This window comes from Felis catus, chromosome B1, assembly GCF_018350175.1.
Source record: "Felis catus isolate Fca126 chromosome B1, F.catus_Fca126_mat1.0, whole genome shotgun sequence".
NCBI lineage: Eukaryota > Metazoa > Chordata > Mammalia > Carnivora > Felidae > Felis > Felis catus.
In genome coordinates, this window is record NC_058371.1 from 161735264 (window position 1) to 161806685 (window position 71422).

General features: G+C 47.7%; 1 protein-coding gene across 5 annotated transcripts; it reads right to left on the reverse strand.

Moving 5' to 3' along the window:
• Window positions 1-4834: 4834 nt before the first annotated feature.
• PDGFRA (platelet derived growth factor receptor alpha) lies at window positions 4835-56799 on the reverse strand. Of its 5 annotated transcripts, none has more exons than XM_003985377.5 (23): window positions 56578-56799; window positions 46514-46574; window positions 44460-44777; window positions 40462-40722; window positions 39028-39158; window positions 36456-36627; window positions 36174-36363; window positions 32220-32335; window positions 30752-30878; window positions 28658-28851; window positions 27804-27898; window positions 27466-27598; window positions 24954-25058; window positions 24453-24563; window positions 23461-23614; window positions 22518-22684; window positions 20074-20189; window positions 19611-19733; window positions 17215-17326; window positions 15846-15945; window positions 15624-15729; window positions 13833-14074; window positions 4835-7945 (listed from the first exon to the last, which is right to left on the reverse strand). In XM_003985377.5, the coding sequence occupies exons 2-23, from the start codon at window positions 46560-46562 to the stop codon at window positions 7798-7800; spliced, it is 3270 nt and encodes a 1089-aa protein (XP_003985426.1). In that variant the 5' UTR covers window positions 46563-46574; window positions 56578-56799; the 3' UTR covers window positions 4835-7797. The 5 variants fall into 5 exon arrangements, with proteins under 5 accessions (XP_003985426.1, XP_019685048.1, XP_006931182.1 ...); XM_019829489.3 differs by lacking the exon at window positions 56578-56799 and adding an exon at window positions 55401-55787; XM_006931120.4 differs by lacking the exon at window positions 56578-56799 and adding an exon at window positions 53730-53868.
• Between the last annotated feature and the right edge of the window lie 14623 nt (window positions 56800-71422).

A 71422-nucleotide genomic window follows, 5' to 3' on the forward strand; every position in this document is an offset into this window, starting at 1 on the left:
TCTTTTTAGAAAAAATATGACAAAATATCACTCTATGCTTTGATTTGGAAGGATTCTTATTTCCCAAATCGTAAATAGATCATAGAGTGTTGCAACCTTACCCTCACTGTGGACATCTCTTAGATCCTACCATCGCTATAGTCTCACTCTGGTTGCAAAAGGAGCTATGATAGGAGCTGAATGGCTGCACCAAAATATATCATTCTCACAAGAAGTAGGAAATTGCTATTTTTTTCCCTGTTTTCTGTAGAGTTGAGATGCAATGGTTGGGTTGAATATGTATTAGAATAGAAAACAACCTTAATTAATTATTGTCCCATAACATCCCCTACATACCTATTCTGTAGAGTTCGTTCTTCCTGTCCCTTTGGATGAAATTTAGAATCAACCCGTTGACATTTTTTGTCATGCTTAGATAATGAAATGTTCTCTACTTCCTCCAGTATAGTAACTATATCAACTCTGAACTTCGTGAGAAGGTTTAATTTCTATTTCCCCATCTTGGACCTACTGAAGAAGGCGAAGGAAAGGTTACAGCGTTAAAAAGATGATGATGATCAGTTTCATCTCTATCTTCCCCAACTAGAGCTTTTTAATTCCTTCCCTACTCACAGTCCCTTCAGGGCTAATGGGGGGCATCGTTTGGGGAAGAAGTAAGAAGATGGAGATCTTACTTGGCTGGTACCGTGCTCAGTTAGTGTTAAGAACTATGAAGAGTCTGAGGTTTTATCCTATTTGCAAGCTAACAAATTGGCCTACCACGGTTTCATGGATGCTGCCAGAAAACACAAGAGACTCCTAAGTCAGAAACAGGACTTTACTACTCACAATCCAGTAAATACCATGAACTTGGTATTTACATCAGTTCTCCCTGCCCCCCAAGCCCTGTGGGGGTAATGCAATGTGTCCTGGGTGGGTGCTATTCAGGCACTGGCTTTGTGTCACAGCTCAAGAGCCCTAAGCTTAGGAAGCACCAGTCTTTTATTATGGGCGGCAAGCGAATGTGATCAACGTTTGTCCCGGAAGGGGACATCGTCTTTATTATACTGGCCGTTAAACAAATCTGCTTTCTGCTCTGGAGAAAGACTATTTCTGTCTCCCATGATGTGGAGATCTTGTCTGTCGTGTTAATTTCTGAATCCCAGTGCCTAAAACAGTGCCTAGCTCAACAACATCTAAGAATAGGGGAATACAATTTGGGGAGGAGGGATGTGAAGTTGGCCATAGAGTATCTGGAATCAAGCTAGGACAGGGGCTTCAGGAAGCAAATCCACCAGGTCTGGCTCCCCCGGCCCTACCTTCCCATTCTCGAATGTTCCAACAACACTCTGTGTCCTCTGGTTGCAGAAAAGCTTGGGTTTTATCAGAAGGCTCCCTAGAGCTATAATCCATATCACTCAGAACATACATGATATAGTCCTCCGGCTGCTTGTTACTCCCACGTACAGACCGTGGCCTCCACCCACCACAATTTTCTGTCCTGCGCTGCTCTGCCCTGTGATGTGATGTTCCCCTCAGGTAATTAGCCAGTTGGAATCAACTCGGCCAGCTGCCTCACTGAGGCTTACACATCCTAGAGATCACCTAAACAAAGAAGAGGCTGCTCTCTAATAAATATTTGTTGAAGAGATTAATTTAAAAGATGATTTTCTGTGGCCGGATCATTACATCATGTCCTCATGCATTTTCTGCACTTAGGAAACTAACCCCAACCTTTCTAGGGAAAAAGAACGGGTGTCTAATCATCTCAGGCTGGCGAAGAACGTATCCACTCTGGAACTGTCTCCACATACACCAGATATGACAGGCTACCCTGTGGGACAGCAAGCTAGAACAAAACGAGAAATGGGATGGAATACTCAGGTCAGAGAAGAAAAACGTTTTCTTCATTTCAAAGCGTTCCTTAATTCCTCATCAAGTCTAAAACGTTGACCAACCCAACAATCTGCAGCTTAGGCACCACACAGAAAACACTGGATCCGATTCTGTGCGGAGCAGTCAGCATGAAATGTAATGAAATTCAAAATAGACAGGATACACATGCTCCAGAGGGAAGTCATTAATACCCATGAATAATGATAAAGCAAAATACCATCTGCCAGGATAATGTGGCAAATCTTTTTAAAATTCCAATTAGCCTTTAAACCAGAAACAGGGAGCAAATATGCTCCCCCTGCCATGTGAAACCATGTGTCCTTGATATCTCCACTGCTCTATACGTGGACTAGGATGCGGGTGATGGAAACATTAGCCACGTAGGAATATATTTTGGAGGATGCGTTCATTATTCTCTAGGACACAGGTGCTATTCATGTAACCGGGTGGAACAGAACATTATAATCTGCTAATTAAGGCCACATATATATTTTTTCACCTGTGTCTTAAGTGTAGGGGTGAAAAAAATTGTGTCTGTTATAAGCACAGTATATTCATTTTGCTGTAACAACATGATTGGGTTTGATCCTTATATGTATTCGGAGTCAGAGATAATGAAGCATTTCTATAGCCATTATCTTGGGGAAAATTGCCTAGTTTATGATGGATTCAGATATTCTAAGTCATTTTCCTGAGCTGCATTTTATGAGGCATATAACTGTTAAAGTCATAATATCCATTATTACAGCTGTTGTAGTATAGCCTAAAAGGAAATCGTTATTATAAACGTGTAAAATACTTCCATAGGCCAACTAATCCATCACTTGTCTTTTGAAATACTTCAAGCAGCAAGGCTTCTCAGTATCTCTTGCTTTCCCTGGTCTGTTGAGGTATAAACAGCACTGGAATTGGTACAATTTCGAATTTCTGGCCCTCATGCTCTCATCAGTCCGCTGTATGATTTTTAGACGTCACTGGGTTTCCTCATCTATAAACTCTCTTCCCTGCCTCAAAATCCCATCTTGAGAATCAAAAGAAGTGAATGTGAAAAGGATCTTTGAAAAAGCTGGAAAACCCTCCAATAGTAAAAGTCATTTTTATCATCACGAGGGGATAAAGAAGGCCGTGTTATCTATACTATATTGAGAGGTAGAGTTATACGTTAAACAGGAGAACAGAAAGATCTCTCTGCAGGCTTAGCGCCTTGTGTGGATGCTAAATTAGGCAGCTATTGTTTAATCAGTAGGATTATTGTTCCTGATGATCCCTCTCCTTTCTGGGGCTGAACAGAAGCAGAGCCAATACTCGGCCTACATTGACATCTTCTAACTTAACTCCAAGGAGGTGTGCTTTGATCTGCAGGCTGATTGAATATGGGCCAGAAGGAGTTCTGTTGGAATAGGGTGCTATATTCCAATTATTAATAACAATCAATTTCCATAACCGGAAATTGAAAACAAATTGAATTTAAAAAAATAAAAAAATAAAATAAAATAAAAAAATAGGGGCGCCTGGGTGGCTCAGTCAGTTAAGCAACTGACTTCGGCTCAGGTCATGATCTCACGGTTCGTGGGTTCGAGCCCCACATCGGGCTCTGTGCTGACAGCTCAGAGCCTGGAGCCTGCTTCAGATTCTGTGTCTCCCTCTCTCTCTGCCCCTCCCCCACTTGTGCTCTGTATCTCTCTCTCTCTCTCTCTCAAAAATAAATTTTAAAAAATGTAAAAAAAAAAATTAAAAAAAAAAAGAAAAGAAACTGAATTATACGATTTTTGTTTTGTAAATCCATGTCGTTTGATTCGGCATGCCTCAGAGTGCAAAAACTGACACCCTCCTGACACTTACGACTTCACAGCGAGCAATGAGAGGTAGAGGAGACCCGAGAAAACTAGGGCTAATAAAATAATCTGCAAAGCAGGTGACTCCCGTTCCAAAATTTACTGTGACAGTCGGAAGTGAAGGCGTGGGCTTAACATCAATTTATTTCCGCACACCCTTTGGCCTAGCAATTTTATTTCCAGGATTCTACCCTAACAAGACACTCCTATGTGTGCACAAGGCTATTCAAGAAGTCATTTCCGTAGCGAAGAATGGGAACCTATAAATGCACCTATAGGAACATGATTGCATAAACTATGGTACATTCACATAATGAGAAACTATATAGCTGATAAAAATCGAGGGAGGTCTATCTATATGTACTTCTCACAGAGCTCTGTAAAACATAGCATTAAAAGAGAAGAGCAGTATAAGCTCTGATAATGATGTATGCATATAGGTTCATCAATTGGAACAAATGTACCACTCTCGTGGGAGACGCTGATAATAGGGGAGGCTTTGCATGAGTGGGGAGAGGGGGTATACGGGAAACCTCCGTACCTTCTGTTCAATTTTGCTGTGAACCTAAAACTGCTGTAGGAAATAAAGCCGATTTAAAAAAAGGAAAAAAAAGCACTTTACAAAGCGTTACGTAAAGTAAATACCATTTAGGTAAAACATGAAGCAAAAATAGAGATGTAGATACGGGTACATAAGCAGATGCACGGAGAGGAGAGCGGAAAGATGAAAGATGCAATTCTGCCTCTGGGAACCCGGACAGGGACAGGGAAGAAGATATAGTGAAGAAAGCCTTTAATCGCTCGTAGCACACACACCTACAATGTTTGAATGCTGCAAATGCACTCCTGTGCTCCTGCGGGGGAGAAAAACACGGTGCAATAAAATGCTATTCAAACAAACAAACAATAGGATTGAGGATGAGCCAAGTGCCGGTTATCTTTTAAGTTAAACGCTGTGTCTGAAAACTAACGCACTCAAATAACGTTCAAATCTTAAATTTCCCATTGGTTTCATCAAAACCACGATATGAAGCCCTACTGAAACACTGCTCAGAAAGCGCATTGAACAAAATTGCTTTAATTTATGTGATTCAGCTAAAAACAAAAATGCTGGGACCTTAGTGTAACTTTAAATTATATATATCATTTATTGAAATATAAAGATCTTCATTTACATGTTTTAAAACAAAACCACGAACGGGGCGTTCTGTAATACATTTTTTATCAGTAGACCCTACCTATTGAGTTACTTCACAAACATTCACCACACCACTGTTTTGGAAACACTTATGTATTTTTCTCTTTATTTTTCTAAAATATAAATTTTGGACATTCAAAAGTGCAACAGTTAATGTGCCTGTGGGGAATATCACAGTCAAAAAAATATAAACAAAGGCAGTGATACAGCTTGTCATAAATGTTTTGGCAGTATTCTCCAAGTCTATAAAGAAATACATATATACATATTGATGTATAACATCATTTTATGTCACGTCCCTCTTCACAAAAATAGGACCGTTTGTACAGATTGGCAGACCACATTTTAAGGACATCACTGATCATTTAAAAAAAAAAGTCACAAATTGTGTTTCTCAGGCCAGCTTTGATTGTCTTCATAAAAACAGAAAGCAGGAAGGATTGGCAAATTTTCATCTGGGGATTTTGCAGGAGGCCAAAAAGGAAACAAGTCTGTGATACAATGAAAATACTGTTAAAAAAAAATAAGATGCAGTCACACAAAAACTTAGGTGGGAGTATTCATTAGGACTGGAACCTGCTTGTCTGAGAATTTTCATCCAGCCCCATGATGTCACACAAAATTCAAAGGAACATCAAAATGCAAAGCACCAACAAAAGAAGGCTGTACAAGGGAGAGTGAGCGATAAACAGAATGCTTGGGCTGTGATTCTAGAAACACAAATGTATTTCAAGTCTAATTGGCTCTACAGAACCTAGTCAGATTTTCTTTTTTAATTGGCCAATCTGGCTCAGTCTTCACACTTGGTATGAAAAAGGTGGGTAAGAAAGTTGGGGCTTGCACTGAGATTATACCACTAGGTAGTCAAGTACCTTGTTTCTGCTGCTACTTCTTCCAAGGAGCACGGACGGTGATTGCGGCAATCACAGCCCATGTTTCATTCATACGGTGTCAGCAATTAAGCAGTAGTGCAGAGAATGCCAATGAACCCACCCCAACCCGTCTGACAGTTTGGATGGAGGTGACAATGTGTCCTGCTATGTCACCCCAAAATTTCAGCACAACTTTTTAGTTTTTTGTTTGTTTGTTTGTTTTCACCAAAATATTAACCTGGTTATACAGAGACCTGGCACTCTGAATCGCATCATTTCTGTACATGCCTCTGGGGGGCTGGGGGCGGGGTTGGGTGGCAAGTTCAGGTCCCCCATGCAGTAGGGAGCAATGTCTTTACTTTTGGAAAGACCTGCTAAACCAAGGTTTTGCTTTCGCAGCCTCAGCTAAGACTGGAAAGTTAAATTAAGGGCAGCAATTGCCACATATATGGCCTTAAACGTCACTGACCCAAAGCCAAGGACTTAACTGGTAGGCTTCCTGCATGGCTGACTTCTAGCCTAGTTCCAAATTTCAAATTATCTGTGTCCCATGGCAACTTCCTGTACCCTAAGCTGGTGTTGCCCAAACCTGGCTAATCAAAACAGCCAGGGAGTTTATAAAAAGACAGGTTCCTACTCCTGACCAGACTTAATAATTCAGAAGATCTGGGGTGGGGACCTAGAATCTGGTGTTCCCAGGTGCGATCCCATTTGGGAAACAAGGATCCAGGCTAATGCGCATGCAGTACTCATTAAATAATGCCTTTATGTTCTCACAGTTTCAAACTATTTCTCTTTGGGGTATGAGATGAAAGAAAGGGGGCTGATATTCCAGGCATCCTTCTGACCCTTCTAGGGTTTGTAAAATTTTAAAAACACAGATTTGGGGATCCACCAAAGTTATCGCCAAGCATGAAAACGGCCTCTGCAAATCCAGTCTTTTCACCGATGATTGTATTTTCCACTGGGTAGTAACATGACAAGTCATGTTAGGCACAGGCTTATGCCTTTAGATTGCGAACATTTAGGATTTCGGGGTTTTGTTTCTTTCAAATCCCATTACTTCAGAGGGCAGTTAATTGTTTTTAGTACAACGGATTAGGGAACCTATTCGGCACACAGTTAAAAACACTGACTTCCTGGAAGACACTACTTTTACTGTTCTCTATGTTCAACTAAATTTAATCCACTAAAGCTATTACCATATTTTATAGAGAAACATCGGTTATTTGATATAAATGTCACAAACTGTCAAACTTGTCGCCTACTTAGTAAGAATCTTTTTTTTTTTTTAAATTGTGCTTTCTCTGTAGGGAAAACGTGTTACACATTACACATGTAGCATTACTGATAACAGTAGATTACAATATGAAAATGAGTGGCTGGGCTTCTAAATGACCCAAATCTAGTAAACAAGATTGGTTAATTATTATTCTTTATCTCTTTAACACTAAAAAAAAAAAAAAAAAAAAAAAGGTAAGATGCTATAGTACCAGTACCTTTTAAGGTTCAAAAGTGGTTTTGCATGTACTTCCCAGGAAAGTTCAAAGGCAACTGATACCAGGTTTCAAGCAGGAAGTACATGGATGGGTTGAGTGGTCTCTTCAGAAGTCCAGAGCAGTTAATAGAAATCTAAACACACCCTCAGTTAGAGTTATTTACATAATTACAATGCTGGAGTTTTCTCGTAAATAAAAATCGTGTATGTTGGACTCTCACCAATGCCCTTGAAACACAAAGTTCACCTTCCGTGGCCTATTATTTCTTTGTCCATCTATCTCCAAACTTCACACACCGCTGAGATGCTACTAAAGCATTGCAAGGGCAACGCTAAGACAGTTCATTCCGAAATATCCCATTCATCCATATTTAGAAGGCTCCCTGAGGCCCTTGGCTGGGAACTTCTCTTTACACATCGTCCAAGTCCTCCTCCCCAACTTTGCATTGCAATAAAGTGGTTTTCTTAAAGGGATCCAAGGTGGCTCCAAGAGTGGAAGGTACCCCCTGAATCTGCCAGTCACAGGAAGCTGTCCTCTACCAGGTCTGAGGAGTCTATGCCAATGTCATCCATCATGTCGATGTCCTCGATGGTTTCATCCTCTCTCTTGACGAAGGTAGAGCTGCTGGAACCTGTCTCAATGGCGCTCTCTTCTGAGGTCTGTGAGCTGGTGGAGGGAGAGAATAGGAGAGGTTAAGCCCAGTACAGACCGACGAGACCACGGTTGTGTGACTAAGGTGGCCGCCCCCCCCCCAAAGGCAAAGGAGCTCTTTCTGCAAGATCCTTTGGCCACCGAATTAGGCAAGATCCTGCCACCAAGCCAGACAGCTACTCATCATCCACCACACTGCAGGGGGCCCAGTGGAAAACCAAGAACCCCCAGGTCACCTTCACCCTCCCGCCTTCCTTCTCTCCCGTCAAATCTTTCAGCAGAGCTGCTAACACGCTGCCACGATTCTTTCCCTACCCAGTCCTAGTGGAAAAGAGAGTAAGCAGTGCCTGGTCAAAAGACAGAGGGGGATGAAATCAGCTGCAAACCACAGCCCAGCCAGTCCCTTGCTGTGAAATTTCCCGAGCACCCAAATGGTGTTGTCAGCATCTGACCCCACACCCCTGGAATGCCTTCCTCCCCTCCTCTTTATACCCACCCCCCACGTTCCCTGGCCCCAGTCATGAAGGCGGATGAAGGCTCCTTACTCACTAGAGTAGCGGTCGAAAGGGAGCGTTCTATCGTCAAAAAGCCTTAGGTCTGGAATCACCCACCACTTAGTAGCTGTGGGAGTCACATGAGTCACTTAACTCCCTGAACTTGTTCCCTGGCTTATAAGATGGGATGACAGGGGCACCTGGATGGCTCATTCAGTTCAGCATCCGACTCTTGATTCTGGATCAGGTCATGATCTCACAGTTCATGAGTTCGAGCCCTGCGTCAGGCTCTGTGCTAAAAGCACAGAGCCTGCTTGGGATTCTCCCTCTCTCCCTCTCTCTCTGCCCTTCTCCCGCTCATACCTCCTCTCAAAATAAGTAAATAAAAACTTTTTAAAAATTACATTAAATAAAATGAGATGACAATAGTACCTGACAATATTCCTATCTGTTAGGGAAATTAAATAAGGTAATAACCATAAGGCACTGAGCACAGGACCTACAACATACTAAATGTCCAATAAATATTAGTTATTACTATTATTATTGTTATCACTCAAATCCTTACCTGATTAGGGCCTGAATATCAGATATCAGGAAACAGTTGTTAATTTTCTCACATGTGATCATGTGATTTTCTCACATGTGATCTCACATGTGATCACTGTTATAATTATGTAAGAGAGAGAGTATCCTTATTCTTAGGAGATGTTCGCAGGAGTTTCAAATGTTTTAGCAAGGAAAAATAAGTAGGGGTGTGTATGTGGTAGATGTATATTTACATATCATATGTTATTAAATATGTAGTATTGGGGCACCTGGGTGACTCAGTCAGTTAAGCATCCGACTCTTGGTTTTGGCTCAGGTCATGATCTCATGGTTCATGAGATCGAGCCCCACGCTGGGCTCTGCACTGACAGTGTGGAGTCTGCTTGAGATTCTCTCTCCCCCCCCCCCCCCCCCGCTCCTCTCCTGCTCACACATGTGCTCGCTCTCTCTCAAAATAAACTTAAAAAAATATGTAGTACATATTATTATATATTATGTATAGACACAACATAGGTATAACTACATATATATACATATATATGTATATACGCGTATATATGCATAAATATGTATAGTTAGATAAACCACACATGGCAAAATGTTAACAACTACTAAAGCTAAGTGGTAGATGGATTCACTCAATCTTTCTGAATGTTTAAAATTTCTCACTAGGATTTTTAGAAAAATAATTCTCCCTAGTCTCTAGCCCGTCATGATTCCCTGTCTTCCTGTCTCTGAACTCTTACCGCCTTATTATCCTGCCTTGGATTGCGAAATTTCTATATATATCTTTTTGCCACAAGCAGGTTATCTGCTGATAGGCAGGACGGCCTGCTCTCACCGTGGGGCTGCAACTGTAGACATAACACAGAAACCATACCATTGGCTGGCCAGCCAGAGGAAGCAGTCTCACACACGTGCCCAATAGGGGCTCTCAGCCCTGCTGGCTGTTTCCTTCCCGAAGGGCCAGGCCTGCCTCCTCTGCCTCTCCCCCTCCTCTCTAGGTCAGTTCAGTTTCCAGGCAGAAAACTGAGCCTGGCTTATAGAAGCCCATGCGAAATGGTCTGCTGCCATCCATCCCAAAGGTGGCCTGGAGAGTTCTTAGAACCTGCAGGGTGGCTACACTGAGGGGTCTTTTCACAACCCCACAGACTGGGCCTTTCCCTAGGACTGAGAGCTTCTGTCTCCGTTCTTACTTTGTACTCTACCCTCCCCTCGGCTTACACCCTGGTCCTGGGCCCTCACTGTGAACCCCAAGTCCACTTGGCTGGTCTTGATAACCATATTGTCCCAACAACCTCTCTCTCTGGGAAGCCAGCCCCGGTTCATGGGGCCCTGGCCAATAGCTGGAGGCCGGAGTCAACCTTTGGAGATGGCCCTAACCCAGACAGGACCTGCATTTATGAGACTGCTCTAGATGCTGTGATTTGGACTAAGGTCCCCTCCTTGGGGGCAAGTTCTACAGCTGAGTCCTACAGTGGAGTCATTCCCCTTGCACTGATTCTCCTGGGCCTGACATGCTCCTCTCTCGGCCAGTCTACCTCACAGAGAGAAGGCAAGGGTATGGGCGTGGAGGAAGCTAACTTCCACAGAGACTCAGCACGAGATCATCCTTGTAGCTTGCCAGGCTTCATGGTGGTCCTAAAGCTGATGACTGGGCTTACTTCTGAGTCCCAAGCCACAGTGCCCATCTTGTGGCCCAGGGCCTGGCTCCTGATATCCCTGACCCAGCAGCCCCAAACCCTCTATAGCAAGCAAGGCCCAGTCTTTCTCATACCCATTCCCCTCCCGAGGCCAAGCCCCCTGAGCCCAAGAAGATTCCACAGGATCATCATGCTTTCCTAGACCTAGAGCATCTCAGCCCTGGGATCCCCCTTCACTAGGATAGGCTGAACTGTGTCCCCCTCCCCACCCCCACAAAACTCACATGTGAAAGCCCTAATCCCCATTGTGATTATCTTTGGAGATAGGGCCTTTAAGGAGGTAATCACAGTTAAATGAGGTCATTAAAGTGGGGCTCTCACCCAATAGAAACGGTGTCCCTGTAAGAGGAAGAGACACCTGTGATACACACACAGAAAAAGACCATGAGAGGACACATTAAGAAGATGGCCATCTGCAAGCCAAGGAAGGGGAATGCAGGAAAAATCAAACCTGCCAACACCTTGATCTTGGACTGCCAGCCTCCAGGACTGTGAGAAAATAAATGTCTATTGTTTAAGCCCCCAAGTCTACGGTATTGTGTTATGGCAGCCCAAGCTAACCAAGACATTCCCCGTGCTCAGCCCATCTGTGAGGACCACAGCTTCACCTGACCTGGTGTAGTCATTTGGGACATACTCTGCGCAATTAGAAGACCAAATGTATTGCCCTTCCAGAGCTTCTAATTATCTAACACAACCACTTTCTATCAACTAGAATTGTTCTCTCCACGTAATATACGTCAAACTCTGCATTACAGCCTGGTATACGCCTAGAAAAGTTCTGGGCACCTTTCTTGTATTATTTATCAATATGACTTTCTTTTTTTAAGTTTATTCATTCTGAGAGAGTGAGAGAGAGCAGGGGAGGAACAGAGAGAGAGGGAGAGAGAGAATCCCAAGCAGGCTCCGTGCTGTGAGTACAGAGCCCGACACGGGGCTCAAACTCATGAATGGTGAAAGTCCCTACAACTTTCTAACTTAATTTAGAAACAAAACCTTTTGGGGTGCCTAGGTAGCTCACTCGGCTAAGTGTCCAACTCTTGATTTGGGCATGATCTCACGGTTCGTGAGTTCGAGCCCCATTTGGGTTCTGAGCTCACAGCATGGAGCCTGCTTGAGATTCTCTCTGTGCCTCCCAGCTTGTTCACTGGCTCTCTCTCTCTCTCTCTCAAAATAAATAAGTAAAGAAAAAAAATGAAGCAAAACTTTTTTGTCAGTGAAATATTATTCAGAGCCCCCAAATACAAAATAACCAAATGGATGGCAGATCTGGGGTCAAGGGCTACCACAGATCCCCCAAAGCTGGAGACACGTTTCGCTAAAACAACACAAACGTATTTTTGCAAAGGTAAGTCAGAGCGCTTTGCGCAATCTCCAATCCTCATAACCCATTCCAAAAACAAAAAAACACAATTATACTTTTTTAAATTACCTGGTTCACACCAACAGCAAGGGATGTCACAATCACAAGCCTCCAAAATAATAATGCCATATGCTTCTGCCTAAATAATTACATGTAGCTAACCAAAAGAGGAAGAAGGGAGAAAAACATTCTCAATGAAGATGGAAAAAGGAGACACATCACTTTCACCTGCCTCTGTTCAAGGACCCTGCAAAGACAGTGGAGACCAAAGACACAGTCCCCTCGTCTGGACGTTCAAACCAATGGTTCTAGTCCCGGCTGCGTATTAGCATCGCTTTGGTCCTAAGTTAATGGATCCAGGTAATGATCAACAATGGCTGTTGCTGTCACAAAAGGGGAGGCCACTGGACAGCATGCAGCTCCCGACGGAAGGACACAGCACGATCTTTGAGGCACACATGCCAAAAAATCTAACCTGAGTCAGATCAAGCCTCTAGACCACCAGTTTACAACAAATACAGGAGATAAAGCACATGAAGACACACTACGGGATGCAATCAACAAAATTCTGAACGTGAGAACGTGACGGCCAAACGCTCTGGGTCCTTCACACATACTATGCAAAGTGGGTAAAAAGAGGCAAGACAAATGCATAGAGACATAGCAACTAAAGGCCATGGGTCACTCTTCATTTCCATCTCAATTAGAATAAAACAAATGCAAAATAATACTTATCAGAGAGTCGGGGAGATTTGACCACTGGATATCTGATGTTCCTAACAATTTATTGTCAATTGGTGGGGGAGGGGTGAGAAAATGGCATCGTAAGTTATTTTTAATAACTCCAGTTATTTCTTTCAATAGAGTCATAGGGGGCCTGGGAGGCTCAGTCGGTTAAGCACCTGACTCTTGCTTTCAGCTCAGGTCATGATCTCTCAGTTTGTGCGACTGAACCCTAGGTCAGGCTCCACGATGACAGCGTAGGGCCTGTTTAGGATTCTCTCTCCTCGCTCTCTGTTCCTCCCCCGTTCACGTTCTCGGTCTCTCTCAAAATAAATACACTTAAAACATTTTTTAAATAGAGCCTTTATCTTTTAGAGACCCATGATGGAATGTTTATGGGTGAAATGACACGATGTCTAGGATTGGCTTCAAAATAACCCAAGGAGAGTGGTAGTGGATTCATGCATTCTGGCCATGAGTTCATGCACGCTCAAATTGGGTGACAGATTAACTGACAGGTCACTGTACAACTTGAGTCGGGCACGTTAGAAGTCTTCCATTATACAAAGTTAAAAAGGAAGAACAAATCAGCCAGGAAGCGCCTGGGTCCCGTTCCCAGAGATTCTAACTCGTTGGTCTGGGTGATGTGCGTAGATCGGTTTTCTAGTCTCCCCAGGTGATCCGAGCTTACAGCTAGGGGTAAGATCCACCGATGAAGCATCCAATAGCCCAGTCTGGCCTCTCTCTCAGCTCTCTCCTCCGTTCCATGACCAGTGCAGAAAACAGCAAGAGAGGCTTCTAGTATCTCAATAATCAGAGCGGCTGCGACAGTCTGATCAAAACACCTGAGGACTCCGGTCAAAGACTCTCCACCCTGCCTGCCCTATACCTCCCCCAGCCCCACGGAGCATGTATGAGGAGCATCTGGGAAGCATCTGCATATGGAAACAGACCCCTCGAAGGCTCTGCCAGCGCTCCCCTCGAACAGATGCACTGACGTCGCCAGGGCAATGGCTCCCCTCCTTCAGGGGCGCTGGGGGGGCGGAGGGGAGCTCTGCAGGAAGCCCTACCTGTGTCTGTTCCTCTTGCCCAGGTCCTCCTCCTCAGGAACAGGGTCGATGTCGGGCAGAGGGATGATGTAGCCGCTGTCTGCACTCAGCCTCTGCTCGTCCAGGCTGCCTTCCCAGTCCTTCAGCTTGTCTTCCTCGTGTTTGTAGGTGACGCCGATGTAGGCGTTGTCCGAGTCCACGCGCATGCGTGCCACGGCAGGGTGGTCGCTCTTCAAGAAGTCCAGGTGAATCTTTTCGTAGCTCTGCAGATATGCGTTTCACGTGGTTAACCAAGTGTCACCCACTGAACTGCAGAAAGGACGCTCAGAACTATTATTTAACCGTCTGTGTTTCCAAGCTACCGCACAGATGCGGGGTTGAGACAACTGAAGGAGAGTCAGCTGTCAACTGTCACATCCCAGGGATGTGGGACACGGGGAAAGGACCACTGATGGCAGAGATCTCCTGCCATCCTACCAATGGGATCTCTCATTCTCCTTAAGATACAATGAGCCCCAGGGCACCTGGGTGGCTCAGTGGGTTAAGCGACTGACTCTTGGTTTTGGCTCAGGTCATGATCTCGCGGTTATTGAGTTTGAGCCCTGCATAGCACTGAGCCTGCTTGGGATTCTCTCTCTCTCTCTCTCTCTCTCTCTCTCTCTCTCTCTGCTCCTCCCCCACTCTCTCTGTCGCTCTCCAAATAAACTTGTTTAAAAAAAGATACAATGAACCCCTTCACTGAGTCAGTAGCTATGACTGTGATCCCCCCCCCCCACCGCCATCCACCCACCTCCATGCACACACACTCCCTTCTCTGGGACTAGCGGGGAGCCTTCTGGTCCCAATACATAGTCTCTTCAGGGCTTGGATGGGTCTCAATAAGAGGGGACAAGGACTTCCACTGAAAGCACCACCCCTGAAACCTTCCTGATCCCTAACCGTTGGAGAAATCTAACTCAAAACTTACAGAACTTGGATCTAAAAAGACTTCATTTTCCAGACCAATTCTAGTCTCTTCCCACCCATACATCTTACTTAACCAGCCAGGGCATCTTTGACTGAGCCACCATTAATTTCCTTTTGCCTCCTCATTGCCTCACTTATCGGAGTTGTAACGGGCAGTGAGATAATCAATAGACACAAGTGTTTAACGCCCAGTTCAGCATGCAACGACCTAACGCTGCTCCTCTATGAGAAGGACAAGCAATAGATATGAAGACTCTACATACTGACGAACCTGAGTCTTAGAAATTGCATTGATTATACAACTGTGTCTGGGGCTCCTTCACAGCATCTCGGCAGAAAGTTGTTTCATTTATTAACATATCCTGCTTGGCTCCATGAAATTACATTTGTTCCTTTGAACAATGCTTCCTATTCCGCAAAAAACCAGCTGGAGCCACAGATAACAGCTGAGGTTGTTCCTTCCAGTCAGCTGGTGAAAGCCAATTTCACATGGATTTAAGTGCATTCAAATTAGCGATTTAATGGCTGTGGATGCCCTGAGACTTCTAACTGCACGGTAGCTTCAGATACTCGAACATCTGGAGAATAAAGTGCTTACAGGTGTCGCACACTTGAGATAAAAGGGGAGCCCTGAGGAGAGGGGAGGGTTTTCATTCATCATCGCTACCAGGGGCCGGGGGAGCACGCCATGAAAGCCCTGGCCACTGGATCAAACAATCTTCCTCCCCTTTGGAAACGTTTCTTTAAAACAGCGTTGAACTGTGCTGCTCGCTCGCGTGACTGCCTGCTCTTGACTTCTCCCTTTGCCCATGCCGTTCCACCCAGCTTGGAGGGGCCCAGACAAACCTTCTTATATTGTCCCGGCAACAGATTCTCCACAATCTCACTCAGGTGGTAAAAGGAGGGTCTCTTCTCCGGCTCACTGTGCCAGCACTTGACCATGATTTCATAGCTGCGGAAGCACACAACTCCGAGTGGGCACAGGGAGGAGTGTCAGGGCACCCCCGCCCCACCCCACACGCCCGCCGGGCATGAACGCAAGGCGCACGAGATGGGGAGGGGGCTCACACTTCGCTGGTGGCGTGGTCAGGCTTGGCCATCCGGTACCCGTTCTTGATCTTGTTGTAGAAAGTGGAATCCACCATCATGCCAGGGTACGGGGTGCCCCCTGAAAGCCAAAGAGAACAACCAGGATTAACGAGCGTGCGTTACACTGCTGAGACACTCGGGGTCATACAGCGCCTACAGAACACATCTGGGGATCCCCACTTGAACTTCTGGTTCTTGCAAGGAAATGAAGGGTTACCATCTCCCTGACTTCACGGGCTTGCCCGGAATCGTAAAGGTAACCAGGACTTCTGGGTTGGTCAAGTCCAGACACCCTAGGCAAAGATGCTACATCTTAGGAAAAGCACACAAGTGTTTTTCAATGTTTCTGATCCCTGGATCTACACATACAAAGCAAAATAGAAAAGGAAGAGAAATTCTCCATCACTAAAGCCAAAGAAATTACAAAAAAAAAATCATTCTCACCAAAAATGTTTAATAATTAGAGCAAAAGTCAAAGCTGAGGCTTGAAATATCTAGGTGATTCTCTGCTTTTAGCAGACTGTGAGCCTCAGTTAAGCCACACACCGGGATGAGGCAGTGACATCCAAGCAGGGACAAATGGGATTGAAGAAGGAGACCAGGCAGGGAAGAAACCCTTTACTACCACATTAAGGTAACAGAATTCATGAAACATTTCCGTTTTTATGGCCACAGTCAGAACAAGCTTAGTTTCCTCTCTAAAGCCTTCCAAAACTACTCCAAAACTCCTTCCCCTTTTCTCTTCCATTACAATGTTAATCAGAACCACCCCGTTTATTGCTATGTGTAAGTCTTATCTTGTCCGAGATGAACTGTCAGAGGTCAGGGTCATGAATCACTCCTCCCTCAGGGCCCTCACCTGGCAGCACAGGGTACCTGTGTTGTTTGGGACCTGGTGACTGACGAACCCAATGACTAGGAGGCTCTTCTCCTCCAGAGAGATGACCAGGAAGGGGAATCACACTCTTTTCCCGGCCACACTTCTTTTCACCTGAGCCTCGATCACCACTGGTGAACCCACTTAACCCAAAGACCCCGTGAAAAAGCAGCTGGGGAGTGGGTGTCCTCAGGAACATCTCTAGTGGGAGAAAGTCATTCTAGCACAGCCCAAAGGAGAGGGGGGGCAAAGGCCAGACGTGAGGGTGCAGCCCCCCAAAACTCCTGGCTGTCTGCACGGGCATACTCCTGACCCCGGAAGTGCGCAATGTGTGATTTAACCTGCCGCAGTGCACTTGACTCACAGCAGGTATCTTAACATTGTTAACACCCTGGAGCCTGGAAAACACAGTGTTTCCCTCCCAGTGTTTTTCCAAAACGACCCAAGCGAGCAGAGACATCAGGCCCGTACCAAGGGAAAAGATCTCCCAGAGCAGAATGCCGTAAGACCAGACGTCACTCAGCGTGGTGTAGAGGTTGTCGAAGATGCTCTCAGGAGCCATCCACTTCACGGGGAGAAAGGTCTGCATGGAAGGAGGGAGGAAATTAAATCCAGCATACGCACCAATGACCCACAGCAGCGGAAATAGTAGGGGTCCTTTTTGGACTAATAATAACTTGCACTGAGAACCTTGTCCATGTAAGTATCTCCCTGTGTTTTTTTGTCCAGGGCTGTGTTCTCCACCCTCGTGAGAGTGCCTGGCACCTGGTGGGTACTCGATAAATATTTCATGAATGATGGATAGTTGATGTGGCCTCTTAGGTCCTCCCAAGGAATAACATTTGAAAATATTTAATCCTGAATGTTTTACCCAAAAAGCGAAAGCCCTGACTGGACCAGTCTCTCCTATTTGCCGGTGTTCCTAGGAACAAAATTCAAAACAGATCCAGTGATCTGAGAACCAATTACATTACTGAATTTTAAGAAATTCATTTCCTATCACTATAAATATGACGTTATGATAATTGTGCAGCTTCTTTTGGGAGTCTGTACAAACTCCAGTGGAAATACTAAGACTGAAGCAGATATACAATATAAAGGAACCACATTAGCAACCTTCAGCCTTCTGAAATTCATGGGGAGATCACAGATTCATCAACTTTTTTTTTAATGTTTATTTATTTTTGAGAGAGAGAGAGAGAGAGAGAGAGAGAGACAGAGCACAAGTGGGGGAGGGGCAGAGAGACACAGAGACAGAATCCAAAGCAGGCTCCAGGCTCTAAGCAGTCAGCACAGAGCCCAACGCGGGGCTCGAACCCAAGAACTGTGAGATCATGACCCGAGCTGAAGTCAGATGCTTAACCCGCTGAGCCGCCCAGGCGCCCCAACTTTTTAGGCAGGTGAGAAATTGGCTCCACCAAAGTCCACTGACTTGTTCAAGGTACCTAAAGCTGGTCTCACAGGGAGCCTGGACACAGACCAGTGGCCTTCTGTGGGTGGGCACAGCAACCCCATGCTGTCTCACAACTAGTGCAGTGGGGTGATTTGGAATTGTCCCTACAAGTGGAAAATGTATCCTAAATTACTGCATCTGCTTAGAGGTAGAAGGGGTGGGGAGAAAGACCATCTTTAAGGAAACTGTGCTTAACTCATAGGGTCGCAACATTTTAGGGGTCACAGACACCATTTGCAAATTTGATAAAAGTTAAAGATGCTCTCTTTGGAAATGAATGCAGGTGCACAGGCACACATGATCTACACATTAATAGCTAACACTTGCTGACGGCTCGTATGTGCGGCACTGCCCTAAGCATTTAACTTAAAGTCACTGACTGAATCACCCAAGGCAACCCAGGAGATGGGTACGATTATCAGGTCGCTGTGACCGATAGGGAAACCAAGATACAGAATGGTCAAGTCACGTGCCCCAAATCCCCACAGTAGTAAGCGCTGGAACCAGTACTCACACCCAGGCAGTCTGGCTGCAGACTTTGTGCTTTCCATATTGGTCCCAGGAGCCCATTCATGAATCTTGTGGGCTCCACATTAAAATATGGACGCTGGGATGGGGCGCCTGGGTGGCGCAGTCGGTTAAGCGTCCGACTTCAGCCAGGTCACGATCTCGCGGTCCAGGAGTTCGAGCCCCGCGTCAGGCTCTGGGCTGATGGCTCAGAGCCTGGAGCCTGTTTCCGATTCTGTGTCTCCCTCTCTCTCTGCCCCTCCCCCATTCATGCTCTGTCTCTCTCTGTCCCAAAAATAAATAAACGTTGAAAAAAATATATAAAAAAAAAAAAATATGGACGCTGGGGACGCCTTGGTGGCTCAGTCAGTTAAGCGTCTGGCTTTTGACTTCGGCTCAGGTCATGATCTCATGGGATCAAGCCCGGCATCGGGCTCTGCTCTGACAGCATGGAGACTCCTTGGGATTGCCCCTTTCCCTCTCTCTCTCTCTCTCTCTGCCCCTCCCCCACTTGCACATGCACACGTACATGCTCTCTTTCTCTCAAATAAATTGACTTTTAAAAAAATGTTTAAGGGGCACCTGGGTGGCTCAGTCAGTTAAGCGTCCGACTTTGGCTCAGGTCATGATCTCAAGATTCGTGGGTTTGAGTCCCGTGTAGGGCTCTTGTGCTGACAGCTCAGAGCCTGGAGCCCGCTTCGGATTCTGTGTCTCCCTCTCTCTCTGCCCCTCCCCTGCTCATGCTCTCTCTCTCTCTCTCTGTCTCAAAAATAAATAAAACATTAAAAAAAAATTTTTTTTAATATTTAACAACATATATGGACACTGAATGGCCAGAAGCAATGCCTAGTTTCAGAGCTTCAGTGAGGAAAGGTGAGCAAGTCAAACGGGGGGAAAGAGCACGTACGCTGCCTTTGGACACGTAGTTTGAATCGTGCATGATGTCCCTGGCCAGGCCGAAGTCACAGATCTTCACGATTTTCCCTTGCGCCAGGAGGACGTTGCGAGCAGCCAGGTCCCGGTGGACACACTGCGTGGGAAGGGAAGAGACAACAGAGTCTGTCCATCTGCCGCCAGACCACCTCACCCCTGCAAGGTTGGCCACTTCGTGGTGGTGCTTGGGGCTGCCCGGGACACCTCAGGGAGGCTGTCCTGGAGCAAAGAGCTCACGGCCTGCAGGCTCTCATCCCGGCCACCCCCACGAAGGAGAAGGCTCTGGAGCAGAGTAGGCGCCTGACGAGACGGGACGCCCCGCCACACTTCAGGGAAAGGGAAGGGAGAAGCAAGCAGCCGTTGCTACAAGCCTCTGCCAGGCCTACCACGCTCCAGGCCCGGATCTACAGAGAACTCCGTTCCGGGAACATACTCACATTTTTGGAAGCCAAAAATTCCATCCCTCGCGCCACTTGATAGGTAAAGCTCAACAAATCCAGCAGAGTCAGGCCTTCTGAGTTATCGTCCGAGAGGAGGTTTTTGACTTCCGAGTCTGCAGGAAAGGAATTAAGTGTGTTGGTGCTGGAGGACAGCGTGAAACGTCACCCACGGGGGGCTCTCCCACAGGGCTGCGCAGGCTTGTCCAAAGAACAAATCTAAAATTATTTTCCTATAGTGTTTCCAGACCTCGCAGGTGGGGACGCAAACCACACAGAGGTTCTACCACTAAAAAGAAATATGCCTGCAGAAATATATATCTGGTGTGCGTGTGTGTCTATGTGTGTGTGTGTGTGTGTGTGTGTGTGTGTGTGTCCATAGGGACCAGTCTAATGGGGTCTCACACATATTTTGTTGTTTGCCTCCTATATTTCTTTTTTCAACCTTAGTTAGCAAGTCACATAGTCACCTTTAAATCTTATGGGATGAATATACATGAGGGCCCTTTGAAAAAGTAGCTTCTGGGGTGCCTGGGTGGCTCAGCCCGTTAAGCATCTGACTTTGGCTTAGGTCGTGATCTCACGATCTGTGAGTTCGAGCCCCACGTCAGGCTCTGTGCTGACGGCTCAGAGCCTAGAGCCTGCTTCGTTTGGATGGATTCTGTGTCTCCTTCTCTCCCTGCCCCTCCCCCACTTACACTCTGTGTGTGTCTCTCTCTCTCTTTCTCTAAAAAATAAATGACCGTTAAAAAAAAAAAGTAGCTTCTAAGAATTGCCTTTCTCTTTTCTTGTTAAAGCCACCTTCATAGTATTTGGCTTCTTTCCTGTATTAAAGCAAGCCCCAGTCAGAGTAGAGGGAATGATCTTAAAGGTCAGTGCCATTGACTCTGCGTTTAGGTCCTTTTGCAACTTGTCCACTTTGCCCAGTTAGTCCCCTCTGGAAGGGTCCCAGGGTTTTCGAGGAAGGAGGTAATCTAGGCCAGCCGTTCTCATTTCTTTTTGAACGCTTTCAGGCAAGTGAAGAGTAGTGCAACCATTCATATTTTTCCAGCCAGCCAGGAGAAGGCCAGAAATCAGGGGCGTGCCTGCCAACAGGGCCCGGGCTGAGCATGAATCAGGTTCCCCTGACATCTGGAGCCAGGTCCAGCCTGGGAAGCAATGTAAACTATTTTTAACAATACGGGAGGGGAGAGGAAGCACTGTTCCGACAGCTCTCATTGGCTAATCTTTTAAAAGGGCTTGGAAGTTCCCCCATTTGGCAATGAGGAGTGAATGGAACTTGGAACTGCAGCAATGGAAAATATTCTCATGTATGGAGCTTTGCAAAACAAGCACATTCTTTTTTTTAAATGGATTTGTACCTTTCACTGAAGAACCCCGCAAGCATGCAGAGCATATCAGTGATTTACAAAATAATTTCCATGGCAGCTCAACACTTTTTTGCATTGACCAAGGGGAGGGCCCAGGCCCAGGAACACAAAATCGAGAGACTGGTCAACCTCAGACCCAGCAGGACGTCTTCCCCACTCCAAGCCTGGGATTAGACGGGGACCTGGAAGGGTCTCCCCGCAGCAGAAGTGGGGTAGTCCATCTGCTCTGGGCATCGGTTAGGCTCCCTGGAGTTCACAAATCAATGCCACTATGCCACATGTTCATCTGTTTTGAAAGATTAGACGGGATCTTCCTTCAAACAACGTTCAGTACAAACACTCAACACCCTTGTCAGAAAATATAACCTTAAATTGTCTACTTTCCAGCTTCTATCACAAAGTGGATATTAGCAAAGCCAAAAGCAAGGGCTACTGAACTCATCGATATCAGAGACTTATGTGATTAAAAAATTTTAAATACTATTGGGAACCAATATAAGGTAGCCAACTTTTAAATTTACCAAGTAAGGGTACTGAGGGGGGAAGAAAACATCAATTACCCCCATACTTTCATTAAAACACACACACACACACACACACACACACACACAAACACCAAAAAAAGGAAGATCGTTATATCAGAATAAATAATTCCTTAGAAGTTTTACATTTCAAGTAAATGAAAATGCATTTCATTAAGTTCGTCTTTATTCTTGTTCTTCCTTTCAAGTCATAGCCCAGAAAGTTCTGAAGACACGTCACAGGCCCACTTGTGCAAACCTGCATTTAGGGACCACAGCCTCACAGTCTGACTTACCCCACCTGCTCACCTTCCCCTGAGAATTGACCACTATCCGAAAGTAGAGCATGCCTATGAAACCCTCTGCAAGCCAAAATGGCATAAAGCAAAGAAGCAAATCCTCTTTGGATTGGTTTCTCTCGGCAAGCGAAAACAAATACTCACGTGGGCCTTTCACAAAAGCAGAGTGGCGCGAACAAAACTTGCGGAGAGCAGGGGATATCTGAATCGTTAAGGCACTAGAAGAGGCAAAGAGGACACACTGACACTTTTACCTGACGTAGATTTCTTCTTATACGAGGCCGGGCGATCATACAGCGATCTCTGGATGTCCGAGTATTTAGAAACCTCTTTCCTTTCCAGCATGGGGACGTACTGTGTGGTATCCGCTTGCTTCATGTCCATATAGTCACCATTGTTTTCAAAAGATAAAATAACGTAACTGTAAAAACAGAAAAAGAAACCGGATTCAGGGTGCCCCTCGGGGGTGGTCATTCAACATTCAGTAGGGGACGACCAGGTGCCTACCGCGTGCAAGGTAGTGTGGTGGGTAGGGGGGCGGCCGGGGTGAGCAAAAGCAAAACCAGTGTGTACCCTTCACGTGGGGTGGTCTGGTAGATGAGATGAGCACTAATCAGTAATCACACAAACACACGGGTCATCTACTCAGGTGTGTCTGTCCTTATTCTTGCTCCGTTTTACAATAAACAGGCCACAAACCCGGACCACACGACCACATGGCTCGGGCAGACGTTTCCTGCTACTCCGTAAATTCAGTGCCAGTTTGGTGGCCGTCGAGTAATTCGATACAAAGGGAACTTGTACCTTCCGATCTTACGGAACTTGAAATCTACAGAGATCTTTATAGCCACCTGTAAGTTCCTGCAGTTACGATCACTACCACTGGCTTGATTCATAGCTGCAATTACGGGTCTTAAGTGGAACACACAAAAACAGCAAACTGGCCCCCAGAATGAGTCCAACTTTTGCTTCCATTCAAACCTCTCAGTTAGGCCTCCTCAGGTGATATCTGGCCCAAAACACCAGCGCCGTGTCATGGGATGTACCGGCACGTGTCACCATCACGGGATGATGGGCAGGGGAGCTGGACCCTTGCCACCTGCCGGCCCTGGATCTGCAGACGTGCATTCTATCCCGACGTGGGTTCTCCCCACTTGTAACACAACGATTCACAGCAACGTGTCCCTCTGCACCCACCTCCGTGTGCTTTCATCAGCAGGGTTCAGCCCAAAAATGTCCAACTCTTTCTTTGGCTTCTCTGGGTGTCGGCTCAGGAAGCTGTCCCTATTCTTATGCAAATAGTTGACCAAATCCCCATAGAAGCAGTACTCCGTGATGATGTAAATAGGGCCTGTGGGAACCAAGGCCAGTTTAGAAATGGGCATGAAAATGAAGAAGAGAAAAGTCATGAAATGCTGTGCGCAGTGGCGAGAGATATCGCTCAAAAACAATGAGCTTCCATTCAGTGGAATCCAGGCAACTCCATTCACGGACTTATATTTGTGGGCATGTTTGCAGGGAGAGAAGGAGGGTTTAAAAAAGTCTAGACAGGGGCGCCTGGGTGGCTCAGTCGGTTGAGCGGCCGACTTCACGATGTCACTGTCTGTGAGTTCGAGCCCCGCGTCGGGCTCTGTGCTGACAGCTCAGAACCTGGAGCCTGTTTCGGATTCTGTGTCTCCCTCTCTCTGACCCTCCCCCATTCATGCTCTGTCTCTCCCTGTCTCAAAAATAAATAAAACGTTAAAAAAATTTAAAAAAAAATAAAATAAAAAAGTCTGGACAGGGGAGCCTGGGTGGCTCAGTCAGGTAAGCATCTGACTCTTGACTTTGCTCAGGTCATGATCTCACAGTCATGAGATCACTTGGGAGGCTCTCTCTCTCTCTCTCTCTGCCTCAAAATAAGTAAACTTTAAAAAACAAAAACAAAAAAGGGGGTGCCTGGGTGGCTCAGTCGGTTGAGCGTCTGACTTCAGCTCAGGTCTTGATCTCACAGTTTGTGAGTTCAAGCCCCACGTCAGGCTCTCTGCTGTCAGTGCAAAGCCTGCTTCGGATCCTCTGTTCCCTTTTTTCTCTGCACCTCTCTCTCTCTCTCTCAAAAATAAATAAACATTAAAAAAAAAAAAAATCCTGGGCAGTCTTCCCAACTATAGATCTATAAAAGATCCCTACCCCCAGGTCAGGAAACCTACCTGACTTGGTGCAGGCCCCCAGCAAGTTCACAATGTTTAAATGGGGCCCCAGGTGAGTCATTATCTTCAGTTCCGACATGAGAGCTTGTTTTTCACTGGATCTGGCTGTGGCTGTTGAAGAAATAAATCACGTATCAGTTCAACTGATTTACTTCCCAGAAAAAGCCAGCAACATGGCTTTAATCCTGTGATTGGATATCATTTTATTTAGCGAAGGGTCTAAAAGAGAAACACATAGTGACTTGGTCTAGACTCTGATAACTAATCCCAAGTCTTCAGGGAAAAAAGAAGTCACCAAAAATAACAACTCTTGATTTTCCAACATACAGGCAACAAGAATAATTTAAATAACCCGACTGAGAAAAGAGTCTAACTACCCATGAAACCTAGAGTCGAAAGAACCAAGATCTAGTCCTAAGTTTGGCATTTACTGGCTGTGGGGTTTGGAGCGATTCACTTACTATCTCCATTTTCGAAGAAGTCCCAGGATGGGGCACTTACGTTTTAGCATCTTTACTGCTACTTTCATGACAGGCTGGGACCGGCTCAATCCATAGGCAGTTCCTTCGACCACTTTCCCGAACGCACCAGATCCCAGGATACGACCTGTGGGCGATCAGAACCACTAACTCAGGCAGACGGTGGCGTCCCCTCAGTTCTATTCCCCATGGCCAGCGCTCGCGGGGGCACAACGGGGGCATTCTTCCAGCGTGGAGTAAGCATAATGATTCCTCCTAGTCACCATGGCAAGACCAGCACCGAACCCACGGGGAAGGACATTAGCACGATTGCTTTTGTCAAACAACATTTGCAAGGAAAAGGAAAACGCAGGGAGGAATAAGGAGGGTGCAGCTCTCCCTGGGGTGAGCATCCTGTCGGCTAGCTCCAGCGCTGGGCCAGACTGCAGGCTCCCATGTGCTCGTTTTCTGTGGCTCTCACCCAAAACCCCCTGCCTCGCTACCCTTCTGTTCTCCACGGGCATCTTTTGCATCAATAAGTCCTTATCCGCTGGAAAGACTGCAGCTTTCAAGATACCGCTGATTCCGAGGAATGACGAAGTAAACTTCAGGCTGGTGTCCTAGCTGCCTGCTTGTCAGAAAGCCCAGGCACAACAAAGGCTAAACACGCCCTGGGAGCAAAAGGAAATGGAAGCTGCTGTCTCCACTCTTAAAGAGCTCACAGTCTAAATTTTTTTTAAGGTTTTATTTTATTTTTTGAGAGAGAGAGACAGAAAGAGAGACAGACAGACAGCACGAGCGGGGAGGGGCAAAGAGAGAAGGAGACACAGAATCGGAAGCAGACTCCAGGCTCTGAGCTGTCAGCACAGAGCCCGACGCGGGGCTTGAATCCACAAACGCAAGATCATGACCTGAGCCAAAGTCAGACACCTAACCGACTGAGCCACTCAGGTGCCCCCAAAGAGCTCGCAGTCTAAAAAGGAATGCTTCCCAGAGTGGCCAGCCCCACCACGCAGAGCCAAACCAGGAAAAGACTCAGCTCATAAGGGACTAATAGCCAGAAGTAACTCTTTTTTTTTTCTAATATTTATTGATTTTGTGAGAGAGAGAGAGAGAGAGAGAGAGAGAACATGTGCCAGCAGGGGAGGGGCAGAGAGAGGGGGAAAGAGAGAGAGAATCCCAGGCAGGCTCTGTACTGTTAGCACAGAGCCCGAGGTGGGGCTTGAACTCACAAACCACGAGATCATGACCTGAGCCGAAGTCAAGAGTTGGACGCTTAACCTACTGAGCCACCCAGGCACCCCGGCCAGCAGCAACTCTTGACTGAATGTTTTCATTGTCGGAAGCTGCACCCGGAAAGGTACTGCTTCCCTAGCAACCTGGAAATACACAGGAGCAGAGAGAGACATAGAAATGCCTCTTAGCATATTAGGGATGTCGCCCTTTTCCACCACATTTTATTACTTTAAGTTCCTCGCTCCATTTTGTAAAATTAGGGGGTGGTGGTGGGGTGGGACTGGCAGCAGAGAGAGATAATAAAGAAAGCTAAATTCCCAGATGTAATATTTGAACTTGGAAGTAGCTAGGATACCATATTTGATTTCAGCTTAAGTAAGTCTCTAAGACCTAACCTTGCCATACTCTGGAATGAGACAAGTGGATAATTAAACACTGCCTCTGGCATCCTCCGAAGTACATACCGTTAGCATATTCCTGATGACACAACTTCTAGCTCTTTCATTTGTCTTTGTCTTGTTTTCATTCATTCTGAATATGATTTAAAATTTAAAAAAAAAAAACCTTGGACTAAAGCTTCATGTAGTTGGTCTCAGCCCAAGATTGCAATAGTTGAGGAGTTGGCTTGATTATTTTTACACGTTCTGCTTTGAAAAGTACCTATTTTATTTATTTTGACAGAGAGAGAGAGAGAGAGAGAGCAGGGGAGGTGCAGAGAGAGGAAGAGAGAGAATCCCAAGCAGGCTCCAGGTGGTCACCGCAGAGCTCGACGCAGGGCTCGAACCCACGAACCTCAAGATGATGATCTGAGCCGAAATCAGAGTCAGACACTCAACTGCCTGAGCCACCCGAGCACCCCCAAAAAAGTACCTATTAAATATGTATATTCTAAAGAAGTATCTAATACATCCTCAGAATGTACTGGATTAAAATACCCTTTGTGGTTGTCCTCATTCGTTTCTCATCTCTTTTCGGTCACCGAAATTCGCCTCATTTTCAATTTGTGTCATTCCCAAAGCAAAGCCATTTTGCTTGTTATCTTTGGCAGGACCTCCTCATATTCTCTTCTCCTCTTGTAAAATTTTCTTTAACCATAATTTGCTACAGGACAAGATTTAAAAAAAAAAAAAAAACCCAAAAACTACTGCGGTGATGCAATTAACTCATTTTCAAGACAAAAATACTTCTGACGGCCAATTTCCATTGCCTAGCCCTTGCTAAGCAAGCCCAGATCCCTTATTCCTGCACAAGGCTATAAAAAGTAAAGTTACGTAGAAATCAAAAGGGAGTCTTGGGAGATCAGCCGGGTAGGCGCTTACCAAGCACTAGTCCATCTCTTGGAAACTCCCATCTAGAGTCATAAGGCAGCTGCATCGGGTCCACGTAAATATATTCATGTCCATCGGGGCTGATCGATTCAATGACCCTCCAACGAATTTCATACCTCGGTTTCTGTAAATGACCGGGACAGCTAGCTGGTGAATTACCAAAGTCCAAAGGCACCAAAGCTTAACTACAGCAAGGCGACCACACACAGTAGGACCGAGCGACACTTTCGTTCAACACGTAGCGACTGAGCTCCTTCTCTGTGCCAAGCACTGAACGAGATTGCGCTGCTCCTTGTTCGTATCTTTCGTTCTCTGAAGAAAATATCTACCTGTTTCCAAATGACGACCAGGACAATGAGGGAGATGATCACAATCACCAGCAGGACCAGGACTGCAGCCGCCACTGTGAGTTCAGAACGCAGCGCTGGAGGAGAAAGAGGCATGGTGGTGAAGAATTCGCACAAATGTGCCAGAGCGCAGGAAGGCGGGGGGGGGGGGGGGGGTGCCTGGGCCGGAACTCTCACACCGCTGGTGGCAAAGCAGGAGCCTGCTTGGCTTATTTTAGGGACGGGCGATAGCATCTCTCCATCACCTACGCTCATGAAACCAGTCCAGTCTCTTCCCTTAGCAGAGAAAGGGACAAAATTCAATCAACTCTGTGAAAGTGCACAAAACTGCGCAAAATGCCATACTTCCTCCAAGGGTGCCGCAGCATTAACATTCTAGACAGAATGTGAACTGGGAATATAAAGACTGACAAATGACACTGAACGCTGTGTAAGCTCAGTTTATTTTGAAAGGCTGCAGTGTGTTTCTATCACTTCTGGCTTCATTATTATTATTATTATTTTTAAGAATTCAACCTGTCTCAAGGGTTGTAAGGAGCAACAAGGCAGAAGATCCTCCTTCCCCCTCACCACCCCTCCCCTCCCCCCCTCAGACTAAAGAGACTGAGCAGCTATCCTGTTAGACAAGCACAATGCCTAGGATGCTTCTGCGAGATGCAGTTTGGGGTCAAAATCTGAAAGAAAAGGGCTCTCATATGGATGCCCAGAGAAGGCCCTTTGAGATCATTCGGAGCTGAATTTCTGCCTTGGGGCCTTCATTCCTTTAGAACCCCATCTGGGACTCGAAGTTCTGGCTGAGGGAGGAAGGGCTGGGCTGACGTCGAAGAGCAACTCACTGGGAGCCACCAGCTTCAGCTCTCGGTTCTCGGCTCCAAGAAGATTCTTGGCCAGGCATCGAACGGCGATGGTCTCCTCCACTCTGGTGAACGTCACTCGGCCCTCCACAGTACTCCTGTCCCGGCGGTGGACTTCCGTGATGATGTTCGAGATGTTGTTCGCCAAAACCGTCCATGAAGTTTCGTTATTACATCTGGAGAGAAAGAGGACATCAGTGTAGAGCCAATTATCGGGATAATGGAGGTGACTGAAGCAGTGAGACTCCTCTAAGGTGACAAGCAGTTCTGACCTTGCCTACATTTGGGGGTGCTACAGGTTGACTTTCTCATTTTATGCACATAATAACGCTAAAACTTGTTTGCACACGCCCAAGAGAGAATAACCTGTAGGTGGATAAATGAAAGGTAACTGTTGAAACATACACATAGGTCAACCTGCAAGTTAACTAACTTGGATTTAAATTTAAAAAAAAAAAAAAAGAATAGGGGCGCCCGGGTGGCTCAGTCGGTTAAGCATCTGATTTCGGCTCAGGTCATAGTCTCACAGTTCGTGAGTTCGAGCCCCGCATTGGGCTCCTGTGCTGACAGCATGGAGCCTGGAGCCCGTTCCAGATCCTCTGTCTCCCTCTCTCTCTGCCCCTCCCTGGCACACTCACTCCCTCTCTCTCCTTTCTCTCTCTGTCAAAAATAAAATAAAAGCATTAAAAAAAAAATAATTAAAAAAAAAAGTTGAATGTTAGGAAGTACACGAGGTAGAAATAAGTTCAGTCAAATATAACTACCAATCCCAAGTCTTGACCCCATGAGCAAACGGAACAGTCCCACCTCAAGAATGTTTAGGGGCACCTGGGTGGCTCAGTCGGGTGAGCGTCCAACTCTTGATTTAGGCTCAGGTTATGATCTCATGGTTTGTGGGATGGAGTCCTGAGTTGGGCCCTGAGCTGACAGTGTAGAGCTTGCTTTGGATTCTCTCCCTGTCTCTCTGCCCCTCTCCTCCACTCACTCTCGCAAATAAATAAATTAATTTGAAAAAAATAATGTTTAACTATCCCCATTTTCCACCCCTTGAAAAAGCCTGGCTCCGTCCTTTTCTCTCCACTTGCACCGTCAACAGCCCGTAAGATGTCGCAAGGTTTGGAGTGATCCCTGGCTGAGTTACAAGACCTAGATTCCAGCTTTCGTCAAAATCTAAGTCCAGGCTCTCAGCCCCAAGAAAGGGAAGGTCCAGGAGTCTCAGCCTCCAGCAGAAACAGTCGAGGCAAGGCTTCTGAACACAACCAGTCACCACGGGTCAAAGTGTGACCATGTCGCTCAAGTGCCCATCATGGAAGGTTCACAAATGGGGGGTACAGGAGGCACCGGTGGGGTAACTCCTGCCAAACAGCAGGCAGGCAAATGACGTGAGCAGTCACGTGGGCAATATTTTCGTTTACCTTCCCATGCCAGTCTAGCTACCAAATAAAGTTCACCATATAAGAAGTGAAAGGTGAAGTGGGCCAGGATAGTAAAAATCCTCTTATCGCTGTAGTCCTTTAAATTCATCTTCTTTTCTTTTATTTCTTTAAATTTTTGTAAGCATTTTAAATTTATTTTTGAAAGACAGAGAAAGTGAGCAGGGGAGGGGCAGAGAGAGAGGGAGACACAGGATCCGAAGCAGGCTCCAGGCCCTGAGCTGTCAGCACAGAGCCCGACGCAGGGCTCGAACCCAGGAACCGTGAGATCGTGACCTGAGCTGAAGCTGGATGCTTAACCGACTGACCTACCCAGGTGCCCCCATCTTCTTTTCTGATTAGGGACCTTTTGAGAATCTAGTGAGAGCCACGGACCTTCTCCTTACGTCTCTTCACGACCACACAAATGCACACGCATACATAACGTGCACATGTGCAGACCGGGCCCGGGTTTCGAACCCTACCTTGTAGTTTATGAGACTTAGGCCAAGTAAGAATCACAAATACAAACAACAACAACAACAACAACAAAAACAAAAACAAGAAAATGACCAGCAAGAGAAAGAAAATGCATTTGAAGTTCTTCCTATCAAGGAGGAAACATTCTGACCACACATGGAAAAGAAACATCTCGTTTCCGTACTTCTTAATATCCTTGCAAATCATCCACTCGATATCAGGAAGAGGTGTCCCTTCTGCTGTGCATCTCACAGTCTGTCCCCCGGTGGAGCCATGGTGGTCGTCGACCAAGTCCAGAATAGACGAAGGAACTGCAAGAAGGGAAAAGAAATCAGAACGGGATGGCTGTGTCCCAAAACTCCAGTGAAACACAAGTTCAGAACTTGTCCACGTGGCACTTGAACCTACAGAGCAAGTAACCGCCCAAGAAGGGGCTGAAAGCAATTATGTGCATAATAATAATGCTCCAGTTCGGGCAGACCCACTTGGTTAAGAGCATTTTCACAGTTTCAGTGTTTGGGGATTTGTACCCTGTGGTGTTTGAAATCTGGAGTGAGGAAAGCAAAAAGCCCCTGTGGTTATTTGGCTTAAAAGGCAAAGAGGGCTCTTAAAATTGCATTACAGCTTGGGGTTCGACTAATGGATTCAGCTAGAGTATAATCTAAAGCAGCATCTACCAAAGTGCCTCTGTGGAATGTGACTACGTTTTAAAGATTAAAAAAAATTTTTTTTTTAATGTTTATTTATTTCTGAGACAGAGACACACAGAGCATGAGTGGGGGAGGGGCAGAGAGAGAGGGAGACACAGAATCCGAAGCAGGTTCCAGGCTCTGAGCTGTCAGCACAGAGCCCGATGCGGGGCTCGAACTTACAGACCATGAGATCATGACCTGAGCTGAAGTCGGTCGCTCAGCTGACTGAGCCACCCAGGTGCCCCTAAAAGACTTTTTTTAATCCATCATCAAATAATTAGATTTTTTTTAAGATTGTATTTTTAAGTAATCTCTACACCCAATGTGGGGCTCAAGTCCATGACCCCGAGATCAAGAGCTGCATGCTCTACTAACGGAACCAGCCAGGCGCCCCTGTGGTCAAACAAACAAGAAATATGCTAACACCTCATCACAGATTTACTGCGAGGGTCAACTGAGCCCACCTAAGACCGTCCCTGGCACACGGTAGGCACCTAGGTAAACAGGTGCTGAGCCTGAACGTAAACAGACTCAGGCACTCCCTCCTGCTAAGGGCTATTGTCCAATATCTTCAAGGGAAGCTAAGCAAAAAGGCCAAAAGTCTCCGGAACAATCTAAAGATCATCTGGACAAAAAAAAAAAAAAAAAAAAAAAAAAAAAAAAAGCATCACTTTCCTCTTCCCAGAACTGGAGGTGCCAGACTGAGAAGCAGGTGGTGTTGTAACCTAGGAATTCCCCAGTCAGGGTGCTTCAGAGCAGAGCCGGGAACTTCCCAGAACTGTGTGAATTCATTAAGCCCAACAAAGCTTTTCCTGACACGTGACATCTACACCCCCTGCTTCTCCCATGAAGTGTTGCTTTTCTCTCCACCACCTGGGCGAATAGTGCCACACCCTCCCTGGGGGACACCCGTGCACTTATTCCCTGAGCGGACATTACCTTTGTACTGCCCTTACACACCTTGCGTTAAGAGTTCGAAAGTATAGCTCTTCACGTCGTCTTCATTTTGGACGACAATAGTGTAATGGCCACTGTCTTCTTCCTTCGCACGGATCAGCTTTAATTTGCTTCGATACCTGACAAGAAAAGTACTCTGTCTCAGCAGGTCGTAGCCAAATAGATTCCAGTCATTCAAGCAGTTACCACATTCAATTTAAATTTTGTTTTTGTAAAAAAAAAAAAAAAGGAAAAACAACTTATTTTCTTGACCACATCATCACTTTTCTGGGATTTTCGGTGCACTTTCTACATGTTGAAGGTCTGACTTATAGACACTTAATTTTTTTTTTTTTTAAGTAGGCTTCATGCGCAACATGGACTCCAACGCAGGCTTGAACTCATGGCCCTGAGACTAAGACCTGAGGTGAGATCAAGAGTCAGACACTTAACCAACTGAGCCAACCAGGCACCCCAACACTTAATTCTTTTATTTTTCTTTTATTTATTTTTCTTTAACGTTTATTTACTTTTTGAGGGAGAGAAAGACAGTGCGAGCAGGCAAGGGGCAGAGAGAGAGGTGTCAGCACAGAGCCCGGAGCCGGGCTTGAACCTACGAACTGTGAGATCATGACCTGAGGTGAAGTCGGACGCTTAACCAACTGAGCCACCCAGGTGCCACCGACACTTAATTCTTAAACAGAAGACCAGACATCTTGAGATGAGGGATAGCTTATGTGGCTAGAACACTGATCAGCTCTGGTAAGGCCTGACTTCTGAATGAAAGTAGACATATCTCACCAACTTCCCTTTAAAAAAAAACAAAAAACAAAAAAACAAAAAACTTCATGTTTACCTTTTAAAAAAACACTTGCTTCTCCTACATATCCATCATTTAGGTGGTTCAGCCAAACAATGGGCCACCATTGGAAGAAACAATGAGGACATGGTCTATAAACTCATAGGGAGAGGTCACCAGGGTATAACATTCCTACTCATTGGTATTTGCTTAAAGAAACTCTGGAAGGTTTCAGAAGAACCTAGTGAAACTAATAGAGGTATTTCTCCGCGTGGGGAGGCAGGGGGACCTGGGAAAATGGTGACAGGACGGAGTGAGGCTTCCTACAATGCACTGTCTTGATGTCCGAATGTTTTGAATGCACAAGATTCCATCACCTATTAAAAATAAATACATTAAGGGGCGCCTGGGTGGCTCAGTCGGTTAAGCGTCCGACTTCAGCTCGGGTCACGATCTCGCGGTCCGTGAGTTGGAGCCCCGCGTCGGGCTCTGGGCTGACGGCTCAGAGCCTGGAGCCTGCTTTTGATTCTGTGTCTCCCTCTCTCTCTGCCCCTTGCCCGTTCATGCTCTGTCTCTCTGTCTCAAAAATAAATAAACGTTAAAAAAATAAATTAAAAAAATAAATAAATACATTAAGAAACTCCATTTCTTCATACTTTACTAAAGGGAAGTTTCCCCTAAAGACTTCTTACGTGTGTTATAAATGACATTTGGCTCTATGTATGTACATCACTAAAGTACTGGCCCATTTGATTTCTTTTCCTTCTTTATAAAACATCACAGCAGGAAAAGGCAACGGGATGGAAGGGGAGAGAGTGCTGGTCAGGAAGCGAGGAGACCTTGGGCATTACTGCAATTCTCCGTGCGTCAGCTTCCTTATGTGTAGCATGGGATAACTGTATGCATAGCGCACTGTCATTTTCAGAATTAGTTAAATGAAATTATATGTGTGAAAGCATCTTGAGGGCTCAGAAGTACCCTGTGAACATCGAGTCGTCTAGCCCCAGGAGCTGGGCACCAGCACGGGGGGCAAGAGCACACACTGGGCTGGCTTTTCCTCTGCTGCACCATGCTGGACAGGCTTCAGGCCTGGACTTCCTGAGTGAGTCCCCACAGGCGCTCCTGGCTACGCGTCACCGGACAGTCCTCTCACTCAATGCCTACACCTGCTCAGCCAAGAAAACTGGTGGATCCACTGGTTCTAAGCTTCAGGAAGCCAGACACCCCGACCTCACACTCCCTCCTCACACTCCCGGGCCCACAATGGGAACAGTGGTATGTCCTAGAGGGACTCCTGAATCACTGCAACAGGCAGCTTTCCCGAACCTCTCGTTGGTGAGCTTTGCTCGGTCATTACTATTGATCATGGCTCGCGTATAGCACTCCTACAAGCGTCTAGGTGTTAGCTGTGCCAGAATTACCCTGTTCCTCTCTGGCCTCACACCTGATGGAAAGTTTAGCACTGCCCACCGCTTTGCACACCCTCATTTCATGTCATCAGAAAGCCTTCCAGATTCGGTGTTCACCACTTTTTCCATCGCTGTTCCACAGAGGCTGTAAAATTCCATTTTCTCAGATACCACTTCTCAACATGGGATTTAGTTCAGAAAGAAGAAAGCAAATCCCAAGATTAAGTGAACGGACGAGAAGGGTTCTCCCCCTCTTGCCTAAAGACTGGAAATCGAGGACTGACCTGTGTCTCCCCAGGATGGTTTCTGAGGACGGCACAGCGTGGGAGTAGCTGGTCCCTCAAGATGTACTTTCTGCTCTGGGATTCTAATCAGAGCTTAAAACTAATCTGCGAGGGGCCTCAAAATGTCATCAGGTCTAATTCCTTGCCTTGAAGCACCTAAGGTATTATTAATGGGAATGCAAGCTGGTGCAGCCACTCTGGAAAACAGTATGGAGGTTCCTCAAAAAAATAAAAAGAGAACTACCCTACGACCCAGAAATTGCACTACTAGGCATTTATCCATGGGATACCAGTGTGCTGTTTCGAAGGGACACATGCACCCCCATGTTTATAGCAGCACGATCAACAACAGCCAAAGTATGGAAAGAGCCCAAATGTCCACTGATGGATGAATGGATAAAGAAGATGTGGTATATATATACAATGGAGTATTACTCGGCAATCAAAAAGAATGCAATCTTGCCATTTGCAATTACATGATGGAACTGGAAGGTATTATGCTAAGTGAAATTAGTCAGTCAGAGAAAGACAAAAACCATATGACTTCACTCATATGAGGACTTTAAGAGACAAAACAGATGAACATAAGGGAAGGGAAACAAAAATCATATAAAAACAGGGAGGGGGACAAAGCAGAAGATACTCATAAATATGGAGAACAAACTGAGGGTTACTGGAGGGGTTGTGGGAGGGGGGATGGGCTAAATGGGTTAAGGGCCACTAAGGAATCTACTCCTGAAATCATTGTTGCACTATCTGCTAACCAATTTGGATGTAAATTTAAAAAAATAAAAAGTAAAACAAATTAATAAAAAAAATAAAAAATAAAAAAATAATAATAAAATAATAAAAATTAAAAAATAAGGTATTATTAACCCTACATTACAGAGGAGGAAACTGAGGCTGAGGTGACTTAACTCCACCCTTAGTTAAGAGATGAGAGCGATATACTATTTTATCAGAGGGCAGGGATCCAAACTATAGTCGTTGTACATTTTCTCCAAACCAAATCTGGCCAGACTCTACCCTTATTTCCTGTGGAGGCCTCGCTAGGGCAGATGTGTTTCAAATTAAACCAGTGATGTTTTGTTTCATGTAGGTTTATGTGATAATGGCCTCGTCACTGGAATCACCAACGTGTCTAGTTGCCACACAGATGGGGGATGTCATGGAATGTATTCAATCCAAGTGGGTCCAATTTTATGTTCCTCCCTCCATCCCTTCCCGGAGGCAGGAAACGGTCTTTCACTGGGAACAGAGCTTTTCAGTTCTTTCTTCTTATTTTATTGTTAAGTATTTACCAGCATCGTATTACCACATGGCAACGTGACCACCAAAGGTACCTGATTTCAAGGGTCTCCCGTGCTGGTTTGTTACGTCTCCTAGACTGATTCTCGGTTTGTGCTGCGAAACACGCGCGACCCTTGCTCTGTCTACAGACACACCATAAAGAGGACAGGCATGCGTGGGAAGGGTGTTTCTTTACCTTACTTCCTGAATCTTTTCTATGTCGGTGGTGATCTCCGTGAGATTTTCAATCAGAGTCAGGTTGTCCTTCAGCCAGGATATCCTGGGAGGCGGGTAGGCCTGCACGTCCACCACGAAATGTTTGACTTCATGCAGGTCGACAGCCTCCAACGGGCTGAAGTTGGGTTTGATTTCAATGAACCCTTTCTCTGTACAGGGAAGAGTTTCCATTAAGTAACGATTACCACGTGATCGATCCTGAGCAGCCCGGACGACTGACATTTTAGAAAGCAGAATGTACCATGGACGGAAATGGTGACTTTCTTCATCTCTTTGACCTCCTTGGTGGCCTGGCGGGCAGCACATTCATAATCTCCACTATCCTTCACCGTGGCCTCGGGGACCGTCAGAGTGTAAACCAGTTTGATGGACGGGACCTTGATCTCCTCCAGCATCGTGATGCCTTTGCCTTTCTACAATACAGCAGAAGGGGAGGAAAACCAACTTTAAAAAGCTAGCTCCTGAGAGTGAGGCCTCGTGGAAAGTCTGGACTCTGGGTGGTGACGGGGCACCGGTATAGACTCCCAGATGGTAATGTACTACCCTGTAGGGATGCTGATAAGGGGGGAAGCTGTGCATGCATGGGGCAGGGGCTATATGGGAAATCTCTGTACCGTCCACTGAATTTTACTGTCAACCTAAAACTGCTCTAAACAATAAAGTCTGACAAAAAAGATTTTTTTTTTAAGCTAACTCCTTAGAAAATCATGTTTTAAGAGGACATTCAATGGCACAGTAAGGTGTTTGTGGTATACCACCGAAGGAAAAAGGATCTAACAAAGTACTATTTAAAGCGTAATACTACCCATTAATGGCCACATGCATTTTGTATACAAAGTACTGAAAGGATTTATCTCCCTGAAATATTAACGGTGATGTTCTGGGAAGTGGCTTTTCCTCTGTTTCTCTGAATTTTCTTCTTTTTTTTTTTTTTTTATTTTTTAAAAAAAATTTTTTTTCAACGTTTTTTATTTATTTTTGGGACAGAGAGAGACAGAGCATGAACGGGGGAGGGGCAGAGAAAGAGGGAGACACAGAATCGGAAACAGGCTCCAGGCTCCGAGCCATCAGCCCAGAGCCTGACGCGGGGCTCAAACTCACGGACCGCAAGATCGTGACCTGGTTGAAGTCGGACGCTTAACCGACTGCGCCACCCAGGCGCCCCAATCTCCCTGAAATATTAACGGTGATGTTCTGGGAAGTGGCTTTTCCTCTGTTTCTCTGAATTTTCTTTTTTTTTTTTTTTTAATTTTTTTTTCAACGTTTTTTATTTATTTTTGGGACAGAGAGAGACAGAGCATGAACGGGGGAGGGGCAGAGAGAGAGGGAGACACAGAATGGGAAACAGGCTCCAGGCTCCGAGCCATCAGCCCAGAGCCCGACGCGGGGCTCGAACTCACGGACCGCGAGATCGTGACCTGGCTGAAGTCGGATGCTTAACCGACTGCGCCACCCAGGCGCCCCTCTCTGAATTTTCTAATATTATAATAATAAACCTGCATGATTTATGATCTGATGAAAACTTTGTGTTACAAAGCAATACTGTGCTTATGTATTTTTTTGGTCCAAATAGCAGGTACTGTGGTTTGGGGGTGGGAGTGGGGGGAAATGTCTATCTCCAATAAATAAAAAGAAATGCTTATGCTTTAAGGACTAAGAGCAATCGAGTGTGAAGGGTAAAATAAAAACGCCTCATGTTTCAGGGAAGAGGTACACATATTGGACTATGAATGTCTCTTCAACGCACGAGGTCTATGTGAAGGTAGCAGGTGAAAATGTGATATGTGATAATGGTCATATGTGAAAATGCCCAACTTCCAGTCAGATGCCCCAGAGAGAAAGGAAGGAGGGGGCAGTAAGAGCACAGGGGAGAAAAGTGGATAAAAGGAGAGAAGCTCTCAATTGCCAAAAAGAGCAGGGAGCAGAAATTTGCAAATCAGGACTGAAGGGGAAAAATACATATATTATACACATATATATACACATATACATAACCATATATACCCATATAATCATATACAAATATATACATGGTTTTTGCTCTCCATGAGGCTGCTGCATTAAGCCCTGCTGATCATCACTCCATCGGACAGTCACAGCCATTTACACACGGTTCTCTTGTACACTTATCACAGTGCGTCAGAATGAATGAGACCCTGTGTGTAAATCCCCAGGGACCTACAGCTGGCATGTGGTTCCCCTTTCCCCAATTCTGTCCGCACTCCTCCCTCCTCTGGTGCACGGGCCAGCTTCTAGCAGAGTGTTTGGGATTTAGCAAACATTCCTCAATCGCTGCCTAATGATTCGACTTAAGCCTGCTCACTGAAGGCAGGCCATGCAAAGAAAGACCAGGCCAAAAGGAGCAAGAACAGCGTCCTGGGTGGCAAAGAAGCAGAAATGAAAGGGGGCAGGCCATCGACATTATCAAATGCCTCAAAACCCAAAAGGATGGGAGCCAAGAAAATGGGAATTAATGACTCTCTCGGCAGTTCATCAATTGTAAAAGCCACCCCCTTTTGCTTTTCTAATTTTTTGGTTGCTAAGTTGTAGCCATAGAGCTTTCCTATTTCTTTCTAACTTAGGAATAAGAAGGCTGAGGGTGCAACCTTTGTGCATTCTGAAGGGTCTGGTCCAGCTTTTGTCTCAGCCTCTTCCATTGCCCGAAAAGCCAGAAAGTCATCTAGACAAATGGGCTCACTACAGAGGCGGCAAGTTGAGGTCTGGAGAAGCTCATGTCCTGCCCTGTCAGTGACGGGTCTTTTGAGTCCTGCTGTGCCCCACCCGGTTCCACCAGGAGCCCAGAAGCTACCTACCACTTCTCCAGGGTAAGTCCACTGAAGGTCAACCACCTCGTTGTTAAAGACGGCGCAGGTGACCACAATCGTCTCCCCTGACTTATAGACAGTTTTGAGAGCTTCCATTTCAAGATCAAGTTCTGATGTTGCTATTTAAAAAAAGAATAAACACAAGGACCTCAATATCCACAGTATAGTTAGAATCTTCTAAGGTTGGGGTTTGTTTTCTTTTTTCTTTTTTTTTTTTTTTTAATTTTTTTTTTCAACGTTTTTATTTTTTTTTTTTTTTTGGGACAGAGAGAGACAGAGCATGAACGGGGGAGGGGCAGAGAGAGAGGGAGACACAGAATCAAAAGCAGGCTCCAGGCTCCGAGCCATCAGCCCAGAGCCCGACGCGGGGCTCGAACTCACGGACCGCGAGATCGTGACCTGGCTGATGTCGGACGCTTAACCGACTGCGCCACCCAGGCGCCCCTGTTTTCTTTTTTAAAAAGAAATGAAAAATCATTTTCAAACCACTGTGATCAAGAAGAAATTTTTGAAGTCTCAGGAGCCTTGATTTTATGTTGGCGTACATAATCTGGCATATAGTTATAAAATAACACACCTACACATACACACGTACACACAAATACCTACATACAAAACGGTAACGATAGTAAAAGTAAATTCCAATTTAACAGAACATCACCTTCCTTAGCATTGGGGTCAATGACGGCTTTCCTCTTCTGCAATCACCTTTATGGATGTATTTATTCATTTACTCAACCAATCTTTACTGACCAGCACTGCTCGGGGCACTCCTACCCTACCCTTTCTCTCCTCTCTCCCACCCTCCTACCCGGCTATTCTCAGCCCTTTTCTAGAACCTACCACAGGGCTGGCATAAAATAAGCCCTTACCGAGAGTCCAATGGCCCTCTGCTGCTGCCTTCTTGCACGTGAGTGTTCAATAAATCTGCTGCCCCAAACGTGTATTATACCCTCCATTCACATTAACCACCCACATCAAAGGGGTGACTGTAATCACAAGCTTTTCTCAAAATCAAAATCACTTTTCTTAAGTTACTAAAGTTAATCTAGGCATCCACCCCCCCACAGGTATGTGTTTGTTTTTAGGTCCTCTGTGGTCAGGAATGTGGGTAAAACAGTAAGAGGCTTATGCAAGAAAAGAATTCCTTACAGTATTTTGAAGTCAACTGATGAAATATGAAATCTTACGGTAGCAAAGAAGCACTTGTTTTTAGTAATGCCACACTTAGCATGATTATCGCCACAGAGGGCAGCCTGACGTTGTACGGTAAATGTGGGGTCCTAAATATTTGCGTCCTAAATCCCCAAATATTCAGGGTCTCCATCACCAGGGACTGTGATTTTTTTTTTTAATCATATATACATCTAATTATTTTGCCTTTAACTCTTCTTTAAAGGAGGAGAGAGAAGGTACAAGTACCTTTTAAAGCGTAAACATTAAATGGGATGGTCTGGAACTTCTTCCCGCTGACTGTGGCTTCGCAGATATAGGGCCCGACGCTGAAGGTCCCATTAAAGCCCTGTCTGCTGTCATAGGAGGCGTGTACCACCCCGTCACTGCTGCGTAAGGTAACCGGAGTCTTGGGATCAGTTGTGCGACAAGGTATGATGGCAGAGTCATCGTCCTCCACGATAACTAAATAATCTGTCATTCCTAGAGGTACGAAGGCTACGTCTGGGTCTGTGGTTTTGAAAAGAAAGGAAAACACGTTAGGCATTAACTTCACCTTTACACACACATACAGAAAAATCATCCCGCTGGCCTGAGTCACATTAGGTATGAATTCTACCTTCACATACATCCAGACTTGTCCCCACGCTGACATTAATCATCATCACAGCTAGAAGGTGATTTTAAAGCATGAATAACACAGGGCGCCTGGGTGGCTCAGTTGGGTAAGTGTCTGACTTCGACTCGGGTCATGATCTCACGGTGCATGGGTTCAAGCCCTGTGTCAGGCTCTGCGCTGGAGCCTTCTTCAGATCCTGTGTGTGTCTCTCTCTCTGCCCCTCCCCTGTCTGCTCCCGCTCTCTCTCTCTCAAAAATAAACATTTAAAAATTTTTTTTAAATAATAAAATAAAACAAAAAATAAAGTATGAACAACACCAAATTGCCTATACTCCAATAAAAAAGACTGGTGATAAATATAAATACGTTGCAATCAAAATTTAAACACTACTAAAAACATGATCAATAATCAAGTCTATCCAAAACAAGAGAAAATATTCATGATTTCAAAAATTCTTATTGCCTATAGGTAGTATTATTGAAAAGCAATACAGAAAGTTGTCTATTAAAAAATAATCTATCAATGGGGCACCTAGGTGGCTTAGTCCATTAAGGTTTGGCTCAGGTCATGATCTCATGGTCCATGAGTTCGAGCCCTGTGTCAGGCTCTGTGCTGACAGCTCAGAGCCTGGAGCCTGTTTCGGATTCTATGTCTCCCTCTCTCTCTACCCCTCCCCTGTGTGTGCACTCTTTTCCTCTCTCAAAAATAAGTAAATAAACATTAAAAATAAATAAGTAATAATCTGTCAAGTAACAAATAAAATTTATAATTCCATAACCTGAGAATTTTATTTTCAAAAGAAAACCAGCTACGGAGGCTACCACGGCACAAAGTACTAAGAGACTCAAACATCAGTTTCAGAAGGGCCCCTTACTCCCCACGACTACAGATAAAAAGATCTCTAACTGACACCAGTGCAGGGTCTACTTGGGTGATGTTTGTGCTGGGGGTGGGGGAGGAACAAGAATTTTTAGACAAGCTTAGGTGATCAAAACTCCAGGACTCATATATAACTTTAACAAGCCCACATTCCGACCATTGTCTTCAAAGCAAGGGGCATTTATGTGTGCACAAAGCTGGGGTGATAATTCTGAATACCTACCTTTCTTAAAACAAAACCTTTTACTGTTACAAAGGAGGGTTCAGATAGATAAGAGTGTCATGAAAGAAGTAAACAGGGTCTAGATCCGTGAAGCACCCACAGTTACAGGGAAGAAGAGTAGCTGACTTAAAAAAAAAAAAAAAAAAAAACTTGAAAAGATGGGAAAATAGGAAGACGTACTTCGGAGACCACCTTATTTCACCTCTGCCAAAACAGGATGGTAAGAGTCATCAATATTCGTATGTTTGTTTTAAGGCCAAGAACTCTAGCTCTAGTTCCTTTAAATCACATACGAAGATTGCCATTACCTGAATTTATGTTCAGAGTTCCAAATCCTTGAACCCTGTTAGTAAAGATTTCAGCGAACAAAACTCTGAATTCATTTCAGGTTAAGATATATACTTGGTATCCATAACACATGAGCCACAGCTCCCTTTAAAAAAAATTTTTTTAACGTTTATTTATTTTTGAGACAGAGAGAGACAGAGCATGAACGGAGGAGGGTGAGAGAGAGGGAGACACAGAATCTGAAACAGGCTCCGGCTCTGAGCTGTCAGCACAGAGCCTGACACGGGGCTCGAACTCATGGACTGTGAGATCATGACCTGAGCCAAAGTTGGCCACTCAACCGACTGAGCCACCCAGGCGCCCCTACGGCTCCCTTTAAAATGCACAGCTTCCCTACCATTATGCACTAGCTATGCAATTTATTTATTTATTTATTTATTTATTTATTTATTTATTTATTTTTGCTATGCAATGTTTAAAAAACATCATGGTCCTTCCTCTAACAACTATCCTTGTAGAAGCCAATATATACAGATATAGATATGGATACAAATCTAAGTCTTATCTAAGTATATCTAAATACAGATCTAAGTACAGACACAGGTACAAATACATAAATATAGATACTGATGTAATTTAAAAATTGTTTTCAATGTTTTTATTTATTTTTGAAGGAGAGAGAGAGAGGCAGAACACGAGCAGGGGAGGAGCAGAGAGAGAGGGAGACACAGAATCTGAAGCAGGCTCCAGGTTCTGAGCTGTCAGCACAGAGCCCGATGTGGGGCTCAAACTCATGAACCACAAGATCATGACCTGAGCCGAAGTCGGACGCTTAACCGACTGGGCTACCCAGGCACTCCAATACTGATGTAAATTTTTTAAGTTTATTTGAGAAGAGTGTGCAAGCAGGGGAGGGGCAGAGAGAAGGAGAGAGAGAATCCCAAGCAGGCTCTGTGCTGTCAGCGCAAGAGCTGGAGGTGGGGCATTCAATCCCAGGAACTGTGAGATCATGAGCTGAGTTGAAATGAAGAGACAGATGCTCAACCAACGGAACCACCCAGGTACCCAATACAGGTACAGATACAGATACACAGATATGGATATGGATACAGACATAAAGGTATAGATACAGATACAGATATAGGTACAGATATAGATAGATACAGATATACATGATATACATGATATAGATTTAGATAGAGATATAGACAAAGATGCAGATACAGATAGAGACATATATACAGATTTAGATTTAGATCCTTACGAGGAATGCCAGGTGGGTGGTAAGCCAAATGAACCTCAAGCTCATAGCTAAGCCTAGCTGATTCACAGGGCTGCTGTGAGAAAGAGCCACACAATCTTCCACTGTAGGGGGCAGGCCCTGAAATCCATCACAAGCCAAGGCCACGCCCTCCGGAGGTGTGGCCGGCCACAGCCACGGACTGCGTGGAACTGGGGCTCCGTAGGCTGCAGGACTCCCAGACTTCCCTTCCCCAGAGTTCCCCGACTCATCTACCCCACCTTCCTTCCCTCTCTCTCCTCCTTTCAGAGTCACGCGTACAGTGCTGGCAGACAGCCCTCGCAGGCTCTGCGGCGTCCCCCCCTCCCCATTTTCTCCCACAGGCTTCTCCCCTAATCAAACCCTAGCGTGTTTAATCCCATCTTACTCCTATCTTGCCGTCTGCATCTCACAGGTCAGGAGACAACATCATTAGTATGGAATTTGCCCCCAAATTTTAATTAAAAAGAAAAAAAAAAGCCCATCTAATTAATCAAGAGTAAATATATGTTTTATTCAATCTGAAAAATAGCCCGGTTATTTGGAAGCTATTATAATGAACTGCAAGCAGCTCCAAGAGAGGACCTACCTAATTTCTGCGTCCCCAACACTTGGCATAGTGCCTGACACGCAATAAACAAACAGCAGATATTTGTCAAACTTGGTTGAACAGAAACGAGTACATTTCAGCTGTTTTTGCACAATGCCAAAAAAAAAAAAAAAGACAGACGTGCCACAGTGAAAATGATTTCCGAAACTTAACACACTTCCAAAATGTTTACGATACATACTTCTCGGTAACGGCGTCACAAATGACCTTGACCGTTGTGCGGCCTCTTGTGGTTTTTCACATTTTCTCCAACAGGTATTTATTATTTTTGTATTTTTTAAAACTTGAATACAGTTAACAGGAGAGACAGGGCCAGAAGCTTGGCCCAGGGGACCCACCGCCGCTCACCTGGGACATAGATGTAAATGCGCCTGCCTTCGATCTCGTTTTCGTCCGTCTGAGTGTGGTTGTAATAGCAAGTGTACAGTCCCGTGTGGGCCGCCGACGCATTGACCACTTCCAGCACCGTCACAAAAAGGCCACTGTTGTTTTCTTCATTTCTGACTTCCACATTGGGGTTCTCTTCTTCAGACATGGGGTACTGCCAGCTCACTTCACTCTCCCCAAAGCATCGCAGAGAAAAGGAGGAATTCAGCTGCACGACCTTTTCATTTTCGTTTGGAAGGATAGAGGGTAATGAAAGCTGGCAGGAGATTAGGCTCGGTCCTGTAAAAGGAAACATGCTCTGAATAGGATGCAGCCAGAAAGGACGGTCTCACCCAGAGAACTGACAGAAACAACAGTAGCAGCTTATACGAACAATGACCATTTCTCCGCAAAAATCCGTTAGCCTGGATGCCCATGAAAGGCCCCCCATTATAACGGCCGCTGCATCTGCCGAGAGCAGCGAATGCTCCAAAGGCCTCAACAGCACCCCCCCCCCCAACCCCTAGATTCACCCGTCCAAACACTCAAATGGAGAGAGGACGTCTGATCCCAATTCCATATTTTACACGGTCATGGGTGACCATAAAATATCCCAAGACGGCATAGGCTGAAGCACATACATGTTCTTTATTGTCCACACTCCCTGCGGAGGTTTCCCTTAGTAAGAAACAGGATGCGAACAGGACCAGGGAGACCGAACAAAGCACAAGGCAGATTTGTGCTCAAGAATTACACGGTTTCCATTTCTCACGACACTCTGGCGTGCCTTCTCTCTAATGACTTCCCAGAAGCCCAAGCCGGATGATGTAGATTCTAATTTAAAAAGTAAGAATACGCAGGGGCACCTGGGTATCTCAGTCGGTTAAGTGTCTGACTCTTGATTTGGGCTCAGGTCATGATCTCACCGTTGGTGAGTTCGAGCCCCATGTCAGGCTCTATGCTGACGGTGCGGATCCTGCTTGGGATTCTCTCTCTTCCTCTCTCTGCTCCTCCCCTGATCTCTCTCTCTCTCACTCTCTCAAAATAAATAAACTTAAAAAAAAAAAAGGTAAGAATACATGAAGTCCAAGAGTGAAAACTCTAGGTTCATCTTACAACCTAAAATTTCAGCCTAGCTGTCTCTGTCTATAGAACTGATAGAAGAGATATTATGGCTCAATTGGTTCATCAGTGACCTCTTAATCTCCTTTGGAGCCCAGTGTGGGAACCCACCCAACTTCACTTATGTGCCCACTAGGATTCCTGCAGCTTACGGCAGAAGTCGTAAGTGGATCTGGTCACCTCTGTCCTGAAGGCGGCATATTCCTGCTGGAGTTTAGAACTGCCAAACCACTCATTTCTAACATGCCCTTATAGATAAGCCCTACAGACACTAACAGACTTAAGTTACCTCCTCAGACTAGAAAAACATTGGGTTCGTGATGAACATCTGTGATGTATAAACATCTGGATGGAAACTAAAAATTCCCAGTAAGCATTTCAGCAAATGGTCCACGTAGTATCCTCCTGGTAGAAAAGCATTAGTAAGATTACCCAAGAGTCAAACAGGCTACCAATTAGATTCGAAGGCAAAAGGCGGCTCTAACATTTCTCCAGCAATTTAAGCATCTTCCACTTAAGACAGGTATGATTTCCTGTAAAGAAGTTTCCATTGTTTATTTCTTTTGACCACTCTTGAAGGTCTCTGATCCCCTTTACTGGAGATCCATGTCCAATGAAAAATAAAAAACAGTGGGGAAATTTAGGCTATTATTTCTCCCACGATTCAAGGCCAGGATCACACACACGCTGAAGTTGCCACTGGCGAGCATTCTTTTTGAACTGGAATTAGTGCGATACAGCAGAAGGGCCTGGAGGTTGGTGGTCATTCTAGATAACTTCTCACAATTTTCTCCTTTCCTTCACTCTTGTGGACTGTGTTTGCAGAGTACAGGTAATAACACTCCCGGAGCCGAGAACCTGGAAAGCAAGGCTTCCCCCAGAACAAGGAACTCGAGGAGAACGGGGACCCATACCTGTGAGGAGACAGACTAACACCAGGAGCGCCAGGTGGGAAGTCCCCATAATTCTGGAAAACTGGAAAATCAAAAGTCAAGCAGAAACAGCATTAGCCAATACAATGACTGGTAAGCCTCGTTCTTGTGCTTTGCAGTATGGAACATGTTAACAGCATCGTTTTAGTGAAAAACACCTCGATCTAAGATTCATGGTTAAAATGGTCATCGCATGGTCCGACGGGACCCCAAGATCATGCAGAAACCACCTGAAGCTGAAACCCTTTTTGATCGCGTGTGGCTCTCGAATTCCAAAAAGCCTTGCTTTACGGTCCTAGAATGCGTCCAAGAGTGTAGGACAACTGTTCCTTTTAAGCCATTTAAATTAAGGATGTGAAACACGAGCACACCTATTTACTCAACTTCCAAACTGGAGCTGTTTTCACTCAAACCACGTTGTCCTTTGCTTTGTGTTTCGCTACAGAAAGTACATGAAGCTCACATCAGCTACAAGCTCTGCAAGAGATGCTTGGGCTACAACAAATATCTCCCATACTTACCAGCCTTTCTGATCTAGGGTTTGTGAAAGTCCCGCTAACCAACGTCACTTAGACGATGTCACTCTGCCGTGCACAGACAGACCCGGACCAGGCTCAGGCCTTGGGCTCCCGGCCCGCGTTCCCCCGGGGGCCTGCTGCACCTCAGTGGGGCTAAACAAGGCACCCGAAGCCCAGGACGTGGGAGTGGATGGCGCAGTGAAGCAGGTGAAGCAGGGAGAGGACACGGGAGAGGAAAGCATGACTGAATGCCCGTTTTTTTCCGAGGACGCAGGAAACCACACGATAAAATGCAGCAGAGACCGACGAGTGATTCTCACAATCGGGTGACAGTAGCTGCAGAAACCAAGTCTTCGACTCCAAACCTCCTGCCACAAACTGTGAGCAGGGGAGGAGAGAAGTGGGGAGAGACACTGAAACTGAACGTCCAGAAGACACAAACCAGGAAAGCAGGGAAACATTAAAGAAGGATCAAGGCAGCCCCGAGGTGAAACCACCGAACAGCCTATTCTGGGCAATCCTCTGAAAAGGCCCCCCTTTTCCTTATCTCTTCCTTTTCATGCACATCCCACTTACCTTATTTTATCTCCCCCTTCACTGCCCACATGACATCACTGATAAAGTGATCTGACTGCAGTTAGGGAAAGAACCGTGCACCCAAGTTTCAACTGGAGAGGCCCCGCTGAGGGGCCCGGGCAGGGGTGCAAGCTTTATGATATGCCATAAAAAAGTCGCCTAAGCCTTGGCCGGGGATGTACTGGGCCCCTGAGTTGCTCAAAACCCCAAGCATGCAGTGGAAGGAGTTCATGGGATTTAACTGGTTCCATCATGGGCTTTGGAAACGAAGATGTGTGTTCACGATTCCTGAGTAAATTGGCTTAAAACCAACCAACCAACCACAACAAAAAAGAGAAATTCAATGTATGCCTGTGTTAAGCGCCTGTAGTTTTGTGGGGTTTTGTTTTTGTTTGTTTGTTTGGTTGGTTGGTTGGTTGGTTGGTTGGAGAAGATCCAGCAGATGACAGCCTAGTCATTTCTGGGCGAGTCTGATCATGTATTTCCACTTTAAGGTGACCCATATGCACAAACCGGATTTCTGCTTCACTGAATTCTACCAGGAGGAAGAAAGAGTGAAAGGCAGAATGCTGGTAACCATGGCATGTGTAGGGGGTGGGGGTAGACGGGGAAAAAAAACAATTATTCTGTTCTCTCCAAGGCAGGAATGAGAAACAACTATTTACTAAGCCAAAGCTGTCATTACGTCGTGTCTGTTAATAATAACCTAATAACTTCGAGGGACGCCTGGGTGGCTCAGTCGGTTGAGGGTGCAACTTCAGCTCAGGTCATGATCTCGCCGTTTGTAAGTTCGAGCTCCGTGTCAGGCTCCGTGCTGACAGCTCAGAGCCTGGAGCCTGCTTCAGATTCTGTCTCCCTCCCTCCCTGCGCCTCCCCCACTCGTGCTCTGTTTCTGTCTCTCAAAAATAAATAAACATTAAAAATTAAAAAAAAAAAATAATAGCCTTGACACATATTTAATTTTAAGAAGGGCCAGCTGAGGCTCAGGGAAGTTTAGCAACTCACCCCAAGTCACACAGCTGGTGATAAAGCCAGAATTCTAACCCGAAGTCTATGTGACACAAAAGCCATGCTCTCTCCAACTCACCATATGGTCTCCCTCAAGGAAAGGTCAGGGTTTCAGTCTTGTGGGTCCCCTCCTTCCCCCGCCCAACACTATTTCCTAATGCAAATTGGGGCCCGGCTTTCCTTCTCTGCTCACCCCAGCAAGAGAAGTACAATCGCAGGGCTGTGAACCCAAATGCAATTTGCACAACGCTGGCTCGCCGATGGCTTCTGCGGATCCTGGCATGTGCCCGGGGGGGTTGCAGGGTTTCCTCACTGCTGTGGTGACGGGCACAGCGGGCCCCAGAGCCAGCCCAGCCAGCCTGACGTACCACAATTAGCAGGAACGGCCTGTATGTTTGTACATATAAATATCAGCCTCCCACTGATAATCCACTTAGCGAACTTCAAAGGAGCCCTCCAGAGCCAGCTTGATGTCTTGGGTTTTATCACATTTATATCCTGTATTTCTTTAGCAGGGCTTGCCAATGATGCATCTTTAAAGCATTCCCGAGCTTAAGAGAAGGGCTCGCTGCTTTTATAGGGCAGGCTCCGAGGAGCGTTTTGCCCTGGCCCAGCCCCACCAGATTTCCTTCTGTGCACGCAGATACGGCAGACCTGTTGCCAGAGAGGGTTATTTACTGACATACAAAGTGGGCAATGAAAACAGGGCCTCCGAGCCAGCGATAATGATGCGAATACTGAGAATCAACATGTGTTTGCTGCAGATTGCAAACTCCCTTCTCTGATAAACGTAGTTCTCTGGCTAGAAACCTAGGGCATTTGTGAAGTTTCATGTCGTTACTCATCGGGAACTCAAGACAATTTACTCGTGAATAATCGCACAGTGTGTGCCCTATGGGGAGGTAATGGAAAACACGAGAGGGTGGAGGGCTCCCTGCCTATGGGTCCTGCAGTGAGACTCTCTGGGAGGCCGGCCTGCTGTTTCTGGCGCTTTTCTACCTACTCTGGGTGTAAAGGCTCATCCTCAATCAGTAACCTCTATCCTGCAGCTGGCCCAAAAGTCAGATGTGCGCACGGAAGCAAGTGAGGTCACGCTCATGTCAGAGAAACCTGGCATATTAGGAGTCAGCAAGAACAAATCACTTCACGAGGAGGAACCTCATCCAAATCTGGTTTTTAAAAAATCCGAATCCCATCTCTCGTGCCAACTACAGGTTGGGTTTCGGCCTCCGACCTCTATAGCCACAACGCAAAAGAAGCAAAACCGAGAGTTAGAGAAATAAACAGGGGAAAGAGAGGTCTGCCACGTTCACTGTCAGGCTAGTGACCTGTGGTCCCTTCACGCTTTTTTGTCTCTCTCCTTCTCTCAGAAGCATGATGGAAATTGCTCTGGACTAGGCTCATCCCACATCGGACACTCAGTCCCGCTCTCTGAACCTCGGGCTCTTCTTCCATAAAGGGGAACTAGTACCACCTGACTTTCTGGCTTGCCTTACTACATTCTCATAAGGACTGAATTACAGAGTTCAGTCAAAAGTGCTTTGAACACTGCAGCTATGGGGTTTTTATACGGACTCCTCCTGCAGACTCTGAAGATGTTTTAGATGACAGGGATGTCAGAGGGCTGACTTCCACGTCTACATACTGAGAAAGTCAGGCCCAGGGGTCATTCGACTTGCCCTGCATCACCTGCATAGTGGAGAAGTGGATCTAAACTCGGGTTCCGTGAAGGCCCGATGAACTAGCCAAGCTGTTTTAACAGGAACCTATATATACAGTCATGAAAACAGAAAAAGAAATCTGTTTGGAGCCGCTATTGTTTAACAACTTGGCACCTCTGTCCCTGCAAAGAGAAGTGAAAGAGCCATTAAGTGAGACTCAATAATCAAAGACAACATGCTAAGCTAGAGAGTAAACAGAACACGGGCACTGTTTCCGGAAGTAAGAGCATGATCTTATTCTCAGAAAGCCAGAGGGCTAGCTTCCCGATCACCAACTGCTCAGTGTAGCCGACTGCAAAGCCACTGAATACTGAATTTCACCCCACCCTAGCGCGATTAAAGGCCACAGGAGACTCTCACAGTCCCCAAAGCCACTGACGGCTATAAGATTCCAATTTCGGAGGTTCGGTTAATTTCAGCTCTAAGTTAATTCTAACTGTGAAAATTACATATCCTGCTTTTTCCCTGTGACAACTGTTCTGCTCTGTCTGGTAACATCAGCCCAGGCAATCCAAATGCTGGGCTACATTGGTGGCGTTTCATGGAGGGTGTGTTCGCCAGGAGCTGCACCCCACCAGAGCCTGTTTTGTTGTTCTGATCTCTCTGAGCTCCGTCGGACATTCCGGGGATGGGTGTTGGCTGGAGTATTTTTAAGTGGGAGCATTTTACCGGACCATCTGAGCTCATAAACCTTTCTACTCTTCCTGCATCAGATATTGAACCACGGGACACTAAAATGACACTTCCTTCTGATCGCCACCAAACTGGTGTGACTCCTAATGGGATAACCTGGGTGTAGTAAGTTTCAGGGCACTCGAACTCAAGGTCACCAAGCTCCCAACCCCCAAGGCTTCACTCATAAAGGGACATGCAAGGGGTGCCTGGGTAGCCCAGTAGGTTAAGCGCCGGACTTCGGCTCAGGTCATGATCTCACCATTAGTGGGTTTGAGCCCCACTCTTGTCTGTGCTGACAGCTCAGAGCCTGGAGCCTGCTTCAGATTCGGTGTCTCCCTCTCTGTCTCTCTCTCTGCCCCTCCCCCTGCTCACACTCTGTCTCTCTCTTAAAAATAAATAAATAGTTTTAAAAATTGGGGGGGGGATATGCAAGTATCTGCCCAACTTCTTCACAGGTCGGCTCTGATAATCAGATGTGGTAGGTCAGTACTTGACTCATCACACAAATGCAAAGAATGAACTAAGGCGAAAAAACTACACAAAGGTCCACAAAATAAATGTGCTCAGCCCAGTGATTCTTGCCGCTTCATAGGAAAAGGAAACCAGTCATCATCTTCTGCTTGGGTCCTACCAGGCAGAAAATGCATCTTCCCGACGCCGCAACTTGCTTAGAATCTCCGCGAAGCCCATTTCCCCCCGCCGCCCCCCACCCCCAGCAGAGGGTCGTTGCAGTTCTCAAGCGCGGCCAGCAGATGACAGTGTTGGTCCAAGGACATGCGTCCCGGGGTCCACGGAGACGGATGCGGCTACAAGTTCTGTGCTAAAATATACCAAATCTTAACTTCCAATCTCTTCCTTTCTTGGGTTATACTTTTAGGTTTCGTGGTGACTTCAGTTCGGAGCCCACAGAATAGAAACAGGAATAGGGAAACTGCGGCCGAAAAAGCTTAATTGTCCGCGGGGCCCCAGGAGAAATTCGGCGAGGGACAGGCACCAGCACCGTCGCTGCGAACGAATCCGCTGGGGCAGCGGGGCCTCGGGAGCCCCGGAAAACAGCGCTGCCATCCCAGGCGGCACAGCTTCAGAGGGCTCGGCAGGAGAAGCCACTGGAGAGGAGTTCGGGTGATCCAGGGCTTTGTTTCCCCCACTCTGTCCCCGCCCCGGGGATGGCACCCACCCGCAGAAGCGACACCACCTGGGCCGCGCGGGGTGGGGACCGCGACGCCGTAGCCCGGGCCGCGCAGCCCGATTTGTCCGCAGGCCATTGTCACCCCTCGTAAACCAGCCCGGCGGGGGCCGCGACGGCCGCGCGGCCGGGAACCTCGGCTGATTGGAAACGACTGTTCCCGTGGCTCAATAGCGCAGAGTTGTAAGACAAACAAACAGCCAGGGGCCGCCCGAGCGGCAGCGGACCTTGCGAGGGGCCTCAAAACAAAAGTCGGCGGCTACCCCCTAACAGCGCCCGGAACCCTACCCCCTCCATTCCCTCCGCTTGTCCCACGCTTAATTCATTACGACGCCCCCAGCCTATCCCCAAACCCGGCTCCCTGCCCCCTCCCGCCCCTCCTGAGTCTCCCCCCACCCCGAGCCTCCCGAGCCCCCACCGTGTTGCAGGCGTCTATCCGAGGCCCCCGGCAGTGGGAAGGGTGACAAGGTCAGTCGGCCCGCGGCCCTCGGGCTCAGCGCTGAAACTCCGACGCGGCCGCGGCGCGGAGCGCGCGAGGCTGGCGGAGAGCGGGACGGCGCGCGCTCCGGAAGGCCGCTAGAGGGCGCAGCAGCCCCGAGAATCTTACCCGGCTCGGCCGCTCGGCCGCCCGCCCGCCGGCGGCTCCGGCTCGCGGTCCCCGGACAGCGCAGCCTGCCCCGCAGCTCCACCACCTTCGGCGGACGTTCCGCACCGTCCAGCCTCCTGCCCCTCCGCCCCCACAACTGACGCCCGCTGCTCCTCCTCCCGCCGCCCCCACGCCCTGGGCCGCTCTGCCGCCCCGGAGCTGGTGGCGACGACCGCCCGCTCGGAGTTTAGCGTCCCTGTCGGTCGCGCTCCTGGCCTCAGAGCTGCAGCGGCCTCGGCGCCCTAGGCACGACGCTAGGCGTTTGCATTGTTTTCGGCTGAGACCTGAGAGGGGGCCGGTCGGGGTGGAGGGAGAGGGGCCGGGCGGGGTGGAGAGAGAGGGGCCGGGGGGTTTAGGGTTACAGTCGCGCGCCAGCGCCTCCTATGGGCCCAAAAGCGGCACGGCCGCGGGCAGCTGCTCTCGGAGAAGGCCGCGGTGCGCTGAAACTGCGACCCCTCGTCTTTCAAGAACCCAGCTTCCCCTGCGCCCCCCTGCCCGATGGTCGCCTCTGTCCCCGCTGCCCAGCACACAGTCGCGCCCGCCTGCGCCCCTCGCTTCCCTTTCTAGGGGAAAGGGAAGACTGCGGTTGGCTGGGAGGGAGCGCCCCAAGTCTAAGGTCCTCTTTAGCTACTCCAACCTATTTTTCGAGCCGATTCCTGGCTTACTGTTCAGTTTAAAACAAAAGGAAATGCCGCAGAGCCACTTCAGCAAAAGACATGGACCGGCAGAGCCTGGACTAGAGCGCAATGGGGCAAAGCAATTTGCCCAGAGCCTGCATCCCGCGCGGGACCTCCCCCCTCACACCCCGACGACTGATGCTGTGCGTGGGCCCCTTGAAGCCAGACTCAAGGGACGTTGAGAGCCCCACCTTTCAGTCACGGAGCTTTTAGCTTTTCCCCCAGAATTGCCACTCGTCCATCAGCAACATGTAACCCTGTCGCAGCTCCCCGGAGGCCAGAGGGAGTCCCACCCGCTGGAGTCTGCAGGAAGGCGCTGGCCACCACGTCCGCAGGACGCGTCCAGGCGCTGCGCGCCGCCCACGGCCGGTCCCCAGGAGGCACAAAACGGGCCCGCCTCGGCGCCAGACGCGTTTGCAGCTGGAAAGCCCGGCCCGATGCCCCTCCCCCTGTTCCCCTCCCCAGTCCGCGCCCCGGGAGGAAAGCAGACCTGGGGCCGGGAGCCAGCGTTCTGCTTCGAGTCCCTCTCGGTCCACCTAAGGACTGGCGCAGGGGCCGAGGGTCAGCTCCCCGCTCCTTCCCGGTGCCTCCCGCCTCTACCTCCTCTATCAGCCCCCCACTCCCACCCCCATACCCGCTCTGGGGACTCACCCAAGCTACATTTGGGTCAAACCAAACGCGAGACTGTGCAAGAGCCTCGAAGCAGGGACTAGCCAGGGTGTCAAAGCGACGATGGACGGGCCCTAGCCTGTCCGGGAGCGGTGGAAGGGCCCCCTTTATCATGGGATTGTGGCAAGAAGGAAACCAAGAGCAAAGGAAAACAACAGGGAAGGGACACAAAGCCGCAGCGCTAGGATCCTAGTGGGGCGGATGCGGGTAAAGGTGAGGGATGTTAAAACCCGAGCCAGCACGACTGCGGATGAAGGGCGCAAACCCGCAGTACCTCTCCCCTCCAGCTGCCCAGACGCCCGCTGGGCTCCGGGGGGTGTTAGTCCCTAGAGCGGTGCGGCCGATTGTCTCCCCCGTTTGCCCGATGTCACTCTGCTCTAAAAAGCTGCCTAGTTCTGGTTGGGAGCGACTGCGGCGAGACGAGTCGGTCCAAAACGTTGAGCAATTCGGCTGCGGAGCCAAAAAGCCATTTCCCACACGGCACAGCCCAGGGCTTTTCCAGGCAGCTGGGCCGGGCTCTGGGCAGTCCGGACCTGATAAAGGCCATCCACGCTCCCTCTCCAGCCCGGGTTTGCCTCTCACCCTGAGAGATGGAGTGAGTGGCACGTTCTTCCAGGCAAGCCTTCCGAAATCCTGAGGTCTTAGCAGGGCTAAGGAAGCAAAGAGAGGGACGGGCGCTCCGGCTGCTGGAAAGACGCACAGCCGACATTCAGGCAGCCCAGCACCGCTTCCCGTCGGAGACGCCTGGCCAGAGCACTGGCAGCTCCCGCACACCTGGCCAGGCAACCCGGTTTCTCGCCCCTAGGGCAGCCGTGCTCGGGTCCCTCTGGCTCTGAGCTGGCTGCGACCCTTTTCGAACCGAACCGCTGATCCCAGCTGTTTCCGAGCTAAATGTATGCCGCCCGTTCCCCCGGCGCTGCCGGGGGAAGTTAGTCTCACAAGTAAAAGCCGATTTCCAAGGGGACAGACGGAGGAGGAGGGAGGGGCGCGAGGAGCCGGCTCCGAGGCTGGCAAGGAGGCCGGCGCAAGGACTGGAATAGACACAGGCACTGGAGAGGATGAAGCAGCGCAGGGCGAGTGCAGGCGGCGAGTGCCACGCATCCCCGCGAGGCAAGGGACCCGCGAGGGGGGTCCAGAGCTCAGGTGCCTGGAGAGAGGTGGCGAGGGCGGTTCCCGTACGATCTTTCTCTTACCTGGGAACCAAATCTCTCCCTTCCAAGTCGTCCCTAACTTCCCCAGAAGTTCTGCACTTCTCTGGCAATCTTCCTTTTTTCCTTCCTGTGGCTGGGACTGGGCAGCAGCAGAGCCCCGGGCTTTCCAAAAATGATTCCACCGAGGAAAGGGGGCGCGCAGAGACGAGTGGGGGTGGGGACCACAGCGCACGAGGAGGGCCCCTTGGAGCGCAGTTCTAAATTCCTCAAATCCCACTTGCTGGAATGCGAGGCGACGACGACTTCTTCACTCGGGGCCAAATGTGTTTGTCATTACTCCAGACCGTCTGCCCGCCCGCCCGCGCCGCCTTCGCCCCCGCGCTAGGGCGCGCAACGCCAGCGCACTGCGGGGCTGGCGCCCTCTCTCCTTCTCACTTCACCGATCCTGCAAACAGCTGGGGAGTCTCCCAAACCCTCGCCCACGTCCGCGCCCCCTCTACTCCTCTCGCAGCCGCCACGGTTGTGCTGAGTCTGGCCCCGGCTCGCACCCGGCGCTGCGCCGTCCAGTAATTACGCGCCCTCGGCCGGCGCCATGTGCCCCCGGCTGCCACCCAAGGTCCGGCCCTCTCCTGCGGAGCCCTTCACGCCTCCCCTCCTCGCAACCCCTTACGCGCCCCACTCGACGCTCTTCTCCCCCCACCTCCCCCAGTCCTCCTGCGGCGCTCCACACCACCCGCGGCAGCGCTGTCCCGCCAAACCGCGGGCGAGGAATGAAAATACTCATTAAAAACCTGTCGCCTTCCAGGACCTACTGCCAAGAAGAGGGCAAACACCTCTGCCCCCACGCCCAGCATTACTTGGTGCTCGTCCCGGTATACACGGATACCACCCCCAGCCCCAAAAGAAACCTCAAAAATGTAAGCCTAAACAATTTCTTTGGGAGACTGTAGAGTTGTTAGAAAAACACTGCTTTTTAAAAATAGGTCTGGAAAATGTGTGTTTTTTTTTTAAATCTCTAGACTTTCGAACTCTATGGTTATCTTTCCTCCAAGTAAAGTTTATTCAAAATAAATGACTCTGGACACACAGTTGGAATTCAACTCCATTTTTTTTTTCCTCATCGCCTAAAGTTTGAGTGAAGTTACTTCACTGCTAGCCCAAAGGGCCTGATCAAGTACTTCTCTTAGAAACAAAAATCATTTTTTTTCTCCTTTCTTACCTTCTCCTCCTATGTCAATGCGTAATGCAAATCCTACATATGGAGTAAAAAGTATGTCCACGGCTTGCCGTCCTCTCCCGTAGTCCCCTCCTGTTTTTCTCCCTCTAGCTCCAACTGTAATGGGCTCAAAACCCGCGTTTTGTAATTGATTCAATGTTATAGTCCATCCTTCTAAAACTAATCATTTGCTCTAAGTAAATAGCTGTCAGGAAATGAAGCGCCCCCCCCCCTTCTTTGGCCTCTTCAAAATAAAAGTTTCTCTCGAACTCCGTGCGCTCTGACTCTCCACGCAGCCAGATTGCGCCTTCGCTCTTTTGCTCTTACGCAATCAGGGGGTCCAGCCCCAACCCCCAGACTTCGACAACAACTGGGGGGCGGAGAGAGGCAGACCAGATGGGGTGGGGGTGGTGGAAGGGGGAGGTGTTGATGTTCTGCCGGGAAAGAGGTTCGTGAAAATACAAACTGCCCATCAATTCCAGAATGAGTTCGCCTCCTGACTTAGGGGGATATTTTCCTATGTTGCTATACTGCTTTGCATTCTCTTTGAAAGAGAAAAAAAGAACTCGTGAAATTGCAGCTAATGCCCAGAAAGAGTATACATCTGGAATGGAGAATGTGCCTTCTGTAGAAATTCCTAGCCCAACTGCATAGGGGGGCTGCCGAGAGAGGTCTCCCAGCGGTGGCGTCCTTACAACCTGGGGTCTTTTAGGGCAAATGCCGGGTAGCTGCCAGTCCTTAAATGGGATGCAGGCAAACTGTGGAGTCCAATATGAAGATGATGGTCTTTGTTTTTGTTTTGCTTTGCTTTGAAAACGGGTTTGAAAGAAGGTACAAAGAATCGAGGGTCTGCGTAGGTTTGGAACTTTCTCCGACAGAACGACCTTTACTCCCGCGGAAGCACTTATCTTGTCGTGCCTTTGTTTTGGGGGTTATCTAGGCGAGGTTGCCCTGGCTTCTATCACGCACACAAAAAGGCTCGGGCTTGGCGGTTCGAGGAATCACTTGCAAAAAACCTGCCACCTCCGCGTTCAGGGAAGGTTCACCTCCGCGGGTTCCCTCCTGCCGCTTTGGGCTGACCTTACTGCCGCCCTGGGGTTGAGCGGGGCCTCAAATCCTGTGCCCAAGGCGCGAGGCAAGAGAAGGTACTGGGAGAGAACGATTCTGCTCGCGAAGGAAAGGGGGCGCTGACGCTCCAGGAACCAGACCGGGCCGAGTGGGGCTTCCAAGTGACAGAGGGGGGAGGGGAGCGCGCTCACCTTCCCCGCCTTCTCTAATTTTGAATTCTCCCGTAGGATTGAGGGGGTCGTTTTTTTATCCCCACCCCCACTCCACCTACACTCTCGGAGCGGCTAGGGCGGCCAGCTTGGGCCTGGAACGTCGGACAGCCATCACCTCCTTCATCGGGAAGGTGGACAGGGAACAGCCGGCAGGAAAGGGTCACAGAAAAGGGCTCCGAGGGATCTCGCACTTAACTGGGATGGGGTCCTGGGGTGTCAGGCTCGGGAAGACGCCTGGGGCTGGGCTAGGGGCCCCATTCCCCCAGCTCTTCTGCGCGCCCGCCTCTCGTGCATCTTCAGTTCGGGCGACTGCACTGCTCACTATTACTTCCACATGTTCCTTCAGGAAATCATTGAAGGCAAATATATGAACGGCCCCTTGTTCGGAATGCTAACAGGATACCGTAATGTTTGTAGATAATGAACCGGGACGCACGACCCCCAAAAAATCACAGTGCGGAATAATGGACAAGGCGGGTGCTGGCTTTCATCTCATTAATAAAAACAAGTGAAGTCGAAGTTTTTATAGCGACTACCCAAATGAATAGGAGACAAAGTAGGGAGGCTGCCCGAGAAGGCCCGTTAGGCTCTGCGAAAGGGCCCGCCCGGTCGCGTCGGGGTCTCCTGAACACAGGGCTCCCCGCCCACAAATGGTAACTTCACAGTTCATTTCAGAGATGCTTCAAGGAGCCCGAAAAGCAGGCTGGGCGGGAGTGTCTTCGGGTCGTAACTCCTCGCGAGTTTGAAGCATGGAGAACGCATGAGCAAGTGAGCAAGCACCCAGTTGTCCTTCTGGTAGTAATTACCTGCCTAATTTGAATGATGCCTTTGTTATGATCATTAACAAACATTTGCTAAAGGTTTCCATGTGTGACATTCCTGAAGGTTTAAAGGCCTGGGAGGCTGACTCCCGGGATAGCGCACCGGTGGGGGGTGGCGCAGGGAAGCAAATGGTTGGGGCATCACTTCGCCGAGTCTGGGCCGAGCAAAGACGGAGAGAGGTCAACATCTGCTTCCCCTGCAAAAGCAAAATAAACCCAGTGGTCGGGAGGAACCAAAGAGGCGGTTCGTGCCTTAAAACGCGTCCTGCCCTTGCAGCCACCACCCACCCGCGCCTCCCACGGCTCATAGGCGGGTTTGAATCTTGCCGTCCGCCCTCCGCCGCGGCTCCGAGCTTTCGGGAGAGGACGGGTCTGCCGCGTAGTCAGCCCGGGCGGTGGGGGGGGGCGGGGCGGGGCGGCGGCGGCGGGGGGGGGGGGGGCGGCGAGCCGCCCTCTACCCTTGTTGTTCTAAGATCCTTCCAGATTGCTCCCTGGGCGCCCGGGGTCTTGGGTGGTCCTGGAGCGGCCGCGGGCCAGAAGTGCCGCCGGCCAAGGCGGACGACGAGGTCCTTTCTCCTCTCCCCCGGCTCCTGCCCCGGGCACCGCGGGGCACCGGGCCACCCGGCGCGCGCCTAGCAGTGACTTTCGCGGACGTGGGCAGCTGTGCGAAGGTCCCAGCCCGCCCCCGGGTTTTTATTTTAACCTCTCGTGTCTCTTCCTTGTGGGATCATCATGGGGTTAAAAATGAGAATTTTCTCCCCAAACCGGGAGTCCGGGGTTGGGGGTGGGGGGTTGTTGAAACCTTCTGGGAAGGAGGCCTAACTCGGAGTTGAGCTGGGTCGAGAAGTTTGGGGAAAGCCGGTGGGAGGGGGTGCGGGGGGGGGCAGAGAGCATGGCCGTTCTGGCGTGGCCTCGCGCGTCTAGGCCCGCAGGCGACATAAAATTGGGTGCAAGGGTGTAAAAGGGGTGAAGTAGAACCAGCCATCAAAAAGAAGGCCCCGCAAACTTCGCACAACCAAACCAAAATGGTCCCTGAAAAGAAACAAAAATCGCCCCCCACCCACCCACCTGCCCTGCCCCGGGGCTCGCTCCTGCGGCCCCCACCCCTCCGCAGCCTCGGCCTCCACGCCGGGAGGCACACCTTCGGCTCTCGGGGGCGTTTCCCCGCTGAGCTGGTTTTTTGTTTCGCCTCTACTCCCCCGCCCTCCAGCCCCACCCCCAATTCTGCTTTCCTCCGGGAATTCAGAGGGCCCTTTTGCTTTAGAAGACTTGGGGTTGTAGTAGTTATCAAAGCCGTTAAGTTGTGCAAATCACAGTTAAACAAACTTATGATCCCCCACCCCGCCCCCCAATGAAGTCGACGGGACGGGGGCACATTTCTAGCTTCATAGTCTGAAAATGAAGGGCCGTTTGGTGGTTTGAAAAAGAAAACGGCGCTAACTGCCCCTTCCCCCCCCACCCACCCCACCCCGCCATCAATACTTGCCAGCGCCTGGAAAAGCCGCCTCCCAGGGCCCCGCGAAGGGACCGCTCAGGGGAGGCGTGCGGACGTGGCGCACAGTTGCGGGGTCCCCACGGGGAGACCGGGCGAGGACTCCGCCCTTGCCTCGGGTCTGCCCCAGCTGAGGCTTGGAAGCTTGCTGCCAGCGTCCTTGCACGCTCAGGATGCAGAGAGGCCCAGGTCTTGGAAAAGGAGGAGGAACAGTTCTCCAAAAAGGTTCAGACTGGCGTGTATAACTTGGGGTGACAGTTCTCCGTCCAGGACCCCCGGCGCACCTCCTCTCCTTGGCGGTTGCTGGCTAGCTAAGGGTGCAGCGTCTCTTCTGGGTTCCTGGGGTCTCTCTCTTTCTCTCTCTCCGAAGATTTGTGTCCAGGGAGAAATGGAAAGCAGTTCCCCGTGGCTGACGACCACCAGGCAGCCTGCTTTGGGACCTGAGGCCCCCAGACTGTGCGCTCCCCTTTGTGGCCCAGCCCAGGCGGGCCTCCGCTCCTGAGAGCTGGGAAAGATGTGGTAGGACTGAACCCCTCTCTGGATCTGGATTTTAGAGTACCCTTTCCTAGGGAGAGACCCCCACTTCCTTCACCTCGGGATATTTTTGGCTTCCCTCCCCGCCCCCTTGCCTCTGCTCCTTAGGATTTAGCTTTTAGTTACTTTTAATTTGAAACCCTACGTGAGGGGAGGGAGAGGCATTGAAGCGATTGGGAGGTCTGCTCTTTATTAGGGGCCTGAGTGTCCAGCTTTCCAACACACAGCTGCGTTTAGGTCAGGCTGACTGAAGAAAGGGCCTTGTCCTCTGGGAGTCCCAGGAGTAGAGCAAGACCCTGTGATGTTTAAAAAAAAAAAAAAAAAAAAAATCCAGCAGAGGCGTTGTGATAGTGGAAAGCCACAGGGACCCGTGTCCCACAGTGACATTAAGTGTGGTACATAAGTTTCAATAAGGGCAACGTTATTTAATCGAGGCATTATTCTATTTAATCCCTGAGGCAACCCTGGGGGTTGTGCGAGATTACCCCCGTTTAGCAGAGGAGCAAACAAAGTCAGAGGGGGTAAGCAATTTGCATACGGCCCTACCAGAACCTGCCTGGCCACGTCCCAGTTCCAGGTACTGTGTAATCTGGTGAAGACTGGTCATGTTTCTGAGCCTCAGTTTCCTTACTTGCACACATAGGCATAAGGTCTGCATTATGTCCCTGTTTTCCTTCTTCAGGCTTTTTCACAGACATAATGACTGTCGCGCCCGTTGCCAGGTCCCTTGGATTGGCCTCAAAAGCCGGGCGAAAGCCAGTCTAGTTTTCTATTTCGTATCCTCAAGGAGGGGGCGAGGCACATCTGGATTCTCAGCTATTACTCCCCAGTGTCTGAGGTCCTCCCCAAAAAAGGGGGCCCCGGGCGGTAGGGCAGAAGGAGGGGGAGGCAGGAAGGATAAAGAGAGCGACCAAAAATGGGAGACAGGCCTGGCATCACCAACCAGAGGGTCTGCAGGAAAGCGGAGGCCTTGGCATGGGGAACTTGAGGTAAGGATCCATGAGGGAACCCTCTGGGTGTCTTGTGGGGCTCTGCACCTGACGCCCTGCCCTCACTTGGAGAGGATGCCCCTGGGAGGGCAAAGTGTCCCATGCACGCACCTCTCGTGGCTACCCTCCCCCAGCAGACTTCCCCCTAACCTTGGTTTTGGAAGAGTTTCTTTTTCCATTTTTTTTAAAGTAAGCTCTGCACCCAACATGGGGCTTGAACTCATGACCCAGAGATCAAGAGTGGCATGTTCTACCGACTGAGCCATCCAGGTGCCCCACTTTTCTCACTTTTTAATTCATCAAAATTTCATGGTGTCCACTAATCAGAATTTCTTCTCAGCTTTGGAGAGTTGGTTCATTGATTCAAGAAGCATTTGTTGAACATCTGCCTTGTGTCTGACTCTGTTAGGCATTGGGGATACAGTAGTAAGCAGAATGGATAGGGTCCTTGCCTTCAGGGAAGTTGCTAGAATATTCTTGTCTCGCCACCAAAGTTTCCTCCATTGCAGCCTCCCTGATGAGTATTGAGAGAGCACTCACTGGACCAACACTCATTTCTCTGTGAGACTCAGACGGCTAGGGAAGCCAGACAGACTAAGCGTAGTTTTGAATCATGGGCCACAGAACCTTCCCCAACTCTCCAGCCTGTGTACAACTGGGATCTCCAGCCTGTGCTGGGAGAGCTCCAATGCAACGCAATATATTCTTACTGAGCCTAAGATGCCTAAGACTCTGTGCCAAGTGGTAAGGACACAGCCCTGCCTTCATGGAGTTTATACGCTAGTTGAACAAACAATTCAACATACAGTTGCACCACAGTGCTGTTAGCAAATTTTAGAGGAGCACAGCGATGTGGAGCACATATGAGGAGCCTAACCCAACTTGGGGGCCAGTGAGGACTTCTTAGAGAGAAGGGACATCTGCTCTTTGAACCTAAGAGAAATGACAATCTAGCTGGGGGGGAGTCTCATGCGCAGGGACTTGGAGGTGAGAGACAGCACAAGGTAATCAGAAGTGAAAGAAGTTTGGAATGGCCGGAACTTGGAAAAGGCCAGATGGGGAGGAGCAAGAAGGAGGGCAGATCATGGGGCCTTCCAGGTCCCGTTGAGTCTGGACTTAATGTTAGGGAAGTGCCAGAATTGGTTTCCGGAAGGACAAGACTGGAACAGAGCAGAATTTTAGGCAAGATCAGACTGAATGAAGCCAGAAGGCAGGGAGGCTACTGCTGTAATCGGGCAAGAGAGGATGCTTCCCTTGCCCCAGGGTTAACAGCAGGGGTTTGAAGAAAGTGAATGTGAAAGGGACAAATAGAATGCACATCCCCCCCAGCTGGGGTGGAGGGGGGAAGGGGGGGGGAGTGAAGCCTCTGGTTTAGGCCATAGCTGGTGTTGTTGACTCAGTTGGGGAACAAAAGGAACCAAATTTGGGAAGGAAAACATTGAGCCCACTCCTAAAGATGATACATTTGAAAACCTCAGGAAGGCAAGAGTCAAATGAGCCGAAAATCCAGAACGAAGTGTTGAGTAACTCCCAACATTTTCTGGTGGGCAAAGAAGCAGCTGAGAAGGAATAGCCGGCAATCTTTATCTCTTGAATATTCGGCTCTCAGCTCTGAATCCAGACAATGGATTGACTGGGAGTTGGTTGAATTAAAAGAGCCGGCTACACTTCCCATCTAAATCCAACAGTATCAATTGTGGCCGAACATATCTGCTGGCTTTGTATTTGAATGCGGATAAACATTCTACGAAACCGTGAGAGCTTTAATTATGAGATGAATGGCAATACTAGATTCTTGTTTCCATCATTCACACTCTTAGATGTACCTTTGTATCCACATTTGGATTTGAATCACCAAAAGACCCAAGAGAGGTTGAAGCCGTATTCTTGTCCAAAGGATCCTCAGGTACTAGCCCTCTATCATTCACCCCCAGCCCTTACCAGGCACTGGAGAGACTGAAGTAGGGCTCATTTTCGGGGGGGGGGGGAATATATATATATATATATATATATATATATGTGATTTCAGTGACAAAGATTACATACTGTCCCCTAGTAATCAATGTCTCTTCCTTCTCAGTAATTGAGACTCTGATTTTTTTTGTTTCCTGGGACAAAACCTTTCTTTCATGTCTCTCTTGCAGCTAGATGTGGTCATGAGGAAAAGCTCTGGCCAGCGGCAGATGAGCTGAAGCTGTGGGTCCAACTGCCAACAAATGTCCCTAATAGTAGAGGGCGCGTTCTTCTCAATCTGGTCTTTTTGTTGAATGGAAAGCAGATGTATGACCGGCGCTTCGGCAGCCATCTTAGACTATGAGGCAACCTTGAAAATGGAAACCATGCACTATGGTGTAGTACATGGAAGGTCTGCAACCTGTGAAGCTCCGAACAAACCCTGAGAGACTCCCTACTATCTTCTTGAAAATGTAGGCAAAACAAAATTCTAGCTCATTACGCCTCTTATTTTGAATTTTTCTGTTACCGGCAGCCCAGCTTGAGGCTAACTAACAAAATCAGAAAGCGTTTGTTCATTCTAGCTCCAATCACCTTCACTCAAAACTGAAAACTGTCTGGGGATAGAAGGGCTGAAGCACGTACACAGCTGTATGACATCCCCATTAAGCCTACCAAGACCTGGACGTGTCCCCGCTGACGTGCTGACATTAACAACATTCCTGTGGGACCTAAGTGTGTGTGTTTTACAACACGCGATTCAGACATGCTACCTACTCAATTTGTCTTTGGAAAGTCAGCGCTTCTAGAAAAAGGACTCTGAAAGAAACAACAGGAAGTAGGCATGAGTTCTCCTCCCCCACCCTTTCTCCTGGTCTCCTATTTTCATTCCTCATTAGGGTCCTGTTCTTACCCTTAATTACATTCTTACAGTCTGCACACTTCTGGCCTTCTCTCTTTGCTGCCTCCAGATCCTTAACATACTTACGTCCTTGTTCGGTTTTTAACCGCTTTAAAGATGCCCTTGCCGAGAGGTAAACTTCACGCCCACATTTTGAGGTAATAAAACGATCCTGCAGGTAAACAGCCACGGAGTTTAGGTCAACTTCCACCACCAGGCCCTTCCTTGGCAGAGATGCAGCCCCACGAGGCAAGGAGATGATGATTTCCGATTGACTCAGGAATTTAATAAGAGAACTTGAGTTTCTCCTCGCCCTGCTCTATATCCATAGCTGCAAACGTGCCAAGGTATTAGGGCTGCTCCCGACCCTCCACGCAGGTATCGCTGAGTCTTTAAGCATATATTCTTCCAGCTCATAATGAGTGAAGGGATCCCTCATAGCCCTAAGAGAAGAATGGAAACCAGGTTTCTTCTGTGGCCTGTCTCCTTAGCATTCAGGACATTGTCAGTTGACAAATGTTTATTCAGCAACCCTGTGCCAGGCATGGTGCGAGACTCTGGGATGCTGTGGTAGAGAAACAAACAAGACCTCTGCTCTCTGGGCTCGGCTTCTGGGGGGCTGGGGGGAGACAGACAGAAAACAAACCAGGCCCTGATTAAATGGCAGATGTGACACGAGCTCTGCTGTCATCTGGTGACCCACGAGCCTATCATAGGAAGCCAGAGCTGGTTCCATACCTCAAGGAATCATCCCTGAGGAGGTGATATTTATTTATTTTTAAATGTTTTTTTATTTTTGAGAGAGAGAGAGAGAGAGACAAGCAGGGGAGGGGCAGAGAGAGAGAGAGGGAGACAGAGGATCCGAAGCAGGCTCCAGGCTCTGAGCTGTCAGCACAGAGCCGGGTGCGGGGCTCGAACCCACGAACTGTGAGATCTTGACTTGAGCCAAAGTCTGATGCTTTGAGGCTCCACCTGAGGAGGTGCTGTTTAAAGCTGCATGCAGTTCTGACGAAAGTGGCTATGTTCTGCTATTATTTTTAAGTCATTCAGTAAGTTAGGTCCCACGAGAAATGTTTTGTTTGGGGCAGGTAGAAAGACAACAAAACGAACTCTGCTGTTTCTGGAAATGGCAGTTCTTGGTGCCCCGAGGAACGGTAACTTTCTGATACCAAATCACAGAATGATTGAACACACTCATCTAGGGGATTGTCCTTGTTCAAAAGAGACCCTTCCGCTCCCTTGAGATTGGCTATCATGAAATTTGAATATAACGGAGATTCGTGACAAAGCCAAACCTGGTTCTTCTATCATCCTGAGGGTGGGGCTGTCTTGCGGAGATAAGAGGAAGGCGTGCTGTCATCCAACTCCCTGAGCTAATGTTTCACAGGCTGACAATGACAGAATGATTGCCTTTGATTAAAGCACGTTTTCAATTATCCACTGGGTACATACAGCCTATTAGATAGAGTTTGCATTACAAAACAGAGAACCCAAGGCCCATCGAGGATAATACAAAATGTTACCAGTTCCCTTATTGTGTGTGCATTTGGTTAATTATTGCATTGCTCCCTGAGTGTATTTATGAAATGACTTCACTGACTGATAGACGTCTAAGTCATTAACTCCAATGAAACCAAGAAAAGCCAGACCCCTGGCGGAGTTCTACCTCTGCCCGACTGTGACTTTGCGCCACTAGAGGGCGCAAGAGGCCGACTCAGAATCCAAGTCCACTCCGCAAGTCCACGTTAGTGCCGGAAAAAGAAGCCAAGGGTTCCCGAATACTCTGGAGAGGAACCAGCTCAGGGCCTCTCCCTTCCCTAAGACTCCCCGGTCACCCCTAGAAACTGGTTCAGTTCCAGGCCAGTCCTCAGCAAGCCGGAGATTCGTCTCGAAGGTCTGACCCCGTCTGGGCTCATCCTCAGAACACTAAGGTTTGTGTGTCAGTACAAGGGGGAGGGGGGGAGGGCACAGGATGCAAGGAGCACTAACCACAGCCAGTTTCCATCCCGCGCCTGAGGACTTCAAAGAGCTAACTCAGGACCTGCGCTTCAGTTCAGCTCAAATTAAAAGGTCTAAAATTGGCACCTGTAACAAATATCAGTGCCCCATCACATTTAGTCTGCATTGACTGTTGGAATTCTCAGACACTGAAACAACAATTTTACCTGCCGGTAAGGAATATCGTAGTACATTTTGCACGTATTACCCCAAGAACAGGGTTTGGACAGACTGTCCTGCACTGCGGAGCTAAAAGGTTTAATTTTCCGAGGTTCTCTTATGGAAATGGCCCTCTGAAAGGGGCAGGCATGGAGGAAAATACCTCTGATCCAATAGTTTTCCACGGCAGCCCTGTGAAAACCCTGATATTATTACTGTGGGTGAGCCCCGTTGTTCGCTTGGGAAACAGTGAGGCCAGTTGAACAAGAGTGATTTATCCGATTAAAAAAAACACTCATGCTTTTATGGCTGAGTCATGTTACTACGGACACAGATGACAACAGACACACTTATCTCTAAGAAGAATTTTGATCGTTGAGATCCAATACCTATTTCCAATTTAGTTGAGTTCAGGCAAGATTGGGATGACTTCAGGTCTTTGCACTCAATGCTCTGCCCCAAACCCATCTTCTACCAAATTCAGAGCACAGTAGCATGATTGTAAATTTGATTTCAGATGTATTTCAGTACTCCTTGTGGTAATCAGAGACACGCCAGACTGTCACACGAAAGGTAAAGAATGACTTCTATAAATGAAGATCCCTGAGTCACCTGAATTTCCCAGTGACAGAAGCTGGGGTAAATTTGACAACTCTGGCATAATTAACTACTGTCTCTGTGGGTCCCAAACTGGTTATGCATCAACAATTCTGATGGTGTAACCTAATACCTAGCCTACTAAACTATTATTGCAGGTAAAAATTCCCATTATAGGGGCGCCTGGTGGCTCAGTTGGTTGAGCATCCGGCTTCAGCTCAGGTCATGATCTGGAGGTCCGTGAGTTCGAGCCCCGCGTCGGACTCTGTGCTGACAGCTCAGAGCCTGGAGCCTGCTTCGGATTCTGTGTCTCCCTCTCTCTCTGTTCCTCCTCTCTCTCTCTCTCTCTCTCTCTCTCTCTCTCTCTCTCTCTCTCTGTCTCTCTCTCCGTCTCTCTCAAAAATAAACATTAAAAAGTTTCTTTTTAATTCACATGTTATTCTGCCCACTTAAAAAAACGAGTTGTCTATAGCTGTATAGAGTTGAATCTTTAAGTTTTGACCCACTATTTAAATGAGATTGAGTGTATTTCCAAATAAAAGACAACTTAAAAGTGCAGACTCACACTTCAGATAGTGGTTATCTTATCTGCCTATCTGAGTGCTGTCTGCTTTCCCTCAAACCACCAATAAAACCTGAGAAAGTGGAACTGGCCATTCAAGAGTTCCCTGCCCCACCCCACCTGGATGACTGAGGAAGAGCCGGTCTGGTGGGTACTGTGGGTATTGCCTACTATTTGGTCTTTGAGCACCGCGATCTTGCCAAGATGCTCGGCTAAAATGCACAGCCCTGTCCATAACCATTGATAAGTTTCCTTCTAAAGCTGTGTGGCAAATAGCTCATCCTTACCCCACCATCACGCCTACCATCCAGAGGATGAAGGCCAGCGGTGTCTACATATTACCTGAAGGGTGGATGAAAAACATTTCAGTGTTTCGGATACTCTCAAATCCAGACGCTGGAGGTACAGGTCACTTTCATTTCAGTTTTTCTATTCCACTGTTGCGACCCCCATGCTCCCATGCCGTTTTCCACCTTCCAAAAGTGTTCCTGAATCTGTGAGCTCATCCGATGTCCCTCACAGCCGTGGGCAAAAGGAACAGTGACACAGACACTGAGTAGGAGAGGTTGCTGATTTATACAAGCCGTCATTCCCAGGTAGGGGAAGAACGGACACCCTCCCGGGTCCCAGCAGTGGTTTCCCCACCACCATCATGCTCTTTGCAGTTAGAAAGAGTCTATGTGGACATAACAGGGGTAGAGTTGCGAACCAAGAAACTCAGAAGTAAAATGTTTTTTTCCTCCTGGAATCTGAGTGGGGTAGGTTTTCATGTTCCTGGGCCTTTTTCCTATTATTATGGTTCACACTATATAAATGCCACAAACTTCTAGAGGCATTTTGAAGACGTTCTATGTGCAAAGCTGGGTGTTATGCTGCCAGGAAGAGACACCAAAGAAATTTCAAGAAATAGAACGCTATCCCCAGAAGTTTAAAATCTATGTGTTAAGAAGCACACATTAGCGTATGAACAAATGCGGTGGGTCATTCATTCAAGTCCCCGGGGTTGGGGCTTGGATGTGGTCGGAGCCATGGGGATTTTTGTGGGAAGCAAGATGTAAGCTGTCACCAGGTCAGGATTCAACTCACCCAATTCAAGCTACTTCTCTAAACCTGCTCCTTGACCTGCATTCCCTCACTTGTTGATATCACAGTCCAAAAGGTCCCTCCAGCCTGGGCATTATCCTTGACTAGCCCGTCTCCCCATCTCTCCTCTAGACTGATCACAGCCTCCCAACTGCCTGTCCCAACTCCAATAAGATCAAGTTCCAGAACCTTTGGCACAGCCTGCAAAACCCACCATAAAGGGTCCTGGCTGCCCCCCCACCCCCGCCAGCTTCACCTGGTATGACATCTCTGTCTGCACCCAGCACTTTCAGCATGACAGACACCCAGCACCCCGTTGTCTGAGCCAGACCCTAGACGACTCAGAATACACTCTTGCTTTCCTCCCGTCTTCATGTTCTCTGGGTTCCTTTCCTTTTATTTCTGGTAAAAGTCTTTTCTTCCATTGCGGCTAGCTATGACTAAAGGGGAAGAGAAGGGAACTTTCTACTTTCTGGCTGAGAGACGAGTATAGGGATATCCCTGTGGCCTCCCCGGGGGCAGAAGTTTGCATGTTAGATCCAGAACTAAGGGAGTGGGGAGCGATTGGAAACAGACAGTAAAATCCCGGGAAGAAATGATCTCATTGTGAATGAGAATGTTCCCCGTTTTTTCTCTTCACAGAATCTCTTAGGTCTGACAAGGCCGTAGATGAGTTTTTTAGGTTGTTTTTATTTTTATTTTTATTTTTTTTTAATTTTTATTTTTTTGCTCCACATCCAACATGGGGCTAGAAACCAAGATCGTGAGATCAAGAGTTGCACGTCCTACCAAGCCTACCAACTGAGCCAGCCAGGCACCCCGAGGCTGTAGGTGTTCTGAGTCATTTTGACCTTCTTCACGTCCCCTGAGATCAGCCTTGTACCCAGTGGAGCTGCTGGGAAGCCTTGATTTACAAACTATGGGTTTTCAGCCAAGCTTGGTTCTCTTCTAGTCTTTCCTATCTCGGGTAATGACACCACCATCTTCTCAGTTGCCCGAGCTTCAAAGACAAGTGTTTCCTTTGTTTTTCCTTCTCCCTGACTCCCCATATGCAGGCTATTAACAAGTTTTATCGATTTTACCTTCCAAGAATATCTAAAATCTGTCCCTTCTTCTCCCTCTCCACTGCACCCCACTAGTGCCAACAGATTCCTCTCATCGGGACTCACCCTCCAGTTGTTTCTCTACATCTTCTGTTGCCAACTGTCAATCCATTCTCCACACAGCAGTCAGGGTACTCTTTCTAAAATGTAAACTCTTATTTTTTTTATGTAAGTCAAATATATATTGTTGAAATGTAACATATATACAAAAAGAACACAAACCGTAGTGTATAACTCAGTGATTTTATATACAACGAACACACTCATGACTGGTATCCCAGACGTCCTCTTCCGCTATTTCTACACTAGCCTCTTCCAAGGGTACCCATTGTCCTAACTTCCAACACCATTGGTTGGTTTTCACCTGCTTGAAAACATTGTCACAGAATTACAGATTCTATATGAATCATAGATAAATAGAATCATACTTCTGTGTCTGACTCATTTCAGTAAACATTTTGTTAATGAAATTCATCCATGTTGTGGCTTGTACTTGTAATTTGTTTATTCTAATTTCTGGAAAGTGTTCTGTTGTATGAATTCACCATTTATTTAACCATCCCATTGTTGTTGGATACTTGAATAGTTTCCAGCTTTTAGCTATCAAGAATAATACTGCTATAAACCTTCTCATGCCTATCTTTTGGTGAGCCTATGAACCCATTTCTGTTGGGAATATACCTGGGAGTGGAATTGCTGGGTCATGAAATGTACATGCTTTAGTAGATACTGCCAATGTCCCAATGTGTTGGGACACTGCCCCCACTAGCAAAGTATGAGTGTTCCATTCACTTTGTATCCTTTCCAACTCTTGATGTTTGTCTGTCTTTTTCATTTTAGTCATTTTCATGGAGAGTGGGCTGTCATAAATCTGACCAATATCACTTCCTACTTAATGACCTTCAAGGCTTCTCGATGAATTTAAAAGAAAACCCAGATTCCTTAAAGTGGCCCTGCCTACCCCTCCAATGTCACCCGATATCACTCTCTTCCTGTTTCTACACTGATCTCAAATCTGTCAAGCCCTTTCCCACCTCTGGACCAGCACACTCCTCTTCCTTAGCCTGGGAAAAGTTCCTTCTGTCCCACCCTCTCTCCCACCCTTCCTGTCGCTTTTTTAAAGTCTGTCCTAAGGAGATCTCTGACCGCTCCCTCCTGTGCTTCCTTTCACAGAACTAATCACACAGCGCTTATCACAGTTTATAGTTACATATTTCTGTTTCCCTGTGGGGTTTTTTTGGGTTTTGTTCTGTCTGTCCCATTAGACTGTAAAGGTCATGAAGACGAGGAATCTGTCTCCTTTGAAAACTACTCTAGTCCCTGCGCCTGGGAGACAGCGCTTGGCATAGGGTGGGCACTCAACAAATGTTTATTGA

What these genes read in the sequence shown, in the direction of transcription:
- PDGFRA (XM_003985377.5), bottom strand. Translation starts at nt 46,562, where the DNA reads ATGGGGACTTCCCACCTGGCGCTCCTGGTGTTAGTCTGTCTCCTCACA. An exon ending in AGCAGTAAAGATGCTAAAAC is followed by an intron (nt 24,564 to 24,953) that starts GTAAGTGCCCCA and finishes TTTCTTCAACAG; the next exon opens with CCACAGCCAGATCCAGTGAA. An exon ending in TAAGAAGAAATCTACGTCAG is followed by an intron (nt 20,190 to 22,517) that starts GTAAAAGTGTCA and finishes CCTTTCCTGCAG; the next exon opens with ACTCGGAAGTCAAAAACCTC.